The sequence below is a fragment of the Platalea leucorodia genome, assembly GCF_965183815.1.
Source record: "Platalea leucorodia genome assembly, chromosome: 2".
In the NCBI taxonomy this organism is placed as follows: Eukaryota; Metazoa; Chordata; class Aves; order Pelecaniformes; family Threskiornithidae; genus Platalea; species Platalea leucorodia.
In genome coordinates this window covers 87,233,682-87,295,845 of record NC_138824.1, presented here as the reverse complement: position 1 = coordinate 87,295,845, position 62,164 = coordinate 87,233,682, and the positions used below count along the sequence as shown (strand labels likewise).

Below are 62,164 nucleotides of genomic sequence, written 5' to 3'. Positions count from 1 at the left end.
TGTTTTTTGGTGAAAAGTATAGCTCCATGTTAGGTTTATAAAGGATTAAGTTGTGTACAATTACTGCCAAAGGAATAAAAGGGGACAATTTGAAGAACGAAACATACTTGTTGCTAAACTTCGTTATCAACAGCATTTTGGCTGTAGCCAGGAAAAAGTACAAAAGAAAAAGTATGCTACTTCTGTATGCCCAGCGCGAGTCACTGAGGCAAAAAACCTTGAATGAAAAGTTGCAAAAGCTGAGACTGTTACTTCTGTATGTGTAGTAGTTAGGACTACATTGCAAATGAAATATTTTGAGATTTGTAATAGATTACACAGTCGCATAGATGATTAAGCAAAACCGGGAAGAAAAATGAATCAGAGAACCTTAAGGCGCATTTGCAGAAGAAAATGCTTTTCAGGTCTTCATCGTAAACTAAATCCACTGAAATAACTGAACATAGAGTTGTGTAATGTTTGGCAAGGGAAGAGGCTTTCTAAATAACATAATGAATCCTGTCTACTATGTTAGGTTCCTTTACAAATGTCCACAAAGAGGCAATGAAGGAGAGCTGGTGCCCCGATTCATTTGAATCCTTAGGATCGTGGAACATGAGACTTAGTTCGTGAATCTTAATTTTTTTTTTTTGCAAGCGTACTGAAATATTAGAAAAAGTATACTAGGCTTTAGAAAGCAGCTGCTTGAACTGAAAAGTTGGTTTTTATAAATGCATACCCTGCAATTTCTTAATGAAGCCTTCCTCAACACAAGTAAATATCATATATATTAACATTATTTCAACTAAAATATCTTGACAATTTTCGTCCATGCTTGAGTATGGTGTTCTTCTAGTTCCTTGTATTTTATAAAAGACATTGAAGAATATATATTTATTTAAATGTTTCAGGTAATTCCTTCGACAAGATGCCTGTTCCTTGGCACCAAAATTCTCTTGCCTATTCCTTCTTCCTTGCACACTGCCGATGTGAGGAGACTTGTTTACTTGTTTGGGTTTTAATCCTTTCAAGATAAGGAAGGAGGAGAACTTATTTACGTACTTGTATCACTTACATACAGTTTTTGACTGTAACAGCTGAAATATTATTCAGTGCATACCAAAAACTCTCTAAAAATGTTTATTCTACCTGGGTGTAGTCTGGAAAGATGCAGAACAAGCACTTTTACTATGCCGGTAAGAGGAACTGGAGACGTATAGGAAATTAGATGTGGACGTATAGATGCAGCTTTACAGAAACAGGAGCAGCAACACGAAGCCAGAGCGCATTTGTAATTTTAGCATCATGGTAAGTGAACGTCAGCTATTAAGCCAGCTGTGCCAAAATAATTATGGCAGTGGAAGAACTGATGAAGGACAAGTAGCGTACATAGAGTCTGGGGATTGCAGTAAAAAGGCAGCTGAACGTATCATGCGTGCAGAAGCGCCATCGTATGGTCAGGAGGAGACACGGTCTGGAAACCAGCAGTTTGTGCAATATTATTATTATTATTATTATTATTATTATTATTATTATTATTATTATTATTATTATTATTATTATTATTATTATTAAGGGATGGCAGCTGTTTGAAACTTTGTAAATGTTTAGCCCTGGCCTTGCAGCAAGAAGCAACCCAGAAGGGCAGGGGCGTGCGTAGGCGGGCATTACGCTGGCGGCAGCACTGATGGGGAACCAGCACGCCATCGGGACAGGGCCAGGAGTTTAAATCGTTCATGTAGGCAATCCTGAGGCCATCGCCAAGATGACTCAGCATGGAAAAACAGTAGAAACTCCTTTTCCAGTAGGGAGCTAGAAGGAACTTTTGAAAGGAGTACCGAGCTAATGCAACAAAAACATTTGAAAATGCTTTTGGATTTTGTACATACTAGAACAAAATCAGCAAAGATATTAACTGAAAATTCATGCTTCATCCCTTCAGAACAAAATCTGAGGTTTGGCTGGAAATGATGTTTCCTAAATACATACTGAAGTCTCAGAAATAATTACTGACACAGCGCCTGAACTTTCTACTACTGCACAACATATCTACTTATTTGTATTAAAGAAGCATGATGTATTACATCGTGCTGCCTTCTTAAATAATCTTGAAGTAACGCAGCCTGGCACAGCGATGTCTTCAGTCAGCATTGTATCCTTTAACAACGCTCTAGTTCAAGTTGAGCCAATACAAAATACTCTACAATAGATCAAACCTCCTTCCCTCTTACGCTGTTCAAAACCACTCGGTGCCTCAACAGGAAAACGGGGTGAGCCAGGAGCTGATGTAACGACAGTTAAACTAGCAGGCCCGCTAAGCGCCCTCATTTCCCCCCCCCACCGCATTTTATTTTGGCTAGTTTAAGAGAGCTCCCCGTACGACGCTGGGAGAGCACTCTTCCTTGAACAATGAACTACGCAACCATCCTCTCGCCCTAATGGCAACCTGCTCCACCATTAGGTATATTCGGCTCCTACAACAACAAACTTTATACATCAGTATATAACCACAGGGCTCTGGTGGTTACATAGGGCTTAAACTTCTACTTTTAGGCATTGGTCTTGCATGTTACAGCCAAGGCGGCTAAAGCAGCAATGTCTTTTTGCCTTTATAGGTATGATTATAAATCAACTTCTCCTAAAACCTCTTCTTTTTAGGGTATACAATGCAACAAAACAAAGCATCATCCTACAGTTTTGTTGAATCTAAGTCTACCCATCCTGTTAAGACTTGACATCTTTCTCAGTGTTTTATAGCTCTTTCTTCAAAGAATGAACCTCAATAAGCATCACGCACTACACAAGCTCTTTGCTTTATCTCCTTTCTGCATCACAGAATTACTCTAGTTTCTGTACAGCCATTCACCGATCTTTTTCTAGTGAGGTAGTGTTACTTATATGCAATAGTATAAGAAACATAAGTATATGGCTCTCTAATGACTTAGAGAAAATTTAATATGAAATTAAGCTGATGACTCTTTCTCCCCACATTTTCGTGAAACCAGGGCTCTGACAGCCAACCTAAGGCGTTCACAGCAGCACCACCACAGCTCTGGGAAGTGCTCTCTTTGTGTAACCCTCCTTCTTATACAGCCAACCAAAATGCAGATACTCCGCAGATACTCTCAGGTGTGCCTCCTGTCTTCAGTCAGCTCACCAGAATAATTCCTAAAAATAATTAAGCAGTGGAAACCAACGGAATTTGGGGGAAGGAAAACCAGAGATGTTTAGGGTTTATTTTGTCTATCATTCACTTGCATTTTTACTGCTTGGAATTACAATATTACAGTTATAATGTCCTGGCTCAAACTGTGTTATCGGTGTGACTTAATAGATTTATGGAACTGATATGTGCATGCAGGCTGGGATGCAGTATTAGTTCAATGGAGACAGAGTGCAAAGTCATACATATAGAGTCTTAAGTTACGTTAGCTATCTGAGGAAACATAAAGGTTATTGTCTACCTGGGGAAAGCAAAATAGAATTTCCCCTATTCCCCGTTACTTGAAACCTGATGACAAACTTCATTTTAAATCCAAACTGCCAACAGAAAAGACTGTCTTTCATCTGCTTCTCTCCTTGCATTTCTTAAAAAAAAAAAAATTAAGTTTTTCAAGTCCATTCCCTCGCCTGATTCACAACACGTCTGTACAAGCACCGGGGCTGATACAACAGGTAAGTGGAACAAGCATCCAGGAGCAGGACAGGTCCAAGCTTCAACAGCAACCCAGACTTCTGCTCCTTTAAAGCAGCTATATGACCACAGTTGTCATTAATCTGATGTTTCCCTATTTTAGCAGGTTCACGTTTCTACAGAAGTTACTCAGGTGATTGACCTTCATTTTAAAGATTCCAGTAAATGCATTTTTCCTACATTTTTCTTTATGGCAAATGTAAGGTAGCGAGTGATTCTCTTGCCTGTTACACAGCAAGATCTGAGTGGAGGAGAACTTTGAACATGGCCCCGGGAAGACACTTCTACATCTTTTGTCACGAACTAGATGCTAGTCTGTAAGATAGCGAGACCTGCTGTACAAATGGGGATGGGCAGTAAAGGGATCCCTTTTACCTTTCATTTTCACGGACAGAACAACTGGGAGAGAGGGAAGGGGAAAAAAGAAAGAGGAATGAAGTGAAGCAGCTCTCCTGTGGGTGTTTATTCCACTTTGGAGTAAGTTGAGTTTCTACCTGGAGTTAATTAAGAGTCACAGCTCTGAACACTGGTCCTCCAAATCCCTGTAGCGTCCCGATGGTTGTTGCAAGTCCAATGCCATGAAGAGCGTACATAGAGGATTAAAATCCACCTGTGGTGCCCTGAGCGACGAGGACTTCAGCATTCTGCACCGGTGCGGGAGAGGGGGGCGAGGCCTTGCTGCGAAGGAGAGATGTGACCCTCGCTGTCTGGAATACGGTGTTTCTGCTCTCTTAAAAAATGTTTTGCTCCATTAATAAGGTTTTCACACTCACCTGGATGGGAAGCAGAAACATTTTAAAAAAAAAAAAAAAACTGGAGGACTATCTTCAGGGGAAAAACTGCTTGTGGACGCTCTCTAGCCACGAAGGCTCGGATGTACAGCACAGTGCTGGAGAGCTCGGGGGCTGCCTGCAGACCCTGGAGAGTAACCGCTTCCCTCCCATCGTTTCTGTTCAGTTTTAAACTTGACTTCAGTTCCATCAGAAACAACAGGAAACCACCATCCACTTTTATTAATAACAACTTCATTTCCATGCATAAAATCAAGTGAAGCAGCAGTCATCGCTTTGGCATTTACAAAAAGCTAAAGTGAAGAACTACGTGAAGTTTTGTCCACCTTTGCTTGCTTAAAATCTAATTTCTTACACTTAAACTAGGTAACCAACCTGAATTTTAACCGAGTGGTTTGCAGGGCAGTACAGTATCTGTGATACAGATAAGAAACAGAGTTCTCCATTATGTTTAAGCAGCTTGTTTAATGCGAGCTAACCAGCAAAAGTGTTACCAAGCCTTGGTATAACAGCCAGCCAGTGTCTCCTACCAGTTTTAATACAGAACGAATCACAGGTTGATAAAAACAAAACAGGCAGTAGTTCAGTTAACTTACACTGGTCTGGTGGGTTTCTTAGATACCAGAAGTCTTTTGCAAAAGATTTATTGAGGCGATATGCTTTCCTCCCCATAGTGAGGAGGTCCCGCTGTTCTAGCGCCCTCCTGAAACCAATTAGCAAGTTCTGACAGACGACTGGAAGAGATTCGGTTACCGAGCGTAGGCACTGGTGCCACCTCAGCTGCCCTACTGTACCCAGCTACCGCTCCAGAATGCGGCAAGTGCGATAGCTGCCAAGTCCACACTCGTGCTCTGGCTGGCCAACCCATTTGAAATGCAACTGCACCGCTATGTTAGCCAAATCTGACCTATGAAGGGTGTAAAAAAGAAAAAAAAAATTAAAAAAAATCACTTCATCTCCGAAGCAAATCCTTGGTAAAGCAAGAGAGCTCGCAAGTCATCTGTTACTATTTTCATTCTGGCCAAGAAAATCAAAGTAATTTTCAACTTCCTTAGTTTTACATGCTCTCTCTTTCTCTCCTGTCAGTCATCTAAACCTCAGCATCACAATTCAGTGAGCGCAGAGCGGGGGGATACAGACACATCAGCACATAATATATTTACACTTACACTGTTCATACTTGGCTCTCCGATGCTGCAGTCACATGCCTCGTGTTCATCGACATCTCAAAACGTTCCCGTTATTCTTTACTCGCGCCAGCAGAGCCAAAGCTTTCCAGTTAGAGGAAATGTAACATTTTGGTGGCAAAAAAGAACTTTGCACTTTACACCTTCCCCCCACTGCCACAATGTGACAGGATATACGGCACACTGTTTATGTCGTATGTAAATCATAGCAGAGAGCTCAGACTAACTATACACGCTCCTCACCTCCCTTCGTCGCTTGAGAGGGATCAGGAACAAGCTTTGGGCCAGACACGCTATTCCGCAACCACCATCCCCCTCTTAGGCAACTCTTTTCTGCACAACACAGCAGACGTGCATGGGTAACGAACCTAAGTCTACCATCAGAAGGAAGCGGAGAACAGTCCAGAATATAAGAAACTGCCTTGGGAGAGGGCTGCGGCTGCTAAAAAAAACCTAGCCCAGCCTGGAAGAGCCATTGTGAAAGCAGGCTGATGCAAGAACGGGCCAGAAGCAAAAATCACTACCCTGGCACTTCATTGCCTCTGTTCTCTTTCTAGTTCCCACCAGTTCCTGTGCACGCCATCAGACAAACAAAATATTACTTAACATTTGAGAGGGAACAAGACACTTTCATAAAGCATTTATTAATGTTACCGATAACATACACCTACCTAATAAACCTGCTATCAACTCCAGCGGTATCAAATAATGTTTTAAACCTGAATTAAGTAATGACCTACAGCTATTTAGCTGGAAGGATGTAAGGCTGGCTACTAATCCTAGCACTAGGACAATACTAGTACTTTGCATTTATTACCTATGCAAGTGAAGGAGTACATTAAGTGTTTTGGAAAGTTTATGGCACTTCTATTTTTTAAATTGCAGCTCAAGAGATTAAGGCCCAATCTCCAAAATATCTAGATGCCTAAAAATGCCTATGGGCACATAACCAATTTGTCAGAAGCATTTCAGCATTTCTGTATCATTAGACCCATACTCGCAGTGCATTTAGAAAGAACTCTTTGGACTAGATTTCACCCTGGCGGTGGTATCACCCTAGCACTCTGCGGTAGCTTACTTTCTCTTTTGTGCTCACCCTCATGCTCCCTAACTAGGCAAGCCATAAGTTTATCCAAGTTCCTAGAATTCGGAGTTACAGAAATGAGCTTCCAAAGCATGGAAGATGCAGTCTTTGAAACAGACACCTTTAAGACTGTATATTGGTCAAGTACGAGGAGAGTCAGGAAGAGCTATAGCTGACTCTCTTTTAAAAACGAGAAGCCCTTAAATTAATGTATTTAGTCTCAATACCATGTGAGGTAGAATTACTTTACAAATGGAGAAACTGAGTACAAGAATGTAGTTGGAATAAGGCAACACAAAATACAATGCAAAATCGGGAACAAACTCAAGTTGCTTCATCAAAGTCCATTTTGATGAATGAAACTATATTTACCTTTAGAATGCCCTTGAAGATATTAAATACAACTGAAACCAGGCTTTGAAAATGAACACAGTACTTCGTATAAAAATATGGAAAGTAGCATGACTTGCTATATAGTCTAGTATATGAAATACCTAGAACTATGTACATTAGTACAAATGAAGAAGTTAAACCTAAATGGATGGACGTATTAGCACCCTACAGTACGTTTATTACATTATGTTTTCTCCTAAGGAGTGTGATTCAGGCTAACTAAGCAAAAGTGGTTTTACACCTTTTTCCTCATCTCATTCTGAATGCCTCCTCCCCCACCCCCAAATCATTCCCTTCTACAGCCTTTTCCAGATATTTTATAGTTCAAGATCATAGCTAAATTTATATAACTTTGAAATAAGCAGTTTACTCCTACTGTATAAAGAGCTCTCAGGTCACCCACACAGAGTTCCACCATGACAAACAGCTACATTTCAAATTAATCATATTCTTTTCATAAATCCATTCTAAAATAAGGTCAAAAACAGTACTGCCAATTCAGATCCAGTTTACTTGTAGTTTTTTTTAGGGGTTTAACCAAAACTCCTTGTAATATTGGAAGTGACAAATTTAAGTCAGTCAACATTGCCATCCTAATTACAAAGCATAATACAGCTAGAACCCTGAAGTCAGAACCATACAAACTAAGGAAGAAAGTTTTTGTTGTAAACAGCTGTCTAAACAAAACAAGATATTGTGCAGGAAGGGTACTAGTCTTCAAGAAGAGTTTGGTTTTTTGCTTTTAATTCTTGTACTGGTTGAACAATCACTGCAGTCTTTTGTTACTCAGAAAAATTGTATGAATTAATGAAAATAAGCAATATTTTATTTCAATACCAGATTTATGGTTTGTGTGTTACACTGGGGCTCGCTTGACTGATATTAAACGGATATATCTGAAACACAAAATAACATAAATTAGACATGCCATGAGACATGTACAATTAATTTCTACTAAGATGTGGATAAATGTGGATAATTAAACCCACTTCTACGCCAATTCTTTTACACTTTTAATGGTGATAGTGACTAGTATTTTAGTAAGAGGGTAAAATTCAATAAAATGTACAAGGACAGCCATACAACTCAAAGATAATGTTTGCACAGCTTCCAATTCCACTGTGAAAATATACCCCCTCCGAAATAGAAACAGGCACTTCATCTTTAGAAATGAAGCACTTTCTCTTGTTCTTCAGTCATCATCAACAGTTGGCTTGATTGTCACTCCTCTTCTGATTTGACCCCAACCAATTAAACTGCAAAAAGAAAAACAGTTTATATTACTTTTAATAGTAGTCAGAAATATCCAGGATAAATCAACATCCTTCTGTCATGCTTATGCCTTCAGTTCTCACATTTTGAATCTTCTCCACTTGTCTCCCACCCACAATATCCTACAAGATCTAAGATTGGTTAGTAGAAACACAGAATAAAAAAGGATGATACATGTTTGTAATCGGCTAAGGATGTACCTTTGAACAGGAAACTAAAAATCTGAACATTTTGTAACTTATGTTGTACTGGTGGACTCTAAATCTATTCCCAGCTTGACCTCTTTCACCTGTGCCTGAAGTGCTGCATTACTTCCAAATAGAAATGAAAATGTGAAAATTCAGACAAGATGACATTAAGATTATAAACAGAGCTGTAACTCTCAGTAAACATGTAACCTACAAAGGTAACTCAACTCTCAAGTAAGTTCTACTATTTATATTCAGTAAAATGAAGGCCCCTTTTAGCCCAGCACTTCCCATTTTTTAGGACCATATCCATAGGTTATAACTAGTCCACCTTTGAATTCACTGTTCCTTGGAATCACTAGTGTATCCTGTTTGCTCGGCCATTTGCTGCTTAACCTCTATGCCTCTGTATATTTACTTTCTATTCTATACCTACTTTTTATCTCTTGCTTTCTCACTTTCTCCCATCTTTTCAGTACTCCATTGCCTCAGGCTGCAAGTTCCTTTTCACAGTACCAACCATACATCGTCTTTACTCCAACTGGATTTTATTATGCTGCTCTTCCCAGTTTGCCTCCTTTCCCTTTTCTCAACTTTCAGTTCCCTTATGTTGTCTCTTTTGTGCTTTTAATACAGCATAGAAGGCAACTTTCTAATAACAGGATCTTTATGGCAGGCTGCCACTAATTGCCCACCCCATAATCCAGAGACAAGTGGGCTTTTTGGCAAAATTTGGTCATGTTTTTCAAGTGGGAAGTAATCTACCGAAGCAACAAAAGTCACATTAAAATTTGCACAAGCTGTCAGTCTATAGCTCAAAAAAAAGCATCATTTCCAATATAAATAGTTTCTCCTCTTCCTTCTGCTTTCCCTGACTTAATTTGGGTCCTGTCTTCCCCCCCCCCCCCCCCGTTCAAGACAAGTTATCTTTTTTCCTTGTTATTTTTAGGGAATAATCCCTTCCCTAATTTGTCAGCTAGCTCTGAGACAGCAAGCACTAAATTCCCGTCTATGCTTTCTTGTTGATCTAAAAAAGGAAACATGCATCCATGGATATTGAAAGCTTGGTTCTTTTTCATACAGTAGAGACGTCTTGTAAAAATGGCTGTGCACGGCCAACAAATCTAAATACCCTTATGGTCTTATGATATTTACGTAGTCTTATGGAACACAACAGGTACAGTATGCATAACCATCTAAAGAGAAGTATGGCACTACGATTAAAATGAATCATCAACCAATTCTGCTCATCATTTTCAGCCTCTGGATGCTTCTGTGGAGTCAGACATTTTATATTTGTCATCCGAATGGGTCAATCCAGTTGATACTTTTTTCTTTCCTCTCTGCTCATAGTACGTAAAATACTCGAACCTTACAATGTCCCTCCTCCATTCTCCTGCTATTACTTCAAGGTTGCACTAGAAGTCACATACAGCTCCACAGGTAAAACGCCATTGATTTAGGTGTGTATAAAGACAGGCTTTGGCTTAACGTTACTCGGATTTCCAAACCGTTCTGCCAAGGTTGCCTACTGTTAGCTCAATTTACAGCATGGCAGTTTTGGCAACAAACCATGAACCTCAGATGTTTCCCTGTCTGTTAACTAATAAGTATCTACCCAATTATAATGCTTCTTTAAAAAAAAAGAGGCTAGTAATGAAATGAAGCATCCCACAATAATGGTTTCCATGTGTTAGGAAAATCCAGAGGAATTTTAAAAACAGACATACACTTACCTATTCTAGAACAAAATCAGATCCATGTATTTTTGTTAACAATAAAACAACCAGGTACTCTACCAATTTAGCACCAACTTACCGCCAGTGTTTCTCAACTCTTCGACTCAGAGCAATTTTTTCTCCCACTTCTGTGCATACTGGGTTAGTTAGCACAATCTTCCCCAAATCAGCCTTTACTGCACTGACTCTCCCTCCAGTAGATAAGGATCCTATGTTTACCATTAAAACTTCATTCTTCGATAATTTTTGCACCTGAAGACAGACATACAAAACTCTGAAACATAAGCTTTAGTATTTAAAAAAACATACCACAGACAATACTGAGTATCTTCTGTTACCTACCTGCCACAAAAAAAGATACAGCTGAGAAGTGCAAAAACTCTAAATAACCCCCCACACAAACCATGCACAACAGTGTCCGTGGATAAAGTTTATATGTGAAAGGACAAACACGTAAATATGTTGTGCCTGTAGTACTGCAGGTTCTTGGTATGCTATATTTTCTTGGAATTTCTCTACATTTTCTACAAAACATACTGAAGATTGCACATACTGTATTAGAAGCGTAAACGGTCTCAGATATTGCTATAAACTGGAATGTTATACCATTATTTTAAATAATATGGATATTCTCATTTCCCTTATGCCTACATACATCAAAACGATTTCTCAAAAAATAATTCATTTCACAGGATAAAGAGACTGAAGCACTTAACTTACTGCTGCATGAAGCAGTTCATAGATTTTAATGCTAACAGGAAAAACTATGATCTTTTAGTTTGATTTGTGTAAAATGAACCACAGAACATGAGATTGTGCCGTGCATCAAGTTCAGTTTCTTGAAACACTGTAGTTGAAAAAAAAAAAAAAAAAACCACTTAGCTTTAAAAAGTTCTTCAGAGATAGAATCTACAAAAAGCAGGTAAGTAGGAAGTAGATCAGTACGTGTATAAAACTAATTGTTGCACAAATGAATAGGCTGATAGCAAAGGAAAAGAACTACCAGCATGTTTAGAATACCTAACTTCAGGACACACAAATACTTTATGTTACTTTAAACTATTCTAATATGAATGCCTACTCCTCCGAAAAGCATTCTTCTACAATATTAAATAAGCAGATAAGTTTACTGACAAGCATATATGAACAGGGAGACAAAATTACTACATAAGATAAAAAAAATGTATATACTAATAAAACTTAGCACAAGAAGAGAAATCAGGAAAAAAAAAAAGGGTACAGACCTTTGCAGCTTTCTTGTCTCCTTCAGTGCGCACACCTAATAGTCGTCTCAGCAAGAAATAGGAAATTTCTAGCTCTGTAAATATTTCTGGCAGTGCTCCAACTGCACCAAGAACTTGGCCTACCATTCGGTCAGCCCGACACAAAGTTGGATCAATCTTAGTTCCAACACCTACAACACAACAAGGAAAGTCACAAGGAGTAACTGAAAGGCAGCTGTCACATTTATGTATTAAAATATTTGAAGATCTAAAAACAACAAACTGAGAATGTACTGGGAATTCCCTATTACCTGGACAGCACTTTCAGCATGTCAGCAAGGCTGTGAGCTCTGTCTAAACAGATGAAGAAATATTCTACCGTTAAAGCCGGTACAATTAACAATGCAAGTTAATCTGTGTTGGCCAGTGATGTTCAGGAAAATTATTTATTTATTAAATATCCAATTTTCACACCCATGTTGTGTCTCTCTACATATATGAATTACTTGAAATTGCTCATAGCCTTTTTGTTTACTACACTGAAATTTATTGTTGAATGAAACCAAGTGTTTTCAATAAGCATGAAGAAATAAATCTCTTCCTAAGAGAATATTCTTACCTATAAGACCCCCTGGAGCAGCATATTGTAGATCATTGTGTTCGGCAAAGAGTGACACAATTTTGGAAAAGATTGGCTTGCACATGAGTTTTCCTTCACTGTCCTTGGACACAATACCAGGCCGGACCTCAATTTCCTGACCCACCTAATTACAAAAGCGAAAAAGTGATTAACTGGTTGTTTCACAGGAACATAAAGCTAACTACTAGTCACAGATAAGACCTACTTATCCCAAGATCTACTATTTATACGAGTCCTTGGTTCTGGGCTACTGTAGAACTTCTAGGACTTCTCTTGCACTGTTTACTGCAAATTGAACAATATTGAAAGCTCTGTATCTTCTAGCCAGTGTAACAATTGATTTTCTTTTCAATACAATTTGTAAAACTGCTTTAGCAAAGGATCTCTATCAGCAATAATTCCAACATTTAATTTTTAGTTTATTTTTAAAAAATTACATTTCATTTAGAAATGTTACAGCACTGAGAAAAGTTGAAGTTAATTCAATCGGTGTAACTGATCAGCATCAATAAACTGTAAGACAAAGAAAATACAAGTTGTATAAATGTTCAAAGATGTAGTTTGCTTTCCAGTCTAGCAGAGCAACTTTTAAAGTTTCCATCTATTGGCAGTATCCCACAAACAGAGTAAAAAAAAAAAAATCAAAATATACAGAATATTTAAACAGGGAAGTGGGACCTGTAGGAGCCCATGCACACTTCCAAGGTACTTTTAAAGTTCTTTTGCTCTCCTCTTCCCCCCAATAATTCAGCATGTAAAAGTGGTAGGATGGAAAAAAAAAATAGCTCCCTGAATTTGTAAGCAATGAAATCAGTATCATTATTAGCAAAAGTTAAGACTACAGTATCAAAAAATATATTTAAAAAATAAAAATCAGTGTTCCTTGTTCTGGTATTTTAAAACAGGAAAGTAAAAATGAGGCACAGACAGAAAGGATAAGTGTCATCTGACTGTATTCTAGTTTAAAAAAATGCAATTATATAGATGCATTTTGTACTAAGCATGCAAAAACTCTACTTGTTATTATCATTACAAATCTCCAGACAAGACAGGGAAAAGGTTACCTTTAAAACACCCTTTAGAATACTGCCACCAGCTACACCTCCCTTAAGGTCATCAACTTCACAGCCAGGCTTGTTGACATCAAAAGACCTAATTACTGAAAAGAGTAGACCATAACCAGGTTTATATTTAAGGTCAGGTTTTTAAAGAATTATTGTCTTTCTTTGGCAACTTTGACTGCTTCCCTATTCTTTGAAGGTATACACATTTACAAATATTACAAAAACGTAATTCAGGAAGAACACTAAAATATGATGAATATTTTATTCCAAATCTTTAAGTATATAGTTGATTTTGTTCTCAAAACCATTTAAGCTGCTCATATGCATAAATGTTTTTAAAAACTGTTTCAGTTTTTAAAGCAGAAATTAAGTTAAAGATCAGTATCTGAAAAAGAAAGCAATGATCAACTGTATTACAAAACCCCTTCAATATTCACAATGTCAGTTGTGAATATGGAAACCTTGTTTTAACGTAGTCAATTTTTACGCATTCTGAACATGTTTTGTAGGTCTCCCATGGTTTATACGGAAAAAAGGGCAAACAGATTCACCATAGTGGAACTGAATTTTGTAATAGGCTGGACGAGAACTGAGACTTTGACAATTATAACCAGGAGACAGGAGACTAACACAGAAAATCTAACCAGGCTACCTATAAGATTTTTATGGAAATAACTTAATTTTCAAATTCAGCAGTTTGTCAGTACTTTGTTAAATCAAATTTAAATTCATAGCAACTAAAGGAATGTTTTTCAGACATAGATACATTTCTCTTCTTTGTTGCATTTTAGTGCTGTCATACAGATAGAATATACACAAAAAACAGCAATTACCTGAAACAGATTTAACTATAGCAATTAACGATGAACGAACAATACAGCCCTCAGCAAACATGCAAGTTTTAAAATAATAGTGCACTAAGTGATTCTTTTAAACTTACCTCTTTTTAGAGCATTCAGCAACATGCTATTCTAAGTGTAGATACCTGTAGTAAATGGTTAGCCACAAAAGCCCAGACCTAAAGCATTTACATACCAATAAGCCTTGGTTCAGATGTGAAGTCTCGCAAAGGGACTGGGATTTTCTTCACTATATACTCGCAAACTACCTCAATGTTGTATTTCAACTGTGCCGAGATTGGAATTATTGGAGCTCCTTCTGCAACTGTACCTAAACCAAAATCAAGTTCAACATCAAGCCTTAATACGGTATGTACAGCAACATGACCAAGTGTTCTGTCATTGTTAAAAATACTAATGAATTTCAAGGCACATTTTATGTGTATTTCCCAAAGCAGTAAGTATCAGAGCATTTACCCTTCCCTTCAACATTTTAGCTCAAACCAGCCAGACCTTCTTCTCGAGGCATTCTGAAACAACCCTCATGTTGCCTCTGGATAAATATGTACTGAAGAGCTTTACAGTTGCCCTCTGAATATTGTGCAAGATAATTTTCTGCTCTAAGGGAGAACTCACTTCCTACACTGTGATCAGAAATAGTCTTAATTTCCTCAGAGAGATCAGATATCTCGGTGTTTGATACATCAGTATTAACTTTACACTCAGATTTCATTCTGAGAAACTAAAACTCCTATCAATTTAATGATCTATGTTTTCTAAGTTTTGCAATAGAAATACATATTTTAGAAAAATCCTAATTTTATGGGAGGATTCATTTAGTTATCAAGGCCTGATAAATATTATTCGTTTTAATTATATCTACATTTCTTGTGATAACTCCAGTTGTCACAAACTCCAAATTTACACATCAAGCCACTCTGACATAGCTGTAATGAACAGCTTATGCAAGGTAACAATTCTGAACTAAAAAAAAAAAAAAGAAAGACCCATTGGCTACTTTTGATGGTGACGATCCAGCGCTGCAGCTTTTCACATACCCCAGCTAAAGTAGATAAGCACAGAAAAAAGTGGAAGCTCCTGGGAAAGGTGAAACTCAAAGCAGTAGACTAAAGTTGAGCAGAACTTTATGGACAGAGTAGGATAACACTGCCTGAACTGGACTTACAGAGAGATGAAAGGCCAATCTTTTGTGATTAGGTAAAAGTAACTAATGCGTTTATACCTACAAGGTGTCCCTAACAAGTACTGCTTCATTCTCTCACGCGCTGCAGTAAAATCACAGTACAATCTCTAGCAAAGAAACAATCCAAGAAGAGACAATACCAAGAAGAAACCACAAATTCAGTGAAAGCTACTAGACAAGAGCTATTGCTATTAGTTTTACATCAAGAGCTCTGACCAACAGCTACAACATTACCGTACGTAAGCAGTCTGACGCAGTTAAGAAGCACAACTCCAATGGTCAATTTTTCAGATTAACAGACTATGTACAACAGCATCAACTAAGCAGGGGAAGCTTTCCTATAAACATATAGAAAACCACTATGTCTGTGTCCCAGCACAGAAAAATTCCACCATTAACTGAATTTCTGCTGTTGAAAACTTACCTTGTACAAATGCAAGAATCTGTTCATACTGTTCTTTAGCCTGGCTCTCCTTCACCAAATCAATCTTATTCTGTAGAATCAAAATGTGTTTCAGTTTCATGATTTCTATAGCAGCTAGATGTTCTGAGGTCTGGGGTTGAGGGCATGACTCATTACCAGCTGAAAGAAGAAAAGTGACTGCAATATAGAAACTATAAAGACAGACAAAACTCCTACAGTTAGGACATCTACTTTCCATTGTATCTTTATAAAAAAAAGACAGTCAGGTCTCAGTAAGCTACGTGTGAAGCATCAAGTTAATAAGCACCTACTCTTCTCCAGAAGTGCTGGCTTTACCACCCACACAATATATGACAGATGAGAGGTTGCCAGAGTCCCCCATTCTACTTGCTCCCAACAGAAGCATTTAAAATTTCCAAAGATACTGACAGCTAACTTGTGTCTACTTGACTTATTTCATCCTCTAGGTCTCTAGACACCTCAGTGCAGACTGTAGCAAAATGGATAATTCACCTTTCAAGAAATATCTTAAAATTCTTTGGTGTTTTCTTATCACCAAAGCCATAAAAATGTTAAGATCCCCAAACTGTACAACACACAATAAATACATGAAGTATGTGAATAGTGCAGTTATCAGCATGGTTTGGATTTCAGCCATCCAAGAAGCCAACCTTGGCCTGATGTGCCATTATGGTGGTTAATCTTGAAGCCTGGTCTATCACACTTTCTAGATCTAAACAGTCAGGAGGAATGACAGCTGTTCTGGTTGCAGCTGGGATAGTGTTGATTTTTCTTCCTAGTAGCTGGTATAGTGCTGTGTTTTGGATTTAGTATGAGAATAATGTTGATAACACACTGATGGTTTAGTTGTTGCTAAGTAGTGCTTACACTGGTCAAGGACTTTTCAGCTTCCCATGCTCTGCCCAGTGCACAAGGAGCTGGGAGGGGGCACAGCCAGGGGGGCTGACCCAGACTGGCCACAGGGCTATGCCGTACCGTATGGCGTTGTGCTCAGCATATAAGCTGAGGAGAGTTGACCGGGGGCAGCAACCGCTGCTCAGGGACGTGCTGGGAATTAGTCGGTGGGTGGTGAGCCAATTGTATAGTGTATCACTTGCTTTGTATATTATTATTATACTATTATATTATTATTATTACTATTACTACTATTCTATTAAACTGTTCTTATCTCAACCCACGAGTTTTCTGACTTTCACCCTTCCAATTCTCTCCCCCATCCCACTGGGGTGGGGGGAGTGAGCGAGTGGCTGTGTGGTGCTTAGTTGCTGGCTAGGGTTAAACCACAACAACAGCTTATCAGCTATCTCAGATTATTTAAACTACAATATCTGAAGCTGTTGTTCTTGTTTGTTGACACGTCTTATCCAGGTAACATAATCGCTATTTACCACTGTAGAGCACTACATTTTCTATGGATGCATAAAAATGAGTTTTACTCATTTCCCGTTGTTTGCAAATGAGAACAAAAATTGTATGGATCGAGACAAATCTCCTGTACCTTGATTTTTTCTGTATTTATCTGAGCTTTTACTCTTTGTATTGATGTTTGTGGACTCTCCTGCATGGCTAAGGCTATGTTTTTAAAGCAAACTGAAGCTTCAGAGAAACTCAAAATATACCTGTAGCTAATGTATTTCCACAAAACTATATAAATTTAACAGTACTATACCATTATAAGGTTTCATCTTAGCCAACTAATCTTCTATCAACTGGGCCAGCTACCAGACAAATAAGCAGGTATAGCTATGTTTAAGAAAAAAACCCACCTTGTTGGGGTACATTTTCGTTGCAGCGTCACTTAATTTTCTTAAACATATCTCAAAAGCATTCACTTGTTTTAATCTCTCACCCCACCCCACTAAATTTTACAGCCCATATAAAGTTGCTTCATGATATTAAAAAAAAGAGCGCTCTGCTTTTGTGTAGCAATCATTACCTATCAACAGTAAAGCTGCATCCATTACTGCTGCACCGTTCAGCATAGTAGCCATCAAAATATCATGGCCAGGACAATCCACAAAAGAGACATGCCTGTTGTAGAAGAAGGTTAAAAAGAAGTCCAAAAGCCAATTATCAACAATTTCTCTGTCTGATTTATGTGAGCGGTTAGGCAGACACAAAGGTTAAAAGCATCCTTAAAACAGATAGATAAAACAAACATTTCAAGACAGATGCTGAGAAATAATATCTTAAAAGTATTTTTGTAAGAACACAAAGACTACTGAATGGCTACTGAATAGTTTTTCTGAGTTTTAAGATTTATACCATATATCCATACTAGGTACCGCTTTAACGTTTCACAAATTTACCTGTAAATTAGACTAGATTTAAATGCATCAGAATAAAACAAGAAAAAAAAAAACAAAAGAACAAACCACAGGATTTCTCTTCTCTCTCTTAAAAGACCTCTCCCATTCACCAATTTTAGAAAATTAGGCGTCTTTAATTACACTATCATAATTGCACTTCACTTCAAAGGTTTATCTACACAGACAATGTTACAGCTCTTACTTCCAACCTTATGATTTTTCTGTGCAGATCATAGTCAATTCACTACATTCGTGCCTGAACCTATTCAGTGAAGAAAACTTTTTTCCTGGTAGCACACCACCAAAAAGAAAGGCACTAATTTGCTGCTTCAGTGACAATGTTAAAAATCTACTATAAGCAAATAAACAGTAAGATAAAAGATCCAAAGCTTTTAACCAATAGTTTAACAACGGCTGCATGACTGTCACACTCTAACAGAGGTTATTGTTACAACAACTGCTCTACTGGGAATCTGAGGAGAGGAAGGAAATACGTGACTACAACAGTATGTGAATTTTACACATAAGCACGAACTAGGAATCTTGTCGTACAACAGTCTTTGTGACTACTCTCACTGGAGCAATCATTGCAAAGACCCATATAACAACTGTTGTGGTTACTACACTTGCATAATGACCGTGCTATGCTTTCTTAGAAATGAAGTACACAAAGGACACCTGGCCTCCACTTAGAGGCCTGATCTCATTAAGTATCAGGTTTTCATAGATTCGTTTTAAGACCTTTGAAAACTCCTCTGCCTCTAGGAAGAAAAAGTTTAACAAAGATGACCCTTCAGAAAGGAATTTTAAACATGCATTTGTATGGTCCACATTAGTTCTCATTCTAGTGGCTTTACAATGTACTTATATTAATAGCAGAAAGAAAATATCATTTCACTTCAGAGTCCTGCAAATACCCGATGACAGAAGACACAGTTGTGCTCCACTGCAGACTGTGCATCACAACTAATAAAACCAAGGCAGTTTAGATGAAACCCAAGATCAGTGGTGTTCAGCATTTAAGAACGTGTGGTCTGCCACAACAATTCATTCAGCTTGCAGCTCAATCTGGAATGTTTTCAGTTACACAAAAGGAACTGCACATAAAGTAAATACAATTTATATCGTTCATTTTACAGCAGTTACCTGACTAGTTTAAAGTTCCCTTTGGTGCCAGGAATATCTGTAGGGAACTCATCTGGGGTGCTACTTCCACAGGATCGGTAACACTCTGGCCGGGAACAGCTTGGGTCATCCAGCTTGTAAATCTGTAAGTAATTTTTAAAAATTGAGAAAAAGTTTAATTCATCAAAGGTTAGTTACTTATAAACTTATTACGTCCACCTTGAAATATATTAGCAATATATTTGCTAGATTTATAGTAATGACTCACCTTTGCATTAGCATAACCCAGCTTGATTGTGATATTTCTTTCCAGTTCATTTTTAAATCTGACAGTATGAACTCCAGATATAGCTTTGACTACTGTCGACTTTCCATGGGCTACATGACCAATTGTACCTATGTTTTAAAAGCAAATGTTTGTCAATAAACCATTGTTTAATTTTGTGCAATGTTCCATTAGGATCAACGCATAATTACCCCAAACTCTCTGCAGCCAGTAAGTCCAGAGCTCCCATCGGAAGCATGTATGGGTTTCGTAATCATTTTTGTTTAAACAAACAAGATCATAAATTAAGCTCCCAATGGACAGATCTTCGCATTTTCATGAAACTAATTTCAATGCTTAATTTTAAGGTGAAATAAACTCTGCTTTAGCAACTATTCCCCACTTCGTTCAACAGTGTTCTTGAAGCAAAATTGGTGGTTAAAAGGGTTTGTCAAGTCTCTTCCTGCATCTCGATACAGTGTTTTTATTATAAATTTTATCTGTATTACTGTCTGTTTCAGTAAAAATTTCTTTAAACCGTTGTCACATAGGTACCATATGCTACTGCATGAGCACCAGAAGAGTCACATGAATGCCCCCCTCTTTTTCAGAAGTTTGTTTTTACCTATATTAATTGTTGCTTGTCTGCTGATGACTTCTGGTGAAAGAGGCGTCAACTTGGTAACATCCTGTATGAGGGAGATTTTAGAATTTATTCTTCTTGTATTTAAATGTTTAGAGAGTACTATATGTATTTTCTTAAAAATTATCCAGTAGTTCTATTCAGCAAAATCCAACCAAGCTCATTAAAATAACTCTAGATATGCATTCCAGTCTTTTAGGTATGTGAAACAGGATAAAAAGTGAACAAAATCCTGACTGGAAATAAGTATAGGTTGCAAATCAAAACACTGACTGTAAATTGGTATAGGCTGCAAGGTGTTAAAGGAAGATGGAAGTAAACAAAACAAAAAAAGAAGCTCTAACACACAAAAAAACCCTTATCTACCCCCAAACTTAAGTTACACATAACAGGCAAATTCCAGTTAACTTTCCATGGGCTACGTAGCGAACTGCATCTATGTTTTAAAAAAGAAGGTTTGTCAATAAACAGTTGTTTAATTGGTATAAGGTTCCATTACAGTCAATATATAATTACAAGCAACACTTTGGAGTCAGTAGGCCCAGAGATTTCATTAGCGTCATGGATTTAATTTTGTTTTCTTTAAATGGCTACTTTTTCCTCAAATACTGTTATTTCTACTTTAGGTACCAGATAAAAATTCTGCTGTCCCAAATAGACCGTCTCATGAACCTACTGGTAGCACCTGGCAGATCGAAGCATTTACAAATACATTCTGTATAGTTAAACTCTGAAAGAGTTGTTTTGGTTTTCTTAAAGCTGTTTGTCCAAATATTGGGCAAATGTTGAAATCCACTGAAATGTTCCTATTTTTGAAACTGTCTCATTTGCATCCTGCACTGAATTCATATGGATGAGCTGCTCAGTTCAAGCAAAGTTTCACAATGCCAAAAGAGTTCTCAGTGTAGGACAGGATATAAATATTTTGCTAGGATACCAATAACACACACACATTAAGTGACATTAAATCATGCATTGTTTACACTGTTACATGCAGGTTTTGTGCATAACAATCAAACTTAAACACATCTGTGTAAAAATGTAAATTCATTCATTCTATTCTCAAGTATTACATGAATAAATTGTTCACGCTCAATACAAAACAAGTTTTGTCCACCTAACACAGGCAATTCAATTTATATTTCTTGTATACCTAACTGAAAATGACTACACGCACTGAAGTCAACGATGGGAACATGAACTGCAGATGGCACCATCTAGTAGGGTGACAAGCACGTAAGCATGATGCGAATCCCGTCATCAAGAGAATTGTTCCTGGTGCACACAATTATGCACGCGTGCAGTTTTCTTCCTCAAGACTGGTATAAGGCTAAGTTCAGCTAGAAGCTCTAGTCAATAGTAAGCATTCAAGGGCCAACTGAAAAAATACAGAATAGGCCTTAAAGGTAATTCCTGCTGACCTTCCAACGAGGCCTATCCACGCTCCTTCCGATTGGCAAATGCCGTGGTCAACAATGAAAGGAAGTAAAGAAACTTTCTGAAGTTACTAACGTGCTTCTCTAATGAATATCAACATGCTTCACTATAACACAAAAAGAATTCTTGTGCTCAAACTCCAAGAATATCAAACATTATTACTGTAAAGACAAATAAAGTCTTCTAGTTTGCTGAAAACCAGGGAAGCAGCAATAAAATTTTAGACTGGTTTTGTCTGGATTTATGTGTAATAAGTGAGACAGGCCAGATATTTAATAGGCAAGACTACCACAGCAAGAGACCACTGCAACTAATTTTCTTGGTAGTCAGGAAAATTTCCTTGGTAGATCAACCAAGACAGGGCTGGCAAGCACTCCACCTAGCCCGCTCGGGAACAGAACGCCAATTTACGAGTTTAGTTCGGAGAGGGAAGAGCCTTTAACACCACTAAGGACAGCCCTTACAAGGGGAAAACTGCACGTCTCCACCACTGACACACAAAGGCTTCACTCGCAAAGCCGGGACGCCACCCGCCGAGTTTTGGACCCACCTCACCAGCAAGCGCAGGGCCTCATCCAGCCAACCCAAACCCGCTGCGACCGGCCTAACCTGCTGCCCCGCGCCTGCTTCCAGCCACCCCTTCCCTCAGCCCCGCCGCGCTGCAACTCGCCCCCCCCCCCCCCCCCCAAGCGCCGCCGCCGTCCGCGCCCCCTCGGACCTCACCGGCCCCAAGGGCCGCGGCGGGGCCTGGAGGGAGGCGCGGATCCCCTCCGCCTGCGAGCGCTGCCGCCGCCGCCGCCGCCACCACCCCGCAACGGCCCGCCCGGCCCCGCCACGCTCCGCCGGCCCCCGGCGCCCGCATCCGCCGCCCCTCGGCGCCCCCGCCCGCGGCTGCCTCGCCCCGTCCCCTGGTGGCCCCCGGGCGGGTCTCACCAAGGTGGCGAGGTCCTGCCGGCTGAGGTGCGGCTGCCCCAGAGTCACTCCCGCCTCATCGCCCGCCATCTTGGCCCGAAGAGGAAGCGGGCCGACTCGCGCGGCTGCCTGACCCCCAGCTCCGCTCGGCGGCGGCGCCGCCGGCGCCCAGCCCGGCACCCGCCGGCCGGGGGGCAGACGCCCGGCTCAGGGACCCGCCGCGCTGTCCGGCGCGGAGCCGCCGCCAGCCCCGCCGCTCCGCGGTAGCGGCTCAGGCGCGCCACGGGGCAGCCCCGAGAAGGACCCCCGCCGCCCTCGCGCCGGGTGATGCAACCCGGCCTGCCGCAGGGGCCGCTCCGCGTGCGCCGGCGCCGCCAGGGGAGCGGCGGGTGCGCGTGCGCGGGGCGGGGCGGCGGCGGCGGCGGGCGGGCGCCTCACGCCCGCGCCCTGCGCCCGCCGGCGGTAACGGTCGTGGGCAGGGGGCGCCGCGGGGGGGGGCGGGTTCCAGCGCGGCGGCGGGGACTGCGGGCGGGCGGGCGGCCCACCCGCGGCTTTCGGCTGCTGCTGCGGCTGGAACAAACGCGTGGGGGACCCGCGCTTCCGAGCACCGCTGCGGAGAGGGGCTCGGCTTCTGTCCGCGGGGCCGGCCGGGCCCGCCGTCGCTTTGTGCTCGTGCGGCGCGTGCTCCTGAGGTAGAACGCTGCCACCGCTTCGGCGGGGTGGTCAGCGTGGCGACCTCGTTTGGTTGAAACGCGGTACACCACGAAAAGGAGATTCGTCCTGCGTTCGTGGCTCACCTCTGGCAGCACGGCAGCGTGGGTTGAGTTGGGGCGGCGAGCGGCTGCGATGCAGAAAGGAAGAGGGGGGTAAAACTGAAGCGAGATATGCTTGTGTCTGCTGGAAATGAGCGTCTCTAGTTTGAGGTCCGACCAGCTCATCTGCTTGAACAGTAAAATGTCACTCTGCCTATGTTAGTAACCTCTGCTGGCCATCAGCCCGATAAGATTTTGAATTTCAGCCTTTCTCTCGTTACTGTCTTTTGTAGGCTGAGTGCTTACTGTTAGGGAGACCATACGGATATAAGACCCTGCCCCAAGATATGAACAGCTCGAATCTTTTGCACCAAACAGCTAGAAACCCTGCCAAATGCGTGCTCTTTTCAGAGTTGGGTATGACGGAAATGCCTTAAAAATCTGATAAAATCCCTGATCCAGTGATGAGAGCCAGCTTAGAGGTGCAACAGAGACTAAAGGCCAAATTCACAACCCTCCCCTGTGGGAAAGTGAATTCACTTCTCCTTCATGGAAACCTCCTGAAGGCATAGAGGTTGTCGCTACTAATAGGATTTCTCCCATGATCAGAGAAACAGGTTTCAATGTAAGTAACCAATTATGTCAAATACATGCACGTTCATCAACAGCGGCTTTGCCTGCTGGAAAATGTGATGGTTCTCAGATTTTGCCTGGCTAACTGCTTGGGTCAAAAAAACAGGTTTGGAGCAGACAACCATGTGATTGAAATGTGATGATGGAAGTCTGTATAAAACTGGTATGCCTGCTTTAGCAATGCTTGTAACCTCCCACTTTCACAAATGCTACTATTTCCTTGCTTTTCTGCTACAAGAGCTAGGAGCGTGTTCTGCTGTATATACCTAGAGCAGATACGTTGCCAGCATTCTTGTTTTGAAGACATGAGTATGAAAATGTGGTGAGAAACCTTACAGTGTGTATAACGGTGTTACCAATGACAAAATGTATTTTGTCTTGCAACCCGATACTTTTGCACATTGGTCTGGAAAATAAATATTCCTATCTAATCTTTCATCAGGCCACATGATGTTTTCAATTTTGTATAAAATATGTCACTTCTGGGAAAAACAATAGATGCGTATGACCGAGATACACAAAGTATAGTGGGAACATGATGCAATACTTGGTTGTAGTTGCCTCGACGCCCAGGCACGTATAGTCACTCTTTTATGAAAATGAACCGAAAATACTAGACTCTGTAGTTACTTAGCTGTTTAAATTATGCAATAATGCAGTGCAATGTAAAGTTATGGAAACAGTTTTTGTCACATTTGCAGCAGCCTTTAGAAAGGATTTAATCCTTGCCAAGAACTCTGTCAGGAATCTTAAAAACAAACAAACAAACAAACAGACTGTTGCTCCTATTTTAACAATGAGATTATACATTTTACATATTCTGAGATAGTCTTGTTACTTTGACTGTATTTGGGAATGTTTGTAGTATGAAGAAAAACTAGAAAAGTCTAAAGACTGCAATTGTCAAAGTAGGTAAAAATATTTCTAGGGGTTGTCAAATGTATTATGCATATACATATAAATTAAATGTTTGACATTATTCAAATGAAATGGTAACCAGTATATTAATATAACTCAGAAACATATGTCCAGCATTTTATTCATTGCAATAGTCTCATTTAAGCCAGTGGGAACTACTTAGTAACTGGCTTTGTACAGATGCCTGAATCAGAGGGATCAGCCCAAATCTCTGTGTAAATTAATATTAACTATGGTAATGTTGATACCACTGGTCAGTGTTGAGGGCCCAAACTTAGCACTCACATTTTTATTTAGGAAATTAGAATTGAGGCATTATTTTTATTTTTCAGTAGAGGCAAATTGTCCAATGTGAAGGAGAAGGAGATGTTGGTTTTTTGTGCTTTTAAATGTTGAGAATAAGTATGTCAAAGCTGTTGGGCTTTTTTTTTTTTTTTTTGGCTAGGTTTGAGGTCATCTTCTGTGGCAGTGTGTAGGAGAGACCTGAAGATCATCTCATGCCTGAACTTTCCATAAACTGCGAACAGCAAAATGACAGTCAGGTAAAACCAAAACAGTCCTGCTAGCTTTTTCCACCCTCACTGACCTATGAAGGTCAAAAGCCCAAAGAGGGCAGAAGGATGCATGAAGTTCTGCTTGTATCATTTCCGTGTACGAGAAACTTCCTTTCTACTCCAGTTTTTCTTTGCTGAAGCAGGAGATGCGAGTGGGTACGTGCTTGGTGCAGCAGCAGATGCACCCTGTGAATAAGGGAGAGAATGTCTTGCCTTTGAGACTTAGGCAGCAGGAATGGTAGCTGTCGTGGCAGAGTCAGTACGGAAAGGTTGGTTGTTTCACTGTAGGTGCCCAAGTAACAGGTTTGAGAACAGTGACAGGGGAGACGGGGCAAATTTGCTGCGTGAGTAAGAGGATGAGGTGGGATAGTATCAAGTTTTCTGAGTAGAGAGAGGTCAGGCCCTTGGGATGAAGGAGTGAATGGGAGCAGGTTGATTGTCGCGTGGAATGAGTAGGCCGTGAGGGAGCAGTAGGCGGGCAGAGTGGGAATAGCGGTGGGAAGTCTTTTGTGAAGCAGAGCGTGCAATAGCTGGTTCATTGTGTGAAGCTGTGAAAGGTGGGAAAAACATTCAGCTTGGGGGTGGCAGCTATAGAGGAGGTACGCTCCTGTTTTATAAATCAAGAATGGGGTGGGGGTGGCAATGAGAGGCTGAAAATAGGCAGTGAAGGGGATGGCAATGGCAATCGACAGGGAGAGGATGGCAGCCTGTGGCCTGCTATTTAAAGCAGCGAGTGACATAGAAGGTGACGGGGAGGTACGTAGCAGGTAGCGGATGGTTTGGGGGCGGCAGCGGCGAACCAAAGGTCCACGTAGTTTATTTATTCACCTCTAAAAGCCGCAGTTTGCCAGGAAAGGCGAAACCGAGGAAGCCGGGAGGCGATGTTTGTGCTAAGGCGAAGCCGGGTGCACCCCGGGCTGGGCCGCCCTTCCCCGTGGGCTGCCTGCCGCTGGTCGCTCGGGGGCAGCGGCGCCGAGCGGGCCCGGTGACCGGGTTCCCACGCCGGCTGGCGGGGCCGCCTGTGGCCAGAGGGCAGCGGGGGCCTGCCCGCCCGCCGCAGCCGCCCAGGTGTCGGGGCAGGAGCCGAGCGGGGGCCTGACGGGGGGTGGGGGTCAGCCCGTCACCCCGCGGGGCGGCTGCCCGGGAGAAGCGAGAGCTGCAGGGGTGGTGAGGAACGGGCCGGTGGCTGGCGGCGGGACCGGCCGAGGGGTGGAGGAGAAGGACGCACCCTCGAGCCGCCGACAGCGGACGGGCGTCCCCGATGCTGGTCGGTGCCGCTTTCCCGAGGCCCGGCCCAGGCGCCGGTGAGGGGCTGCTCTCCCAGGGGCGCGCCCCGTCCCCCGCGCTGCCGCCGTGGGCTGGCGGGGCGCGGGCCGGCCCCGCGTCCGGCCCACGCTGCAGGGGCAGGGAGGTGCCGGCGGCGCGGGGCGGGGGCTGGCGCGCGGGGCCGGGCCGGGCCGAGGCGGGGGCGGTTTGCCGCCCCGGGCGCCCCCCCGGCGGGCCCGCAGGTGACGGCGGAAGTGACGGGCGGCGCGGGGTGCCTGTCGCGGGGGAAGATGGCGCCTGCGGCCGCGCTAGGCAGCGCAGAAGGTAAACAAGTGTGAGCGGCGGGGGGCGGGCGGGAGCGGCAGGGACCCCGGGGGCGAGGCCAGGCAGCGCCGGTGCCCGGGCGGCGCGGCGGGGGGCGGCTCCCCACCTCCCCCTGAGCACGGACCGCGGGGAGGAGGGAGCCCAGGATTCCCCCCTTCCTCCTCCTCCGCCTCCTCCTCCTCCTCCCGGCTTTGCCTCAGCCATTGCCCCTCTCTTCAGCCCCCCGGCGCCTCCCTCCGCCGCCGCCGCCCCCGGCTTTATGTTACACGGAGGCCCCGCTCTCCGCCGGTCCAGCGGGAGGAGCCGCGTCTTCAGCGCCGCCGCTGCCGAGAGGTAGGTGAAGCCGCCGCCGGGGTCTCCTGGGTCCTCCCGGCGCTGCCCGCCCCACCGAGGGCGGCCCGGGCCCCCTCCTGGCTCCGCCGGCCGAGGCAGGCGCGGGCGGCGGGCAGGGCGCCCGCGGGCGCCGGGGATGGGGCCGGCGGCGGGAGGCAGGCTGTAGCGGGGCGGCGGGCATGGCCGGGCCGGGCCGGGCCGGGCGGGCGCGGTGGCAGCCGTGCGCGCCCGGCGGGCGGAGGATGGCGGGGCGGCCTCTGAGGGGCTGCTGCGGCGGCGCGTCCCGAACTCCCAGCCCGCCTGCCCCGAGCTCGGCCTGCGAGCTTTCGCTCCCGGCTGAGTGGTGCTAAACGCGTCAGGCAGGCAAGCTGAAGTAGGTCGTCTGAGTTCCTACCCCGAAAATGGCTCTGTCGCGATCAGCGACGTCGGGGGAGGAAAAAAAGTATCTGTGAGCCAAACGAGTAGACTGCTGCTGCTCAGGAGTGGTGCTGGAGCTTTGACCTATTTGGTAAATACTTAAATGTCGCTTAAAAATTTAAAGTTCTTGGGTTTTTTGGTTGTTTTGTTTTGGGGTTTTTTTTTCCTCCTTTAGAAGAATAGGGGAACCATAAAGCTGTTACTGGATAAAAAGGCAGAACTACTGAAGTCTGGCTTCCTGTTGACTTCTTTGTTGTGTATACTCGTCCCTAAGATAATAACCCAGCTCTTTCGCCACCGTTGCCCCAGTTCACGCTCAGATCCCTTCAGCATACCACCATGCGCCAGCATCCTTTCTGTCTTCTTCCTTCCAACACTTAGCCAACGTGTTTAATTTCTACCACATGTCCTATAAACTCTCCCACTGTCACTCATCTCCTTTCACTTTCCTTAATTATACCCTATGGCTGGTTTGGATCTACACGTGTGTTGATTGCCTTTCAGCAAGCAAAGCAGAACAGATAACTGTTGAGCTCATGCTGGAGACACTGGATCTTTTTCATTTATCTAGCTGCCAATTTGGGGGAAATTTGTAGAAATTTAATATGTTTGTGATTTCTGTCTTTCTGACAAATGAGGCTGACATTTGGCAATGAGGTCAAAAGCTGTGTGTCTTGAACAAAAGGCACAATCTCATTAATCTGATTTTCTCAGAAGATGTGAAAAGTGTTAACTAAGTTAGCAATAAATATACAGACAATAACAAAAAGACAATTGTAAAGAGTAGTTCAACTATCTTAGGTTAAAATTATTTTTACTAATATAGTTTAAATACTACTTGTATCTCGTTACCTTTTTATTATGCTAAAAAATCATGTGACAAGAGTCCAAACACTTTGATATAAAAAAGTAGGATTAGATTTTTTTTCTACTAAGAAATACTTAACTTACTACTATTCTGTATAAAGTACACTGTGATTTTCTCGATAAATATCTTCACAATGAGAAAATCACTCTTTATTAGTAATTTTTTATTACATTTGGAAAAATTAATCATTATAGAAGCCACAAGTATATATATACGTATAAGGAATGTTGGCACTTGGGGTGGAGCAGTCCTGTCCACTTTGAGAGCAGTGGCAAATGTGTAGTTTTCAACACAACCATCATTTAACTTTTGAGTATTAGTGATATAAGTTTTTCTAGTTAAAGACAATTCTCATTCTTATGGATATATTACAAATATTTTATACTGGGCACCTGTTCTGGTATCAGTAAATATAATTGGAAGAGCATTGAGCTGAGCTTGCTCTACGTTCAGGAGCATGTTCTTCTGTACAGGTGTAGTGATGCAATGATCTTTTAGCCATATGGTTTAAACTATCTTAACGTCTGTGAAGTGCAGCTACATCATCCACATAATGGACTAATACGATGAGAAACTAACGTATGTATCATTAACGTATGTATCATGAGACAGAAGCTGAGTTTAGATTCAGTTGGGTGAAGTTAACTGGTCAAGTAACTACAGCTGATGTATATGTCTGGCAGTCTAAAGATGTTTGTCAAGCATGTACTTTCATCAGAATCCTTTCGATAGTCATCCTAAAGCTCAATTTAAGGGCTGAGCTGGGGAGCACATTTTATTCTCTGGCGGCTAGTGACGTAAAATGGGAAGCATCTGACGTATCGATTAGTATTCATCTAAATTCAACATATGTGAAAACTATACTCTTCAACAGCACTTTAAAACAAAATGCATGTGATCTTTTGTGTGTATGTGTGCTTGTAACATTTTGGATCCTTCTGTGCAGAAAGACTAAATTGAGTTAGAGTATAAGGTTTTAGGGACAGAGAGTAATATGAGCTGAGAAACCTATCCATTAGGAATATGTATGTATGAGAGCATCAACACATCTGCTTGAGTTAGAGGTTTCTCAAAAAGAAAATGGAACAAAACACTTTCTCCTAGTATTGTTCTCTATGAACATACCTAAAGACTACTCAGCAGGGTTCTAGCATAGAGTAACATATAACCATACTGAGCCCAGACACAATCCATACTGAGTTTTTAGTGTGTTTAATTATAACTAGTTCTGATAACGCTTCTAGCATAACCATAATGACTTCAGAGACAACTGATGTGTTATAAATATTGCCACTGTTGTTACAAACCAACGCAGATCACTCAGAGATAGCAACCTGGGTAGAGATTGTAAAAGGAGCTGTCACGGTCAGATGTGTGCCCCAAAGAAATTCTTGATGCAATGTGGACAGTTTTCAGGAGTACCCAGGTTTTAATTTCTAGAGTTGGGGCAGTCTGGTTCCTCTTACTGGCAGCAATTGGTAAACTCCTAACTCCTCGCTTCTAAAGTAATCCAGTATTTTTGGAATTCTCACCACAGATTGGGTGAAGTCTTTAGTTAGTGAACCTACTGATGTGTTTAAGATAAATTGTTTCCAAAACTTAGCGTATTAATTATAAAGGACTGTAGATAAAACCCAAACTTGATGTGTTTCTTTGTTTCCTACATTTGCAATTGTAGCAGTGGAAAGTTTCTATATCCACTGGTTATTGATCTGTCTCACTTCATCCCTTCTGTTGCTGTTAGTGGGGAATTATGATGAAAAATGGTGGCTCGGACAAGGTTTAATGGTTTTAGTGTCAAACCATGTAAACCAAGGTTTAATTTGGGGGACAAATTATACTGTGTAAACATATTTATACACTCATTGCATTCTCACTCATTGCAGTACACTGCATTCAAAGGCCCAGTTTTTAGTGATGAGTATGCGCAGTTGTGAATATTTTGCTTGTATGTGCAAATGCCTGTGTGTATTGTATTTTCATACATGTGTATAACATTTGACTATGGAGAAATGTCCTATTTGTGCAGGAAAGTGTTTTAACAAAATTAGGGTCAGAGAATTCTGCTCAAAGCAGTCTTTGCTATGCACCTCACTAAATAAAGCGTATGTAATGGCTTTAAAATTTGCATTTAAATGCATGCGTTTGATGGATGAAAGGAATGGGATAGATGAAATAGATTATTGGCTTTTAAGCTCTATTTTAGTACTTTGTGTAACTAAAGTATGGTTCTGTATGTCTGGTGAAATACCTTTTGGTGTAACTTGTAGATACAGTGTTTTATTACGTGAAAATTTGTTGTTCAGCTGTGTTCACATAGGTGCTTTCTCAGAATTTCTATGAGGTAGGTAGAGTGAACAAGAACTTCAAAATCTGTAAACAAAGGAACTTGCTAGTTCTGTCTCAGCATTTCAAATGAGTTATTAAGGAACAGCAGTAAAGGAAAGCAGAAATCTGCCTTTCAGCTGGTGTGCTAGAGTTGGTATTGTCGATGCTTTCCTAGAACAATACATTTCTATCCCTAGAAAGTGCGTATAAGCTTATATATTACATAAACACACTTATTTAAAGGGCACTTTTCCGGGAAGTACTGCTTTTGGATAGATTTTTAAATCAAGCAGGGCATGAGCCAAAAGCAGGTATTCCGTAACTTCCTTCTCTGTAGCCTGTGCCTTTAGACTCCATTTCTTCTGCTTGTGACTAAGAGTCTCAGACACCCTGAGGAAAGAAGGTTCTCCTTGTTTAGCAAGAAAAAGCAGTCTGGAACAGGGTTTTCAGACTTTTATTACAGCTGCGGAATAAAGATGAGAAATCAGTGTTCCAAGTAAGTGCTTTTACAGTCACAGCAGAGTAGACTCTGTAGCGCATTATGCGCTAAAAGGGGAAGAAATGTTAGGAAAAGCTAATAAGGTTAAGCATATTTCTCTTTTGGCTTTTCAGCAGAGACTCTTACTTCCTGTGCTGCATTATACTGATCAGCTCTAGTATGCGCAGAACAATGCAGAACGTCAACTTAGATTCCCCCCCCCCCCCTTTATTGTTTATACATTGGAATTTTTTGTTCCAGTTTTCTTACAGACCACTGTAGGCTACGTGTCTTCCTTAGGATTAAGTGTGCTATTGTCATTTGCATGGGTGAAGAAAATCTAACTCTGAATTTTGCATTTTTATTGAAAATATGAAAAAAAAAAAGGTTATGTTATTGTCCTCTGGGAAATAAGCTGCAGCGTTTGAATAGTGCGTAGAATTACATCTAAGATTGCAAGTCTGTGTGTGGGAGGAATGGCATAGCTACGCTTTAGAAAAATGACTTCATTTGAGAGTATTTTGTATTGCTTTTTTAATATTTGAACTACCATATTGCTATTTGCTTTTGACCGAGGATATTAGCTATAAAAATGAAGATTTTTACCAGTTGATCATAATATGCATTTAACTATCTAGTTTCCCAGTCTCTGTGCTATTTTAACTGCCTTGTGTATTTGCATTGGCCAATACATTTTTCTGTTGTCAAGAAAAATGTATCTGCTATTGTGTATGGCTTTATGCCAAAAAAAGGGTATTTACTCCTTTTATTTAATGCGGGAAGACAAGTAGTCTTTCGCTTTTCACTCGTAGAATTCTGAAGCTTCTTTAGATGGTGTTATGGAAAAGTCTTACTGGTTTTGTCTCTACTTAAATCATCCATTAAATGCTGTCTGATGTTTGGGAGGAAAAATATTTTGAGATTGAAAACTGTAGATTTACTAAAAATAATATAAGCAGAGATGTCAAAAGAAGGATTAAGTGACTTAAACCCCCCCATTTTTAAAACATTCTGAAATAATAATTTCAGAGTGTTGACCAGTTTGTTACCATTGTAGAGTTTTGTAGCTGACTTCTGGTTTTAATATATTTTTACAGAATAGCCAGTTTTAGGGAGATGTGAAAATTAGAATCCTAAAAGGTGTTCCCTAAGTGCAGGTTGTTTGTTTTGGTTTTTTTTTTTTTTTTTATGTATTTTGGTGATTCCTAACACATCTTTTTGATAGATTTAAAATTTGAAGGGTAGTAACTTATATCTGATTTTTTTTGTATGTGTGTATCTTATTGCTACTTAATCGGAATTAAAAGGATGCTTGCAAAAAATAAAAAATATCAGTGTTGTGTCTATGTAAAAGCAGCTTGATCACAGATTCACAGACTAGTTAAGGTTGGAAGGGACCTCTTGAGGTCACCTGGTCCACCCCCCTTGCTCAGCAGGACCGCCTAGAGCTGGTTGCCCAGGACTCTCTCTGATGCTGGTTTTTGGGCTTTGTGGATTATTTATTTGTTTTGATCCTTAAAGGAACACTGGAGGTGCTCCTCTGGATGTGGTGCATTTACCCTCTACCATTTGTCTCTGCTTATCTTCACTTGCCAACTTTCCTTTTTGCTTCTTCGAAAGAGGCCTTTTAAAGCCATCCTATGTAAAAGTTAATGTCTTCTATTTGCGGAGTGCCTATAATGTAATTATCTTTCTCAGGTTAAGGGGAAAGACCTAGTATGTGTTTCGAGCTTACTGGTATGGTTCTTCTATGTTGTGCATGTACGCAGTAATGTATGTACTGTTTTGAAGAAATCCCTTCCGTGAGATTGCTGCCTGTATGAGCCTGTGTGATGAGAGATCCCATTACTTTCAGATTAATATATGTTGCTTCAGTCACCTGGGGAATGTTGCTTCATTTCTGACTTTTTTTTAATGTATTGTTGTGTTATTCTGTTCATGTCTCACATCTGTAAATTCCAACTGTCCTGTCCCGTCTTCTCCATTGACCTTGGAATTGAAGCTGAGCCATAAGTCTTAGTTGGTCTCCTAAGAAATGTAACTTACACAATTGTACTGTCTGAGATTCCTAGTAACCTTTGAACCTCTTGGCCAATTTCAAACAAAATTGAGACATAGTTGTTTCGAGTTGCTGTATATTTTATGAAAACGAGTGGCCCATTTAAAGGCAAGTGATCTTATATCTCTTAAACAAGAAAGACTGAAGTATGAGCTCAACTATTATTGAACATCAGAGAACTGGGGGCGGGGAAGGTGTTAAAAGTGCTCTAGTAGAAAAAAGAACCCTAATATTAGTGTTTACCTTTTATTTGATACGAGAAATCCAATTAGAAAGCAAAATCCTAAAAAGTCAGGCTTTATCCTTCCTCTTCAGTTTGTTGCTTCTTTTGAGATGCTAAGAGTTAGAAAAGTAATTCCTCCCTTGTCTGCTTTTATGCAAGAATTAGCAACAGCTAAGAAAAATATTTGATGGTAGTTTTTCTTTCTGGTAGGCATGTGCTGTGTTGAGGAATAAGGGACTCGCAATATGAAGCACCAGGGCAGTTCGCATTTTCTCTCTGTCTTCAGTGACATTGAGGGGAGGGTGCTATCATGGATACTGGCGAGGAAGTGATTGGGTTGTCAGATTTGTTCTCTTGCTGCTGCTTTTACTTTCAAGAATTTGAATTTTGTCATAAGGCCTTAATTTTCACGAACGCTCCCGGCATTAACTGTACTGTGCATAAAACCTGTCAGGCTTCAAAAGCGTGGGAGCGGTGCTAGTTCCATGAGGTGGGGCTACAAACACCCACTCACCATTTTAGTTTTGCATAGACAAAGAGTATCTCCAGTTTTGTTTTCCGGGATGTGTGCTGATGAATTAAGGAGGGGAGATGATTATCTGTGATGGAGTCTGATAAAACACATTCCAGTTAAAATGGCAGCAGTCAGGATGTGGTGCTTGAGGAAGTGGGAGTAACGTGGTAACTGCTCTCTGAAGTTGTGAAACCTGGGCCAACCTAGAGTCGCTTCTGTGTCCATATACTGCTGTAAAGTTCTATAACTTTGAAAGTTAGCAGGGTTTAAAATGCATTGATGTTGGTGTTGTTTAGCTTTTCATGTAGGTTACCAGTACCAAAACATTATTAACTTTAATTGTTACAGGAAGTTCAGAGTTAAATGCACGAATAACTGAGCGAATGTTGCAGTGTAATTTAAGGTGGGATAAAGTGCAAAAAAAATGGTTGAACCAGTTCTAGTAGCTGACTAGTGCCAAAAAGGGAAGATGTTACTCTTCTTCCCTGTTCTGCTCGTGTGTGATGTCCTGCCCTCTGCATCAGCTCGGTTCTTGTGCCATACCCCTTGCTGTGTCAAGTCAGGAGTCAGCTCACTGATAAGCAGAAAGCTGTCTGGTTTTGAGGTTTTGTGTGTGCTGGGGAGCGGTGGTGTTTTTTTTCTTCCCTCCCTTTTAGTTTTCTGTCAGGTTTATGAGTTGAATTGGCTTTCTAGAGCAGTCCAGTGAGCCCCAGAAATGGCTGAAAGTAGGCAGCAGGAGCTCAGACCCTGGAATGAGGACAGAGAGGCAGAATGGAGTGTGCCATTGCCCTTTGACTAGTGATAAATTGTTGAATTGGTTCAAGCTGCCTTGTGCAACTTCACCCTACCTAAACCCAAGGAAGTTGAGCAAGATTTTGAGTAATTCCTGGATTTAAAATAGTTTTTGATATAGAATTTTATTGAATAGTTATCTTCCTTAACTTTAATAGGGTAGGATGCTGCTAGTCTTTAATTTCTTTTTGGCTTATTTACAGTTTGACGATAGCTTGCATGTAAGTAACACTGCATCTGCAAATGTTCAAATGCTTAATAAGCAATTAAGCTTCACTAAACCCAGTGTACAGAATATTATTTATTGTGACCTGATCTTGTCAGTGCTTCCTATTGCCTTAGTATTTTGCACTTTATAAATCTCATCACCTAATTAATCCCTATAGTAAGAAAGAGGGTGGGGGGAAGGGACTATGTTGTTACAGGAGAAATGAAGCACACAAACTTAAATAGCATCTCTGAAAATGTTCAGTTTCCTAGAAATAACTTTTGAGTAAATTGACATGTATTTTTAAAGAGACTAAAATTTTTTTAGGTTATACCTTGTACAGATGTACTGGAGCTTGTTTCTGAAGTTGAGGAAGTTCTGCTTCCTTTCTGAAACCTTTGATATTCAAGAGTGGATGTTTTATTACTCCTCTGAGATAAATTCTTTAGAACTATTGAGGGGGGGAGAGGAAGAAAACCATGACAACCTTTTTAGCGTTGCATATTCATTATCTGACCACTGAGTAGGTTGGAGTGAGGAATCACTTTGGCAGTATCGCATAGTTATTCTTGTTCATTACCCTTTCTTTAAAATAAGACTATTTTGGGGGGAGAAATATTTAAAGTTTGTGTTTTAAGTTGTTTCTTAAGTTGATTTTTCAGCTGATGAGAAAGCAAAAAGGATGGTGAAGACTTCTAAGTCTTAATGAAAGCAATCTCAGGATTTATCTGGTCAGGAAGGGCTTGTGATATGTTATTAGAAATAACAATTTATTTTTATTTTTATTTATTTATTTTTTCTTCCCCCCAGGTGATTCATGGCAGGGGACGTGGAAGGGTTTAGCTCCTCCATCCATGACACCAGTGTCTCTGCTGGATTCAGAGCACTGTATGAGGAGGGATTGCTTCTTGATGTCACACTTGTCATTGAAGACCACCAATTTCAGGCCCATAAAGCACTGCTTGCCACCCAGAGTGATTACTTCAGGATTATGTTCACAGCTGATATGCGAGAACGAGATCAGGACAAAATCCATTTGAAAGGTCTGACAGCTACAGGCTTCAGTCATGTCCTCCAATTCATGTACTATGGAACTATTGAACTGAGTATGAACACTGTTCATGAAATCCTTCAGGCTGCCATGTATGTCCAGCTTATAGAGGTGGTAAAATTTTGCTGCTCTTTTCTCTTAGCTAAAATCTGCTTAGAAAACTGTGCAGAAATTATGAGACTTCTGGATGATTTTGGTGTAAACATCGAAGGAGTTAGGGAAAAACTGGACTCCTTTCTGCTAGAGAATTTTGTGCCACTCATGTCCAGACCTGACTTCCTTTCATATCTGAGCTTTGAGAAGCTCATGTCTTATTTGGATAATGATCATCTGAGCAGGTTTCCAGAGATAGAGCTGTACGAAGCTGTTCAGGCCTGGCTGCGCCATGATAGAAGACGCTGGAGGCATACGGACACCATCATTCAGAACATCAGGTTTTGTTTGATGACACCATCCAGTGTTTTTGAGAAGGTTGGTGCATTTGAAAAGCAATAGACAGGATTCATCATTTAGCTAGGGCAGCATGCCATTAAATAGGTAAGATTCCCAAACCTATTAGGAGGAACAAAAAGATAGCATTTATTTTTCTAATAAACCTGTAGAAGACAAAAATCTAAAAGTATTGTTATCTGATTATTAGACAATAGCATGTACAGTGGCTGGAGAACAGGTAGGTTTACAATACATGTTTTTAAGTGACTTCATGTGGAAAGGGCATTTTAAAATAAGGTCACTTGTATCAAGTTTTATTTCAATCGTTCTTACTGTTTTCCACAAGTTGCTTCTTGCTTTCCAGAGATTTTAGAGCTGCGTGCAGTATGTAGGGCATATGTCATGATAATTGTTATCAATATAATCAAAACATAGTGACTGTAGATTTTATGTGTTTTAGGTACAGATTTTTTTTTTTTTTATTTACAAATGAAAACTAGCATCTGCTGTTAAATCTGCAGGGTGCTTTTGTTGTTGTTGTATCCTCAGTGCTTGTGCTGTTACACAGCATTTGGAAGTAAGCCCTGATCCTGCAAAGTTGCACACACATTTGATTCTACAAAAAGCATATAATACAATCAGAAGTTATTGACGGTGTGAAATGTAATAATTTACTTTAAATATCAGAGGAATATTTGTAACAGGTGATCTAAAATTCAACTGATCATTGTATGTATTAAGAGGTTACAAGAGAACTTGGTTTTTTTCTACTATTCTGTTGAAGAATAGACAAAAAAATGTTGTTTTCTAGTTCCTGAGAATCTCTGAGTATTTGTCAACAGTAGAGAATTACAAAACTTTGTAAGCAGCTCTCTCACAGGCTAGTAACAGTAAGGGTATTCAGGTTAAGAATTACTTAAACTGTGCTGTTTTGTTTTAACAATGTTAATTTTGTGTGATAAGATAAAACTTTTAACTTGTGTATTTTTCACAGTGAATTAATAGGATTTAAAACCTTGTGTTTTTGTCGGACTTCTTACAAATTTATTTCCTATATATTTTTACTTTAGTATCTAGTGAATATACAGATAAGGTTGTGTTGTTCTTGGTGGTTTTAAGGGCTACTGGATCATTTAAACAGTAATGCTTACACTTACTTGCATTTTAAATTATAAAAGCTATTAATTACTTCAGAGACTAGTGAGTTTTTATATTTTGGATTTGTTTTGTGTGTGAGAATTGAGTAGAGGAAGTAATAATACATAAAATATATTTATGATCCTGTATTAGCCTGTAGACATAAACAAAACAAATACCTAAGCATATTTTGGAACAGTAATGTAATGTTTATATTGGGTTAAAACATTTCCAACTAGTAAGAGCTGAACTCTGCAAGATACTATGTAGTGTCTAGTTTTTAATAATGCTTTTACCTTATTATTACATCAGTTAAGCCCCTCAGTAGGAAAACTGATAGGATTCACAGAGTGTTCTTAAGGTAAATCTAACAGGGTAGGACTCAACCGAAAGAGTCTGCTTCAGCTCTTGGAGCTTTTGAGATACAAGTTCAAGCATCAAGCTGTCTTCTGTTAAATTTCTGTAAGCACCAGTGAAAAGTATATGCTGGTCTTCAGCATTATATTTAGGTATAACTTCTGAAGCTGTTTTTGGTATCAGTGGTATAAATCCTGCATACAGTGCTTCTCATGTTTTTATCTTGACAGCTACCAAATGGCCAGATAGGTACAACTTAAGGAGAGAAGTAATTTTCAGCATCCCAGTTTATATACCCACATGTAAAAGCTGTATCTGTGAATACCCTTTCCATTAATTGTATGTGGGAACAGAGGGAAGCCAGTGCGGATTCTGGAGTGGGACAGCTCAGCAGAGGGAAGCACAGCTAAAGGATGTCACTTGTTGCTGCAGCTAGGAATGTATTTGTGTTTTGCCCTAGCTAGAGAGCGTCAAGTAATCCAGCATGACAAGTGACAAAGGACAACTGCAGTTGGAGCTAACATCAAAATACAGGCCACACTTTTTTTTTTTTTTTTTTTTTTAAATAAAAGAGCATGTCTGTTAACTGTTCTGGAAGTAACCTGAGGAGAACTCTCTTCTGTGTGTAGAGGGGGGAAAATACTGGTAAAATTGCTTTTTTTTGGAGATCTGCAAACAGAATTCACCCTTTTCCTGAAGCCAGCACACACTAAATGCCTGCATGAATGTACCAAATACAGTCTGAGGTTGACTTGTATGGTTCAGCAAGCTCTGTATTCGCTATACACTGGCTGGCTTGTCATACCTACTCTTATGTAATCTTTTTAATACACATTTCTAAGATGCCTGTCATTGTAGTATATAAATAACTTAACTTTGCAAGTCACAGTAAGGATACTTTTGTCCTCTTAGGCCATTCTATTTCTTAAATCATTTTTTTTGAAGAGATTTACAATCTGAGTGGGATTGCATGTCCTTTTAAAAAGGAATTGACGAGCGACTCTAGATTTATACCTTGAGGCTGATGTGCATTTGGAGTGAAAGTGCAGCCTGTTTGCTTACTCTAAACTGTCCTGGAAGAACTGCTTCTGAAGTATGAATAGATACTCCTTTTGTTCCTCAGCCCTTAAAATAGGTGTAGATGTATGAGGGAAAATGGAAAGATAAATTAAGTAAGGATTTGGGGAATAGTTAGAAAATAAAGGCAAAGCGTATGGGGAGAAGCACAAGTTCCACTATCCATACTACCCTTTTCTTTATTTGAAACATATCCATGGCTCTGTAAGTCTTGAGGAAGGTTGGAGAATAAAAGTTAGAGGGCATTTTTCCTAGATCATTGAGTTCATCTCTGTTACTGGAGGCAACCATGCCATGATTTCCCTTCATAGACTATTTAAGCTCCATTTAGTTTCTGTGTACTACTCAGATTGAAATGTTGTTTCAAAACCTCTGCCCTTAAAATCAAAAGGGTTTTTTTGATGTCCAGTCTGTAGGGTTTGTTATGACTAGCCCATGCTGATTTATAAGTTCCCAGCTTAAATCAGAAACTTACTAATCACTAGGTCCATCAGCTTCTGCTTTAGAGGTAGGATGAACAGCACATTATCTTTGAGTATGTGGTTTCCTGTGCCTAGAAAATAGTAACTTTTGAGAAGATGTCATTGTAATTTTATGTCACTGTGACTTTACCTTTGATAAATGTGTTGAATTTATCTTTTTTTTTCCTCATTTACTTCCATGTCTAGTAATTCATATGTATCTATCTCTGCAACTTCGTATGCTGAAGCTTAGAGTAAGAAGTGTCTAGTGGATGAGGTTGGTGAACGCCTCTTATGTTAAATAGGTGCTGCACTTGATATTTTTATGTCTAAAGGTTATTGCTGACTTGGATAGATGTGCTAGCAGTATTCATTATGTGCTGAGCATCTCAATTCTGGCATATAGATTGTTGGCTCCACCCTGATTTGAGAGATTAGATTCGAGGTAGATTCCAGCTTGATTGTGATAATTTGTCTTACCAGTTTCTAAAAAGGAACAGCAAAGTACTCAAATTGAGGGCATGGTCTTTGCTGCACAGAGGCTATGTTGTTTTGTCTTTCTATGGTTAGGCTGAAAAACAGTAAGTGATTTGTAGGACTTGCAGAATAGCCCTTCAAAGCCCTATACTGGTACTGACCAGTTTTTGTACTGGCCATGGGATGTAACTAAGTAATGACCCATGCTAGAAAAAGGGAAAGTTAAGTACAGCAGCTTGTCCAATGCTATGTATACTGATGTTTGGTCGCAAAGTAATTTTGGTTGCTGATACTTTAGAGACATACATGTGACTACTTCCTATTTGACTGAATTTTGATTTGGAATAAGTGTGTTAACATTTTGATTGTGTTTGTTGACAGGCATATAGTTGTGCTTAGAATATGGCCAGAGATAAGTAGATGTGAAAATAATAAGGATCGTAGTTTTGATTCAGCTTAATCTCTAGTAAAATAGCAATTTTTTTGCAAGTAAAAGGCAGAATTTGCTCTCTAGAAGTCTGATACAGATGCCATCATTATTCATTGAAAAGGTATAGCATAGCTTCTGTATTCCTAGTAGTTGAGTTTGAGTTGCATCACTTACACATTCAGAATTGGCAGTTTTAGAAAACTTAAGTAAGCATAATTTTATAACCTTTGAAATAGTTCTCTGCTTATGTGGCTAGAGATTATAGAGTCACATTACGAGCCATCCAGATTTTTCTGTGTTTTTTTACCAGTTCTACAGAAGGAACCAAGCTAATACCTACTCCATATAATAACATGTTAAGATTTAGTTACCAGGTGTACAAATAATAGATGTTTAGTTTGGGTACTTCAAAAGTAGCCTTTCTTTATGGTTTTGAAAGCTTTTTCCTGAAAGCTGAAGTAACAAAACTTCAAATAGAGCAATAGCTGTAAATGGGGGGGTGGCGGGAGGGGGAGAGGAAGCTATATACTGAAGTCAAACTTGTGCTACAGAACATTTACCTTGCATTTCATTGCTTTTCCTGCAGCTAATTAATTTCCTTAATTGTTGGGGGGGGGGGGGGAGAAGATGATGAACATAACATGGGATACATCTGGTCTTTTGTAGGGATCAATTTTCAAATTAGAAACTAATGGCTTACATTTTTGGCTTTACTTTTTCATAGAATATAGATGGAAAATTCTGAAACTTGCATAGCTGCTGCAACTAGAAAAGCATGCATTGCAATACAGCAGAAAAACAGGGAATGATTAATAGCTGCATTAATTTGGAAGGCCAGCAGGTTTTACTGAGTGTTTCACTGATTCAAAATGAAGAAGAGAAAATGCATTCAAGCTCCAATTTACTATGGCTGGAGAGATGGTGGTGATTTTGGTGAAGTCTTGATGTTTTTTGTATTGACTACCTAGGGGGTGAGTATAGAGGTGGATATTGTTAATTATTTCCCTCATCGTCTTTTTTTATGGAATGACACATTTGATTTTGTTTATGCTGTTCCTTGTCTGTGTAGCTAAAAGTCCAACTGTGAATGACTGTAACTGGTAGATGATGCAATGAGATAATTCTCATTAGAGTTCTTCGAGGAGCTCTTACATTAGTGCTATGCCCCAGCAGAACCTCTGTAAGCAGGTTTCGTCCAGAAAACTGAAGAGAAAGAATTGGAAAGAATGTAAAAAATCACATGAGCAAAGCTTTAGCACTTGGAATAAATTCCTTTTTTACAATAAGACTGGGGTTGGTAAGGAAGTCCACCCTAAACTTCTTTGAGACCCTTCAGCAAGATAATAGAACAGTCTTTCTTTAAACTTGGACAATGCTATGATGCATTTATATTTTTTTATCAATTCAGAGTTGATGTACTCTTAAGAATGCAAATTTGTTTTACTTCAAGGTTCATCAGGGTTAGTGTACATTTCCATCTGTTTTGTATGTTTTGCAGAAACTTGTGAGCATTCTCTCTAATTGAGTATGTTGGTAATTAGGGGCATGTTTCTTCTAGAGCTTCTCCATTTAAACTTAACAGGAAAATCAGTCTGTTGGTAAGCACTTAGATATTTGTTGATCAACTACTTGTTGCTACTTGGGGGTAATGGCAGAAGCCTACTTTTGAACGCTGAGGGATTTCCTTCAGCGTATTTTGGGTGTCAGACAGCAATTCCCACAAAAGGCTTGCTGAAGGCCATGTTCTTTAATCTACTAAAACTAAAATATATGCACAACTTACAGTTGTGTTTTAATACCTAAACACCTAAATTTTAATGCTTCTCTTTTTTGATTATACACACAAGTAATTAAAAGTATTGTAAAGTTATTCAGAAGTGTAGGTGTTTGGAGTGTTTTCCTTACTATGGGCTGAATAGGACTTTCAAATAATTCTGGAAGATTTCACGCAGGCAGTGTGTGAATGTGAAAGTGGGCAAACTGACCTACATTTGCTTTGTCTTCATTTGCATCAAGCAAGCGTGAGCAGTCTGTACTTTCATATAGGCATATCCTAACGTTCATCTTAGACCATCATTTGAGCCTCAGGAGAGGTACCGCTCCTGTATGGCAGAGCTTGTGCTGGTGAAAGGTGGAAGGCTAGAAACACTGATATTTTTCCTCAACAGCAAAGTCTAGGAAGTCTCCAACTACCTTTTCTTACCAGAACTTAGATAGTCTATCACTCTGTTTTGTGGTGTTTTTTTTTTTTTTCCTGAATATTGTAAGAATTGCTAGTGCTTATATATATTTTCATGTTAATCTCTTCAAGATTGTTCTTGTAGATAGCTTCCCCACGAACTTCAGTCTGAAAGAGTTGTTTATAACTGGTAGTTGCATTTGCTCCTTGATGTCTTTCAGTTGAGGCTTTGCTTTGATGTTAGTGCTTTTGTCAAGATAAGTAGTAGTAAACTACTAATAGATTGATTCCCTGGTCTTGAGATTCTGTCTCTAGAATTAGAGATATTCCTTGTTTCCTTTGCATGCTCTCATGGGGTGAGATTTAGGCTATGTGAAGGAGTAGAGTGGTGAGCGTATATGAGGCTTATTTTAATTCCAGTTTCTGGCTGACATTTCAATTTCTAGATCTAAAGACAGAGTTGTAAATGTTGAGGGGGAAAGAAAAACATTTTCCGTCTCTGCCAGGCTTTGCTGGCATGCTTCACATTGTTGCATGTTGATCCTGTTTTCTCCCATAATCATCCAAGAAAACTCGACATGCATATAGGTGGAACAAATTCCAAAAATGATAGCTCCAGTTTGGGAATGCATGAAATAGTTGTGCTGGTTTAGAATTTGAAAGTGACTTTTAAGGATAAAGTAACTCAGCCCCAATTCTTTGTTATTTTAACTTCCTGTTTCATTTTTTGTAACCTTTAAGGCTTTCTATATTTTACCATTATTCTGTGCTGTGGTTCTCCTCGCCACCCCTCCCCCAGCATATTTTCTGGAGTTTATGTTCAATCTTTTCAGTCAGGCAAGGCATATGGTTTATTCTAACAAATGCCATATGAGCAGATCTCCTGTGTTTGTATGATATATTCTTTATTTGCAATAAGAAAATAGGTCTGTTATTCCCCAGAAGAGTTGGGCTTACTGTAGCTGTTCTGTAAGCGCTATACCTCAGTAAACCTTTTTGCTCCATAGTCACCCCGGTAAAAACAGTAGAAAGAAGTTGGATATTGCCCTGAGAATAAGATATGCAGTCTGCATGTGACCATTCTTTTTTTCCAAGCAAAGATAAGCTGAACTTGTCACAATAAAGTGGGGGAAAGAAAAAGTGTAAAAACATCAAATCACTGTAATTCTTGAGCTATACAGTACTTTACAATGGTATGTTAGTATTCAGGGTTTTTTGAAAATCTGGTGTATAAAACAATCTCAAAATCTGTGCAAATCGTGTCCAATAATAACAGTTCAAAAGATTTTTAAAAAATGTTTTTCTGACAGCAGAATGTCTTAATCACTATACAAGAAAGAGAAATGGTTAACAGAAAGCTAACAAAATTTTAATAGTACGTGTTTATGGAACAAGCAACTACTTTATTCACAAAGTATAAAGAACATTAGTTTCCAAATTGCTTTTCATATACATGAAAAACCACCACCCCTTAGGTAAGTGGTGACACAGGCTTTTGTCTCTTGGGACAGGGAATAGGAGGAGGTAGGGGAACAGATACTGAAAAATAGTAGCTTGTGGTGTTACCTTGTGGTCTCTTTGAAATTTCAGAGTGGCCTCTCATTTTTTTGGAGCATTGCTTCTCTTTTTGGAGCTGGTGGGAACTAAAGGCATTCAGGGTGTTTGAAAGCAATCCAGTTTTATGTGAAAGAAACTGGGACCTAGGATCAAATCTGATAGAGGATTTGTGGATTTGGCAATATCTAGCAGGCTTTTATTTGTTTTAGAAGTGTAATTGAGAATGCTGTGTTAGACCAGACTGTACAGGAAAAGTGCAGCGTCTTTGAAGAGAATCACATGGTGACCCGAGGGCTGCCTGGAGCTAGATTTATTAAAATATTCAAGACAGGGATGTGTTTTGGAATTGTCTCAAGACCAGTCTCAGGAACTTAAATTGGCTTAGATAGTAGGAAGAGTCCTGGAAAGGTAAATTCTTACAGTCTTCCCCTCCCTCCCCCCAACTCCAATAAAACTGAGCAGGGATAGCTCTTTTCAAATTGAGATAGCACCTATTGTACTATGTGGTAATTCAAAGGTTGTAACTCTCTGGGAAGTGGAAGTTTAAACCTGCCTCTGCAATTTACCAAATAAATGTGCAACCAAAGGATTGAGATGTTTTCCTCTTGTGTTAAAGGCATGCATTAACATGTGAAGACTGACAGAGGGGAAGCCATAAGGTAACCACCATGACGAGTGGTTAGTGTGATCACATGTTCTGAAGGAAGGGGTTTGGGTACCTTCCCTTCCCACTCTGCCCCAATTAAATAGCCCTGTGAGCGGAGCCTAGCATTTGGGAATAGCTGCTTGGGCTTGGTTGTGAGAGTTCAGTGGAAATTAGACTAGGGTAGGCCTTGGTAAACACAGAATGGGTCTGTAGAATGGTTTTCGAAATCAGGAAAATAGTGCATTTTTAATTTAAGTGCTTCAAGGATTAGGCAGAAGATGAACAGAGGCTTTTTTGGGTAGAAGGAATAATGATTTTTAGACTTGGGGATTTCAGTTGTGCCAAATTCCAGCTTAAATTCTTCATGTGAGTATTCTGCTGAAAATGTTAGTCACTGCTGTTAATTGCTAAATTGCCTTCTGGATTTTGGATACCAGTACGTTAGCTTAACCCTCCATGCACAAATGCAATTGCTCTCAAGATTACCTGAATGAAACTAAGTAAAATAATCATAGTCATTTAGGTTTTCTGGATTGTTTCTCTTGGTCAGAATTTTAATATCTTTTAAATGTATTCATAGGTAAAAACATCAGAATTTTATCGATACTCCCGGCAGCTGCGACATGAGGTTGACCAAGCCATGAATTACTTTCATAGCGTTCACCAACAGCCTTTGATGGAAATGAAATCGAACAAAATTCGTTCTGCCAAACCCCAGACTGCAGTATTTAGAGGAATGATAGGACACAGTATGGTAAACAGTAAAATTCTTCTCTTGCACAAACCAAGGGTCTGGTGGGAACTAGAAGGCCCTCAAGTACCTTTACGACCAGACTGCCTTGCCATTGTGAATAACTTTGTGTTCCTATTAGGTGGGGAAGAACTGGGGCCAGATGGCGAGTTTCATGCTTCATCCAAAGTGTTTAGATATGACCCAAGACAGAACACTTGGTTACGAATGGCAGACATGTCTGTTCCACGTTCTGAGTTTGCTGTTGGCGTTATTGGGAGGTATGTTTATGCAGTGGCCGGGAGAACCAGGGATGAAACGTTTTACTCAACTGAACGGTATGATATTACTGAAGATAAATGGGAATTTGTGGATCCCTATCCAGTCAATAAATACGGACATGAAGGGACTGTGCTTGGTAACAAGTTGTATATCACTGGTGGAATTACATCATCTTCAACTTCTAAGCAAGTGTGTGTGTTTGATCCCAGTAAAGAAGGGACAGTAGAGCAGCGAACAAGGAGAACTCAAGTGGTCACTAACTGTTGGGAGAACAAATGCAAAATGAATTATGCAAGATGCTTTCACAAAATGATTTCTTATAATGGTAAGCTTTATGTCTTTGGTGGTGTCTGTGTGATCCTAAGGGCCTCCTTTGAATCTCAAGGATGTCCTTCTACAGAGGTTTATGACCCAGATACTGATCAATGGACTATATTGGCTTCTATGCCAATTGGTAGGAGTGGTCATGGTGTAGCTGTTCTGGACAAACAGATAATGGTTCTCGGAGGCCTTTGTTACAATGGTCATTACAGTGATTCCATTCTCACCTTTGATCCAGAGGAAAACAAATGGAAAGAAGATGAATATCCGAGGATGCCGTGCAAGCTGGATGGCTTACAAGTCTGCAGCTTGCACTTTCCTGAATATGTTTTGGAGCATGTTAGACGTTGCAGCTAAAACAGAATGAACAACTCAATGAAATACAAAAAGCTAAACCTAATTTGTCAAAAAATACAAACCAGTTGAATTCCTTCAGAGACATTGCCTTGTGTATAAGAACAACTGCTAAATGCTTAACAGAAACAGAATGTACAGGGAGAGTACTTACCAAGTTTATTAGAAAAGCCAGTAGTTGGTCTGATATTGTAAAAGCTTTGTTTTTTTTTTAACAAACATAATTGTAAGTAGGGGAAAGAAAAATATATTTTTGAGTGTGGTTATTTTTTTGGTAACATTTTATGTCCATAATACTTTCTTCTCGTTTTTTTTTTTGGTTTTTTTTTTTTTTTTTTATGACCATTATACCACACTGCTTCTGAAATCAGTTGAGTTTAACAAAATATTTGTGGAAGGAAGAAAGACTTTATTTTCATTCTTTTATTGAGCATCAAATTAAAGTTCATAATCTGTACTATGGTACAACCAGGTTTAAAAGAACAAAACTAAAATATTTCTATATTTTATGTTGTCTTTTGCATGCTTTTCCCATTAATTGCAAAGTATTCTCAAATCTGCTAGGTGTTTGGTTTTTTTTTTTTTTCTCTTATATACATTCAAGAATAATCTTAACCCCTTTGCATGACTTTTTTCCTGGTTTTGTATAGTAGTACCAGTAAGTCTAACAAAACGCAAATTACACATTTTCTACTAAATTGAAAACAAAATGTTTTTATATTCAAAACACTATTTCTATGCTGCCTTCTATTGTCTGCATTGTGTTTGTTGGTGAGTAAAAAATACATACACACACATGCATACACTGTAAAAGCTATATATAAATACATCTTTTTATGTGCAGCTACAATATTATATTTTAACTAGTGCACAGATTCAGCCATATCTGTTGAATTTAAGGTATAGTACTATCCTTTAATGAGCTAAATAATTTGAAGTTCTTAAGTAACTGGAGGCCTCGTTTGGTATTGAAGTATCTTATCTTTAGTATATACTGATTGATTCAGTAACTTTAAACTCTTTATATCAATGCTACATAATGAACTGTTGATAATTTGTTATTTTATAAATTATTTTTTAAAAAGTAAACACATCTTACCTGAGTTTCTTTTATGTTTGAATGTACTGCCCAGTCTTCTTTTTTTAGGAAAATGGAAAATGTCAATAAGCAAATGCTCAGCACTGCTTTGACCCACAGTTATTTTCGGAACTGGATAAACTACAGTGTCTTCTCAGTACTTTACTTGTACTCGTACTTCAGTATGAGTATTTTGTTTGTACTCATATTGAAGTGGTATAATATTTTTTTATTATTATTTTAATTATCGACTGCTATGAACTACTGTGTTTTGAAAATGTGGAGTTAGGTGGTTGGATGGTTAGTACCATTTGTATTTCCTTTACAAAAAAATCTACACAACTATAGCTACTGACCTAGGAGTGCCTGAATCGAGATGTGCGGTCCAAGAGGGCTTGGACCAGAGCTCCATTCTGTTAACTTGCAGATATTACTGACAGTAGATTGGTAAGAATTATCTGCCAAGACATAAATAATAACAGTAATTACATTCTGATTATATTTAATGATGTGAAATAAGCCACTTCTAGAATCTAAAGGAGAGATTTGGAGAAGTTGAAGGCTCACGCTCTAGTTCAGATGTGTAGGGGCAAAATGCTGAAACATGCACCTGCATATTTTGTAAAATCTTACGCTGCTGTGTTTCACTTTAAGCAACAGACTTTACTTTATATGCAGCAATGCAAAACCACTTTATTCAGCATCTTCCAGTCAGAAATCACTGTAGAAAAGGAATGTACAGTACTCAGGGAGTTCAAAAGAATGCACTTACGAAGGGACCAAAATCACCCTAAATTTCCTTTGTTAAAAATAACACCTACTTGCCTAAACTAAGCTTGAAATAGTTGATAGAAGTTAAAACAACCTGTAAAACTTCTCATACTTGTATTCTGATATTTTTGTTGTAATTACGTTCTGGGTTGAGATGTGAGGATTTGGAGCTATATGGCAAGTTGGCAGACCTTCTTTTTTAATTAGAAATGATTTATTGATAGAGTATTTTCTTTCCATATGTTTTAACAGAAAGAAAGAATGTACGCCATCGTAGCTGTAGTGATAAGTTACTTAGACCAGTAGTGACTGGACCGAATACTGACTCAGCCTTCTGATGCAGACTAGTTTGCAGTTTAAATTTAAGTATTTTTTAATTAAAATTCAGTTTACTGAATTAGAAATCTAATTTACTTTCTTAATAGCTTAAGTTAAAGCCAGCATGGCTTACACTAAAACCTCAGTTTCACTGTGAGAATTGTGTGTACATCACCCTGCATGGTTGCCGAGATAAACTGACTCCAGTAGGTGCTGGCTATGTGCAAGTAAAAAGGTTCTACTGTACATAGTTCATGGAATACTGGGGCACAAGAGAAAAAACAAGTTTTTTTTTTTAAACGTTTTATTCTTTTTCTCACCAGCTCATTTCTCAATAAGTTTATGCGGCAGCAAAAACTAATCCTGCTTGAGAAGGCTTTCACAGGCATGTTACGTATAGTACGGAGTACTTCACTTTTATCTAGGGCCAGTCTGGGGAATGGATGTGGTTCTGGATATCTGGTCTTCTATGATTCAGGTGTAGTAAAGAGACGTGGACAAGACTTTATTAAAAATAATGGTAAGGGTGGGGGTGTCTCAAGTTATGTTTTTGAGCCTCCATTTAAGCACCTTCTGAAGTTCTCTGTGCTCAGCAACTGCCACTAAAGTCATTGGTGAGTATTGACACTTGAAACATGAAGAACCAGATCATTTTTAGGTGCTCTGCTTTTAAGTTCATATTTATCTTCAGACGCCCAGTTCTGAAAGATGTTGTTCAGGACCGTAATAGTAATTATTCTGTCAAATTCTAACTTGAACTGTTGGTTGCAGCTTCCCTGAAGTTGTGTCTCTGTTGAGAAGCTGGCTGTAACCTTTCAAGCATTAGGAATGATTGGAATTTGCTTGGGTTTAGAACATGTGGGGGTGTGTGAGAATGTTTTGGTAATTTACATTTCTACCGTGCTTTTATTGTTTCAAACATGAAATTTAACATTAGCCTACATTGTCTTCTCCATTGCAGTGGAACTTTTGAGGCAGTTATTTTTGTTACTTTATATATCAGAAGGATTTTTTTTTTAATTGAAAGTTTCTGTTTGTGTTTGCTTTTAGTATTTAGCTCCAGATAATTTAGTGTTTAAATAAAAGCAAAACTAAACTGGCTAATAAGAATTGCCTATTACTATAAAATTTTAAGCATTATGATCAGATTAATATGAGTTTTAAACACATTTAAATGCCTCTCATTTGTCAAGGAAAAGGTAAGTTATGATCTTCGATTAGTAAGTTTGGGGGGGTTTCTTCTTCTATTCCCACCCCAACCATAATGGAATACCAGCAAATCTGACCTCACCACGTATTTAAAATTTAACACATGACCTGCGTTTAAACAGCAAGTGTACTTGCCATTTCTTAAAAAGGTGGACATGGTGAGTTACAGTCCAGGGTTTTTTTTCACATGTACAGCAAAAATGTATCAGCTTCATGTCTTAATTTAGCAACTAGCTCCAGGAGGAAATTTTGTTTTCAAATGAGCCAGAATGGACAAAAAGCATAGTGCTTCTGTAAAGGGGTTGGATGCTGCCAGTTCACATTCTGCATGCTGTTACGTCTGTTTTTAGGGGACAGATGATTTTTTTTCAAAGTGCTGCATAAGGAAAAAATTTCTCATTTCCCCCCACGAAGTGTTGGTAGTAGTTTCATAGTGGGAGGTATTAGGTGGCAAAAAAACCTTTTGAAATTTTTTTCCCCGTTGATTCAGCTGAAGGAAAGCAGTACTTGATTTTACAAAGGCTCTGCTATTTCAGAAAGCACTGCTAGCAAGAGGGGCTAGTGGCAGCATATGAGCTACCTGGCAACCTGCTTTTATGTTACTGTCTTTTGAAAAGTGTGGATGCCCTACTTTCTGCAGTATGATAGCAGTCCTGTTATAACTAGCTCTAAGGGTTTGTGACTTTAATATTTCTCTGGTTTCTGAGATTCACAGATGTTTTTTCTTGAGGACCTCCTACCTTACAAACCCAAGTGCTGTGTTTTTTTCATGCTGGTAATACGATAACTATTTGCATCGGGGACGAAGCTTCACTTGACACTCAGGAAGCAAAGGATAAAATTCAGCAGGTACAAATTCAGATCGGTTTAAAAAGAAAAACATTGCTTAATTCATTATGTCCATTCTTTTGCAAAAGGAGAGTAAGCATTATGGGGAGATGCTAACGGCTCTTTAAAAAGAAACTTCAAATTTCTGTCAGTATTTATATGACAAAGTCTTTTTACAAATAGTCGCATTTGTACAGGTATTTTACCTTTTTAATATATTTTTCCTTACCAGAAAAAAAAAAGGTAGTGAATTGGGCCCTTGATTCTTTTAACACTTCAAATGTGTACTTCACATATGTGAACAGTCCAATATAAAGAAAACAGAAAACTGTAAGGTACTTAAAAAAAAAAAAAAAAAAAGTGCAAATGTTATTAAACCTGTGCTTAAGTGTTTATAGGGTTGAGGGCATCAAAGAAAACATCCGTCCTGCTCTCTTTCCATTAATAAAAATATAGCTGGTGAAGTTACTGGAGTAAGCGTGGTCCATCATATGTGGCAGGGCTCACTGAAGGAGAGTGGGAAAGAACATAACTGGAAAGCATGTGTAATCTATTTAAAACAAAGCTTGCCGGTGTCCTGTAGCTAACATTTTGAGATTTTAATGTTTGTAAAACAATCTGAAGCTGATTGAAATAAATACTAATGACTACTTTTGCATCTGTATTCTATTTTTGAAAGTTGGTGAGTAACTTTAAAATTTCCATTTGTGTGGGTAAACTTCATAAAACATAGTTGTATGTGGCAGGTGGCAGAAAAACTGACTTGCTTTGAGCACAACTTTCCTGGATTCCCCTCTACTAATTTTTTTTTTTTACTTCCCAGATTTCAATTAATGTTTATATAGTCTTTTAAAAATAACGTTCAATTTCAGATACCTTTGGATTAATATTAAGTTGGTAGCTAGGGGAAAACCACTTCTATTTGAAGATGGTAGTTTTTATTTATGGCTCTGGTAGAAAACCTTATTGTAAGTCTAGAAAATACAGTGTTATGTAAAGTTAGCTATACTTAGGGGGCTTTTATTACCTCAGTGGGACCCACCTAACTTTTATGTCAGTTCTGGGAATGGGTGAAGGGAAGAGTGAGCTATGTTTTTATTTTAAATATTTTTCCCTAAATATTGTTATTTTTGTAGATCTTTTTAAAATAAATTATTATATGCTGGAGATTGCAATTCCACTATAGTATCCCACTTGATTGCAGTGTACAATATCAGATTGTTTGTATTGAAAAGAATGTATTTGATAAGTATTTGATAAGTTAACAGGAAAAGGTATTTTCAAATTGTGCTGTGTTTGTGTCTAGCAATTGGAAATACTTTTCCTATAGAAAATTAAAATTACATATATATGACTTCATATGTACATTTGGATTAACTGTCTAATGATTACTCCAGGGCTGCTATAGACTTCTCTGAATAATTTAAGAATTGCCTCTTTTTAACTGTTTTAAAGCCTTTTATTCCTGTCTTCTTTCGGCAGAAAGTAATTTTCCCTAGCAATGGATACAGTATGCTCAGACTTGCATAAGCGCTCTGTTCGGGTTTTAAACAGAAAAAATGTATAAAATGTGTATAAAGAAAAGTGTAAATAAAATATTTTTAATCTTTAAACATGCTTGTGTAAACTTTGTAATGCTGAAAGTGTAGTGGACCTGGATTACTTTCTACAGGACTTCAGAGTTTACTTGGTTAAGCAACTCTTCAAAAATGTTGCGTTGCTATAATTCATGACCTTGTGTTAAAGTTATCCCAACAAGAAAAGTTGGATGTCCTTCTATAGCATCAAGATATCTTTAGCTGTATTTTACAGTCTTCCCAGTTTTAATTGCTGTAGTGCATTCACGTGTCTACTCTGCATTTCAAGCTTGACATAATGTTCGGAGTTGACTTCATTGTTACATTTGTAACTCAGCGTCCAGGCATAAATTTAAACTCTAAGACTGAAAAGCGAAGCCAGCCTTTGGTGTGAGTCAGCGGCCAGGAGAAGAGGCTGTTCCCCGCTCTCGAGTACGTGGAACCGCGGGCTCTGAGGCAACATGCGTTCATCACGCACTTGGACCTCAGAGTGCCAGAAGGCCAAGTCATACTGCTTAACGTTTCCCATAACAGGAAGGGGAAACTTCATTTCAGGATTAAAGTGTCAGATTAGAACAACGTTCAATACCAAGAAAAGGGCGGGGGGGCAGGGCAGGTAAAAGAGGAGGTTATGATCTTATTTTCTCAAGCAGTCTGATGAAAGCCTTCCTTGTCAGTCCCTTGCCACACTTTCCTCTGCCACTCTTTTTCGCCACCTCTCTTGCTGTCAGATCAAAGCCCCTGGTTTAAAAATCTGCTATCAGAAATGTTTGAAAATAACTGTGGTTTTTTTTTTTTTTTTTTTTAATATTGAGTAGAATTTTAATTTTATTTTAGTGCTTTGAATGACTTAAAACTTTATTTGCATGATGTAGCTTCCCTCCCCCCCCTTTGGTAACTTGACTTCATCCTACAGTAAGTAATACTGCTTAATGGGACAATGCTGTGGATGAATTTGTGCTGGTCCCAGTGGGATGCGTCATGGGAGGAAGGGCCTCTTTTAATTGTGATGTGTCCCCATTTTGGGGGTCAAAAGGAGACCAAATGTATTAGACTGCTGTCATCTTCTCTTCCACTGTACCAATCTTTTCACACTGTAAATGTTATTTACAATTATTTTTGTTCGCCTTTTTAATTTCCTTTCTCTGTGAGCCAGGTTGTATTTTTGACAATACCCTTCTTCCACGATGCTACACTGGCCAACTTGACTTATTGTTAGCACCTCTGTAGTTCATAAGGAATCTCCAATAATGGTTCCATTATTTCACTAAGGAGAGCTCTCACATTTTAACTGGTTCATAGTTGCTCATACCAAATTCTTCACTTTTTTGGAACGTGCAGCCTTATTTTTTGGCAGCAGTTCAGTCATCTGTGTTCCCTTGTTTTGTGTGATATGAAATTAATGTTAGTTTCGCAAAGGGTTTTTTCAGTTAATTTCTTCCAGATTCTTTGGTATAAGTTATCCACCCTTGTTGACTTAATTCTTAATGTCAACAGATGTTCCCCCTTGGTTACAGATTAGGTTTTTGGGGGTTGGGTTTGTGGTTTGTTTTTTGTTGGTTTTTTTTTTTTTTTTCTTTTCTGATTCCATCATCTTCCTAATATGGAAAGGAAAACTGTTGCTTTGGGCGTTGCACAGATTCTGTATTAGTTCTGTACCTTTTGAGTTCATAACATACTCGTGGACATGTGATACCCCACCCAGCCTTTAGCCTATCAAGTCTTACTGATGTTTCAATGTCATCTTTTAATCCGAGTGCCTTCTTGTCCGAGGCAACTTTCTTGGCACGTGCAAAATTCTCATTCTTTCAAGGGAGAGGGTAGGGAATATGTGTAATGACAGCTTTAATTTCTTGTTTTCATTAACACTTCCCACTTTTACATTTGATGCTTTAGTTGTGCTGACAGGTGCTTTAGGTGATGTTTACAGGCAAAAATAAACCTCATCATGATCTCTGTGTAAGTACCCAGTGACTCTTCAGTGATCTATCCATTGGAATGAATGCCAGCATTAAGCATCACATGCTCAGCACCGAGCCTTCTAGATTGATGCTATGTAGTACTTGAGGAAGTAAAAAAATACTCTTTTTGCCATGTACCTGACATCTGTCAAATGTGTCTCCTGGTGATGTCACCCTTGGTAGCAATTCTCCTGTATTATGGATAAATGTTGCTTAATAAGTGGGGCTGAAAAAAAAACTTGTTTTCTAATGAGATAGATGGCTTTAATGGTTAACCCTTTTATTGCGCTATTTAATTTTACCAGACAGGTATGTCTTTGGCCTAAACTGGCAGCCTCCTTTCCCATGCCCATTCAGTATGTCCTCAGGCATGTTCTCAGCATTGGTTTGTTTGCTTTTTTTTGTCATGTCGCTCATCTCACAAGTTTGAGTTACACCAACCATATAATTCTTTTTCTATGTGAGAAAAGTTATCTCCTATGGTGAATTGTGCATGTTATGGGTCTGTTTATATGTATTTGAGTACTACTGATGAGACTTTCTGACTTTACCATCCGTTCTTTGTCAAAAGAATTGCATAATGCTAACTGAAAGCAAGTATTTCCCCCATGCTTAACTTCCACAGTCTCGGGAGAAATTCCAAGGTGGTCAGTTTACCTTAGCAGATTGCTGAAGTCATATAAAATACGTGGGCTTGTGCTTGTGGTGGTGATGCTGGTGTCAATGCAGGGCATGGCCTAAGCACTTTCCCCTATGTTGGTGTATTGATGGCCTTCGTTTTCACTCCTGGAAAGCAAGAAGTCGCTTTGCTGTCACCTTGCACCTCTCAGAAAGCCCTCATGGCTTATTTATTCCCAGGAAGGAGTCCTAGTCACTCGGGTGTCCTTGATCGGCTGAGGATGTTCCATAGGATTTGCCTCGTGTCACACGGGCTCTCACTTCTTCCTCTGGCTCTTACAGGTAGTTCTGCAAGGATTTTTTTTTATCTCAGACAGGTGGCAACTTGATACCGAGAACTTATTTTAACTTATTATACTGAAACCCAAAACACCAAAAATTAAAGTTTCAGAAGACGACATTTCAGAGTGCAAAACCTTTTATATATATACATATGTGTGTGTGTGTGTGTGTATGTATTTTCTCATTCTCAGTTCATTTATTGCAATCGGGAAGAATTACTGTCAAGGAATAGTTTTTCCTTCACTGTTTCTCCTGACAGATTATCCAAAACACTGAAAAGAATTATGTAGTCAGAAAAAAATACAGGTGATGATAATTAGCTGAACTATAGCTTTTAATTTAACAACTTTTCATGGTCTTAAAGTTGGGAGCTGATCCAATTAACAACCTTATTGGAAGTGTTTTAGCTGATTTCTGAAAGAGCTGCATTTTGGCTCGGTACTGTTCTCTGAAAACAAGGGGAGTGAGGCTGACCTCTACATAAGTTAAATAAACTAAATACTTCAGCCAAAGAAATCTCGGTGCAAAATTGCTAACACCCAAATAATCAACCAGCTGTACTTTGCAGAAGTTACAAACCTTACAAAATTATCACAGTTGCTCAGTTTTAGTTTAGTCCTAGCTTTGCGGTGTAGAGATTTTTATTTTTCCCATGGTAAAAATTAATTACAAGAATGTGTGTTTTGCTGAACTTGTTAAACCGGTGTAGGGAGCCATGCTTGCAGATTTGCAGCCTTGTTCAAAGCAGGGCAGAATGCATTAAAGTGACTAGAAGTGTTAGCAATTTTCCAGTGCCTTAACTTTTGAAGATTTATGCATCTGCTGTGAATAGAAAGCGTCCAATATCCTACAGAGATAATGCCTGGGACCAGGCATACAATTTACCCGCTTCATATTCCCATTCGTCTGTATCCCCCAGGCTTTTCGGTTTGTGAAATTGGCATCCCTTGATGTTCAGTGAAGTCGCTCCTGTTTGTAACATCCAGTTTCTGTACCTGTATAATACCAGGCATTGTTACACACAGAGAGGAGTAAGAACCTATTCAATCACACCTGAGAAATGTGACATTTTTCTCATCTATAAAACTGCCAAAGCAAGCTAAAGCATTGTTTTTTGCCTGTGCCAGCACCATATTGTACTAATTTACGAGACTGCAGAGGTAGTTTCAAATGCTGTGCTAGAGAGAAACAGTTAAAAGTAAAGACAACGTCAGTCTGCGCACTGCTACCCCCTGCCCCTTCAGTTCCTACACCATAAGCTGCAACTATGCTAGCCATAGCCCTCCTCCATAGGGTGTGGGGGCAAAAACATAAAGGACTTCACATTAGGAGAAGTAGTAGGTGATAACACGTTAAACATATGAGGGATCACTGGGGGAAACTATCTAAATGACAGACTTCATTAGTGATTGTGAAAGACCCCTGAAACATGTCCTAGAGTTTCCTAAACGCACTTCAGGATTAAGCATGTGTAAGGTTGAGTGTTACTCCTTTGTGGAAAATGCTCCCAGAATGGAAGCAGTGGTTGAAGGTACTGGACATGATGGTTTTTGATCAATGTGAGGCAAAGGAATAGAAAGGTGCAAAACCAGCCTGAACGATGCCATGGTACCAAAGAGCAAGGAACTGTAGCAGGACTTCCTGGCTAACAAGTACTCTCCACAGAAACACAGGGTTATGTCCTGAAAAGGGCATCTTGCTTCCAGTTTTGCCTCATACCTCTCATTCTCTCTCAATCGCATACGTCCTCTTCGGTTTTGCTAGCTTCTGTAGAGCTTGAGAAGAGCGACGTGTTGGCTGCACGGCCACTGTAGTGGCCCAGTAAGAGTAAAATGAAGAGGTGACTGATGAATTGTATGGAAATGAAGATCTAGAAAAGAAAAATATTTAAAAGCCAAATACAGGCTTTTCCTCTCAAAAAGGGTGTTACTTCAGACTGAACAAATAAAGCCATGAAACCAAATTCTGCCTTCTAGAAATAGAATAGTAAAGGTTTTCCCTTATGCTCTTCTGTTACATCAAATGATGGTGGCAGCATCAGTGAAGAAGAAATTGGATGATTCTTTATGTGCTGCTCAGCTCCGTCTCCCTTCTTGTTCAAGCTGCACGACAAACCCCTGCAGAACGGTCTGCTGCTCTTCTGGTCCCTAGGATCCTGTAAGGCTTCGAGCCCCCGCCTTGGGGCTTAACGGGGAAGCACGTCAGAGCTTAAGCCAAGACCCAAGTATAGGCTTCGCTACTGGAGTACACAAATCTTTTTCTATTTCTCAATAACTTGTATCATGCAAGATGCCACGCAGCAGGCAGTGGTACGTGCTGCCTTCTCTAGCTGGTCTCTGCGTGTGTGTGTGAGTGGTAAGTCCCGTGGACTTCACTGTAACTCCTCTCACTCTTACAAGTGTGCGTAGATACTGTTAGAAACATGAAAATGCAATTTCCTAACAGCAAAAATAAAGACACTAGAGTACTTTCAGTAATAGACTGTAATAATCATGTAATGGTATATTTCTATATAATAAGCATATAATACATTCTGCTTCTCATTCATGGGAGAGCTACATCTTGTGCCCTGGTAGAAAGTAAAATAAAAATTAAAAGCCTTCAAAAATGATCATCCTGAAAGTCATTATAAGTAACAAAGTAAGCTCAGCCTGTCACTCTTAATTATTAAAGAGGCAGCATAGTAAAAGAAGGAATGCATGCCTTTAATTGGAAATTATTTGGTAGACCTCGAAACTGTCATTGAGGTAAATAAAGTACTACATTTAATATATATACATTTATGAAGATACTGATGTCAATACATTTATAGGCAGATGAGGTAAAGATATCCACATCATCTTGCTAAGAAATTAAGGATTACTGTGAAAATGATTTTTAAGGTAAAAAGATTTGATGCACTAAATACCTAAAGAGACTGGCAAGAGATGCAAGGCCATTCACCTTTTAGCCTCAGTTAATTTCCAAAATGCATCCAGCTCAACTGAAATCCGAGATGCATTTGGATTTTGACAGGAGTTGGACTTGTTGTGATGGGTGCTTAAGGGCATCAAAAAGGTGTTTGTGTTCTCTCTGCTACTCGTAGCATCTATCTGTGCTTTAGAAGACGATTGCTACACCACGCATTAGCTGACATCTCTGTTAGTAGTATCAACAACTTGTTAACAGAAGAATTATTCGTCAGTGCTGGAAGGGAGTAATTGGAAAATGTGGAACTAGAGCTACTGATGACTGCAGTGAGAAGTCACGGATTTGAATTAGGGAAGGAATGTTTGGGTGTTTAACCATGGCGATGTCAAAAGTGAAACTATATGCAGTGTGATTACACCGGGGTTTTTTTTGCATGATGTGTTTCTCTTTTCTACCTGTCCCCTGTCTTAGAATATAGGATCTTTATTTGGAAAGCACTGAGTATACTTTGGATGCTGTCAGAACGTGACAAAGCTGATGAGACAGCACGCGCTGAAATTCAAGTACTGGTTTACCCTCGATGCGAATGCAGTAACGCCTTTGCTGCAATTAAAGGTAGGTCAGCGGGAAAGCACAAAGAGCTCTGCAATGGCATCTGTCCTTAACGTTCAGTTTACTTTCTGAATATACGACTTCGGACCTCCTAACTGCCAAAACAGCACCTCTGACAAACATTGAAAACCAACCCGCCTGAAGTATGAAAAGCAAAAGCACAAGGTAAGTTTCACTCCAAATAAAACAGTGTCATTAAATACAAAAATCTGCTCAATCCCTTTTTTTTTTCCCCAAGTTAGGAAGTGAATGAAGTAGAAACAATAAAAGAATATTCTTATGAATCTGTGAACTACACTCCCTTCATAAAGACACTGGGAAAGGTCCATCGTCACGCACCCCTATAAAAGCCCGTTCAATTAGCTGTTTAACAAATACGTGCTAAAAGTGACGGGAACGTGAGAAATGGACCGTGTGCCTTGGAGACCCACCTGGAAAAGCTGGGTACCTGACACGTCGCCTCCGACTGCACATTGTGCGGAGCATTTAGAAAGCCAGGCTCATGGCGTTAGGTGAAGCTGCTTAACAACTGGAAGTTGAGTTTCTTGGAGCCCTCGTGGTTGTGTATTTTCTGTTAGCTACATATTTTCAAAAGAACTTGAAGAGACATCTGCCAAACAGCATTTTTTTCACTTAAAACACAACACAAAAAAGCTGTAAGAGGCAGAAAAGCAGTTTGTTTTATAAAGACCTTAAAAATAAATTCTAAACAGGCTGGCAAAACTGTAGTGGCAAGTCATGGTATTAAAAAATTAATTCATTTTAGTGAATAAAAGGTGGATGGAAAAATGTGTTCGTTTTTTTTTTTAAATACACAACAAGATTTATCATGAATATCAGAATAAGCCAACCTTTCAGAATTATAATGTATTCCAATGATCAGTGTGAGTAGGTAACTGCACGGATATTTAATGGGCAGATGTTACAAACTCACATTTTAACATGAATGTGCAACAAGTCTTTTTTTTTTTTTCCTACTGTACCTATAAATGTGTGGTAAATAACTGTTATTGTATTGGTAGTAAAGGACTGTTCTTATTTTCCTGACAAAAAATTAAACTGTAAATAAGCGATGTAATACAACATTATGAAAGCTCAGACTGTAATGGCTAAGGCAAAGCATTAGAGATCAAGTTTCTTAAATTGTATTTCTGCCTGGGCTGACATAGTTTGTGAACTGTGGCAACATTTTCAAGCTTCTCTGAGCTGCAGCTTTCTAAAGGAAAGATGTCTTTCACAAGTATTCAGAAAAGCCTGTTACCAAGGAAAGGGAAAAATACTGGCATGCAAAATAAAACTGAAACTTGGTGTAGGTTCTGACATTAGAAACAGCCCGGAGTCGATCATGCCAAAGCTCTTTATTCTGTGGCCTCAGCAGCAGAAACTTCAGCTCCTTTTTAAGTCCGTCTGACAATGTTTTGGACTGTGCATAATCCATTATGGCATATATTATCGTCGTCCTAGGGAAATTTTGCAGAGACAACCTTCTCCAGCAGTTATTCCTGCCACCAAAGTAGGCAGGGCTTTCATCCAGATTACTGGTAGACTGTAAAAGAACAATACCCCTACATGAAAGCTAATATATTTGTATTGTTCTTCTCTAGAAAGGTTTTCCCATTCTTTTTAATCAGTCATATCAATCACTTCAAAAATGAGCTTCCACATTACAGAAAAAAATGCACTGAAGATGCTGGAGCTGATAAAATTGTTTGGTTTAAAACATTTTATAAAACAACTATCTGTTCTTCAGATATTTGTATCTGTGTTACATAATTGTATCAATAATCGCTGTGTAGTCTCTGAATATAAATTGTTCGCAAAAATATGTATTTGTAACATATCCACCATTTTATATCCAGAAACAATGGGAATTTTCTTTACTGTTCATGTGCCAAACTTAAAAAGAGAATGCACTTGAAATATTCTTATGTCCTCTGTAACACTGGGAAACAGCCGGTCCCACCCACAGCCTGGGACTTGGCTTTGGTTGAGAACTCACCAGAGCAGGCACCGTTATCCACCTCAATGCCATCACTCCTCTCGGGGGCTCACCTGTCATTTTGAGCTTTGAAAATTTTCTTTCTCTAACTCCCTGAGGATGAGTAAAATGCATCAAGGAATGCGACTGCTTTGCAAACTACCCGGTCACTCTCCATGCTCGCACAAAACTGCCATAAAATACTGCAAAATCGGTTTTCCACAAATATTTGCTGCACCCTGACTGCTTATTTTCCACAGATATAACTGACTGTGCAAATCGTGATGCAATGGAGAAAGAGGCCCATTAGCATTCTTCACCTATCGGTCACTTACGTACATTTTAGATATAACTCTTCCTTGCTAAAGAGGGAATCTTCATAACCAAATCCATAATAAAATATCATTATCATCTGTTATCCTGTGGTTTGGGTACTGATGATCATCTTGTTCCATTCATTCGTGGTATTTCCAACATCCCGTTAACTTGCAAGCATCAGCTGCTGCCTGTGAAATACGGCAGAAAAATACAATAAAGCTTTAAAAAGAAAAGGCACAAACCTAAAGTCTTCTTACTTCACCTCACGTTGCTCCTGACAATAGTCCGACATGCCGACGAGTAAGAAGGACTGTCTGCTAATTTTACAGACAGCCTGTTGAGAAGCATCGCCCAGTTCTACAGTGCGATGGTTAAACATCCCCATTAGTCTGAAAAATACTTGTTCCTGCTGTCGCTGGTTCTATCAGGTCTGCAGAGAGACTGCAGTAAAGAAATGTGGGGATTTTCTTTGGGAGGGAATAACAAAAATTGTCATCACAAAGAAATTTTATAATTCTCTTCTAGTAGAGAGCGTGTACCTTGTCTCTTTCCACAACACCCTTCCCAGTGAACGATCTGCTGCCTTGTTCTTCAGGTGCTTTACCTTTTACATAAAAATTCTTTTTGAGAAAATTTTCCAGGACTAATAGGGTGCTGTTCTTCATATTCTAAAAGCGGTATTAACTATTTTAAATTACTATAATTTGAAAGGGGGGAACGACCTGAGAAAACTCGTAAAGCGAGAATTCATGTTATTTTCTTGAATGGCAAATTGGCTTGGTTTATTGTATCTGACGGGAATGTAGTACTCGTTATTTCTGATGTTGTTCTGCCCCTGAGTAGCAAGCCGGAGAGCGCAGGCTGCGTAGGAGACCCTCCCTCGCGGCAGATGCGAGCGGAGAAGACCTTGCTCCTGTCCAGCTCGCTCCGGTGAGCTGGCGGTGCCACGTCCTGGGCTGCAGAAACCAAGGAGTGTTCACGTACGGAGAAAGGCATAGCTTTATTGTTTCTAATTTAATATTTTGAGATCAGAAAGGCACGGAAGCCTACCTT

The 62,164-nt window shown here is 39.7% G+C and overlaps 2 protein-coding genes across 9 annotated transcripts; one reads left to right on the top strand and one right to left on the bottom strand.

Annotated features, from left to right (window-relative positions):
- Positions 1-5,281: 5,281 nt before the first annotated feature.
- On the bottom strand, positions 5,282-22,609 carry EIF2S3 (eukaryotic translation initiation factor 2 subunit gamma). 2 transcript variants are annotated; one of them, XM_082331308.1, is made up of 13 exons: positions 22,455-22,609; positions 20,067-20,130; positions 19,445-19,572; positions 19,198-19,319; positions 17,679-17,773; positions 15,722-15,880; positions 14,290-14,424; positions 13,255-13,349; positions 12,170-12,314; positions 11,572-11,741; positions 10,407-10,579; positions 5,634-8,384; positions 5,282-5,371 (listed from the first exon to the last, which is right to left on the bottom strand). In XM_082331308.1, the coding sequence occupies exons 1-12, from the start codon at positions 22,521-22,523 to the stop codon at positions 8,321-8,323; spliced, it is 1,419 nt and encodes a 472-aa protein (XP_082187434.1). In that variant the 5' UTR covers positions 22,524-22,609; the 3' UTR covers positions 5,282-5,371; positions 5,634-8,320. The 2 variants fall into 2 exon arrangements, with proteins under 2 accessions (XP_082187434.1, XP_082187435.1); XM_082331309.1 differs by lacking the exons at positions 5,282-5,371; positions 5,634-8,384 and adding an exon at positions 11,048-11,174 and having other exon boundaries at positions 10,448-10,579.
- A 363-nt stretch (positions 22,610-22,972) lies between these two features.
- Positions 22,973-59,382, top strand: KLHL15 (kelch like family member 15). 7 transcript variants are annotated; one of them, XM_082304140.1, is made up of 5 exons: positions 22,973-23,810; positions 25,182-25,278; positions 35,911-36,622; positions 45,485-46,241; positions 58,675-59,382. In XM_082304140.1, exons 3-5 carry the CDS (start codon positions 35,918-35,920, stop codon positions 58,866-58,868), a joined length of 1,656 nt encoding a protein of 551 aa, XP_082160266.1. In that variant the 5' UTR covers positions 22,973-23,810; positions 25,182-25,278; positions 35,911-35,917; the 3' UTR covers positions 58,869-59,382. The 7 variants fall into 7 exon arrangements, with proteins under 7 accessions (XP_082160266.1, XP_082160263.1, XP_082160262.1 ...); XM_082304137.1 differs by lacking the exon at positions 58,675-59,382 and having other exon boundaries at positions 22,975-23,356; positions 23,479-23,810; positions 45,485-52,422; XM_082304136.1 differs by lacking the exon at positions 58,675-59,382 and having other exon boundaries at positions 22,975-23,382; positions 23,479-23,810; positions 45,485-52,422.
- Positions 59,383-62,164: the final 2,782 nt, after the last annotated feature.

Coding starts and splice junctions, on each gene's coding strand:
- EIF2S3 (XM_082331308.1), bottom strand. CDS start 22,523: ATGGCGGGCGATGAGGCGGGAGTGACTCTGGGGCAGCCGCACCTCAGC. Junction 17,774..19,197: donor GGGAACTTTAAACTAGTCAG/GTAACTGCTGTA, acceptor CTTCTACAACAG/GCATGTCTCTTTTGTGGATT. Junction 8,385..10,406: donor AGAGTTGAGAAACACTGGCG/GTAAGTTGGTGC, acceptor TTCTTTTTGCAG/TTTAATTGGTTGGGGTCAAA.
- KLHL15 (XM_082304139.1), top strand. CDS start 35,918: ATGGCAGGGGACGTGGAAGGGTTTAGCTCCTCCATCCATGACACCAGT. Junction 36,623..45,484: donor CATCCAGTGTTTTTGAGAAG/GTTGGTGCATTT, acceptor ATGTATTCATAG/GTAAAAACATCAGAATTTTA.